Genomic DNA, 71,354 nt, shown 5'->3' with positions numbered 1-71,354 from the left:
CACCAGTTGGTACCTGTAGTGAACCTAACAGACCTTAGTGCTCATCTGCATCTTAGGGCCAAAACATAACTGTGAACTAATTAATCTAATGCCGAGGACTGAATCCACAGAAAAGCATTCCGGCACCCTGTCAGATGATAAAAGCATGCAGAACGTGTTTCTGTTAACATTTGCTGGGCTACGTTCTTGTGTTCTATTGACAGGCTATTGATACCAGGCAACCGTAACCATGATGGAATTACATGTGTGAATGTTTATAATTACAGACATTTCGCTCCATTGGACACCAGTGTTAGTCTGGGGAGCTTTTTCAATAAATCACAGGCAAAAAAATACCAATGTTGTGGCTGCTGCCCCCCTCCTTCATATGATGGAGGACCTCCGATCTGCGCCTTTCGCTTTCTTCCTAATCTTAACCCAAACTCAGCATCCCCGGGTCTTGCAGTGGTGTATACCGAAGCAGGGAAGGCAATGGTGAGAAATGGCTCCCTAGGGCGAGATTTCAGAACGCCTGGGATGGATGAGGAAGGCGGCATGAGCAGCGGGGTAGAGGCAGACTTAGTAATAACAGCCAAACAGCACCTCTCACAATCAGCAATAAGCCTTCAAAAGTGCAGACTGCAAACAGTGCAGTGCATTAATAACCCACAAATGGCCTCCACAGAGCAGGCTGAGCCGCCACGGCTCCACTGCAGAGCGTTCACAAGCTGCCAGCAGATGGCTCTCGGCCCTGGGGCTCTGAGCAGGCTGAGCCGCCACGGCTCCACTGCAGAGCGTTCACAAGCTGCCCGCAGATGGCTCTCGGCCCTGGGGCTCTGCGCAGGCTGAGCCGCCACGGCTCCACTGCAGAGCGTTCACAAGCTGCCCGCAGATGGCTCTCGGCCCTGGGGCTCTGAGCAGGCTGAGCCGCCACGGCTCCACTGCAGAGCGTTCACAAGCTGCCCGCAGATGGCTCTCGGCCCTGGGGCTCTGAGCAGGCTGAGCCGCCACGGCTCCACTGCAGAGCGTTCACAAGCTGCCCGCAGATGGCTCTCGGCCCTGGGGCTCTGCGCAGGCTGAGCCGCCACGGCTCCACTGCAGAGCGTTCACAAGCTGCCCGCAGATGGCTCTCGGCCCTGAGGCTCTGCGCATTATATCTACATGGTTATGTAGAGAAAGATCGTTTCAAATGATTATGGTGGGTTTCCCAGGTTATCACTGCTGGGCAAAGAAGCACAGCTGGCACAATGGAAGGACCTGTGCCTGGTGACTAGCGGGATGCCCCCGCAAAGGAGGCAGGCGCAGAGCTCGGTGCGAGAACCGAGACCCCCTGCCCTAAAGGCGCGAGGGGGCTTCAAGCAAAATGTTTTCTTCTGTACAAATGATAAGAAGCATGGATTGAATCACACAGCATCAGTTTGCTGTTTTCATTAAGTGAAGCATTGGAGGGATGGGTGATCAATCGCCATGGTAACGTGGGGGCTTAGCTGGTGGTGAGCTTACAATGGTCTCCAGTCACAATCCTGATAACATACTGTTCCATGGCTGTCGCCTTCAGTATTGCCGTGGCACTACTTCTTCCCAAACAAGTACAGTCTGGCAGTACTACTTTCCAAACAAGTACTGTCTGGCAGTACTTCTTCCCAAACAAGTACTGTCTGGCAGTACTTCTTCCCAAACAAGTACTGTCTGGCAGTACTTCTTCCCAAACAAGTACTGTCTGGCAGTACTTCTTCCTAAACAAGTACTGTCTGGCAGTACTACATTTTTTGCAGACTATATGGCATTTATTTCATTTTGAAGACTTGAGTAACCGAATTTTATGTAGCGAAGAATGTAATAGCCTATGCTGCTAAATATGAAAACATTCAACTTCATTGAACTATTGTAGAGCACGCGGCGCCGTTTGAGTCCAGCATCAAGTCAGAGAAAAATTTTCAAAGACAAAATAGCATTTCATGAACTTTAATTTGATGTCCACCTTGGTCTGGTTTTATTGAAGAAATAATGAGATGAGATGCTGCTTTCACAAAAAGGTAATAGCTGTGGGCCAGTTTTAGAAGAACCGGTTTTTAGAAAAAACTTTTCTCTTTTGAAAGTGAAGATGCATGCAAGCACATGTGGGTCTTGCTCGTGTGGTAGTCTTGGACAGTCACATGATCAGTCACATAATTGTTGCAAAGCTGTTGCAAGTGTTGCAGGTGTTGTTAGATTTTGAATCAGTATGGATTGTGCATCCATGTTCCTGCCCATCAGCCTTCCCATCAGCTCAGTAAACACAGTGAATGCAGTCTCATTTGCTCTATTCTTAAATCAATGGAATATTTTTATACTCCCGCTGAGGTTGAAAATGAAAATTTGTCAGCACAAAAGACTGTTGTCATCAAAGTACTGTTTGAAATTTACTTCCATTATTTTGTGAGCACTATTAACAAAAGTTTGTAAACTGCTAAATAATTTTTTAGTAAATACAAGCACATGCTGACATTGTAGGTAGGTTAGATGGTCTGCAGACAATGTTTGGACAATATTAAACATTAATTCATCTCCAGGCTACGGTATTGCATTTTACAGCAGTTACCAGAAAGGAGGCAAATGTTACATGAAAATGGAACAGGAGGTGATTTAGTTCCGGATCCAGGCTGGTTTGTTTAGACATCATACATAAGCAATTTGATGTCCACCCTGGTCTGGTTTAATTGAGGAGACCACTATCTGAAATTCTGCTTTCACAATACGCATGACTTCAATTTCATTCTTGGGACGTCGATTCGGTTTGCAAGTGAAACCACGTGAGCCGTGATGGTGGCTTGACATTAATGGATGAGCTTTGAGGTCCTTCTGAAACTCAGTTTAATCGCACCAGCCTCAGGAGAGTGATTAGCGTCCTTCAGATGTTCCTCTCCCATCCATGTTAGCTGATTTCATTGTGCAATTTAAATTGCAGATAAGCCCAACAATGGATAACAAAAGCATTACATATCAATATTTACAGCTGTCTCCTTAGGGCAACATCTGAAAACAACGATTTTAAATCAAATCGAGGCAGAATATCCAGCCACAAGAAACGACTTCGCGTGCAACTGTCCTCCCTTTTCAAACTGGCACAGTCCCTGGTGGGACATGCAATCTGCATTTTTTTTTCTCTCTGTCCAGTTTCAGTGGACTGGAAATACGACCCTCAAGCATCGCTGTGTGTTACCTGAAGCACAGAAACCACTGATTTTTAAAGGTGAGTTCAAAAATAGCAGCCAAACGCTACTGCAGCAGTCACGGCAAAAACGAGATTCCTGTCCAAAACCCGATAAGCCAGCTTTGCTCTGCTGCCGTCCACATGTCCCTACTGCAGTTCAGAGTTATGACACTTATCCACTATTCAGCTGTCCCAGTGCTTTCAGTGCCCAGCCTATGTTCACAGATAGTGTCTCTAGACCTCATTCTTTTCAGCTCTTTCTCAACAATTTGAGCAATAACCCCGTATAAGGATAGAATCAGGCCAGGTTGGCATTGGACCAGCTGTGCACCTTCATTCAGTCATTCATTCCTTATTCTTTTCTGCCTAAATTATATGTGATTGGAAAGCGAACATGATGTCCTGGCTCATTACTTCTGTTAAAATGACTCCTAACCCATTGATTTTGTTAGAGAACAGACATTTCACGTCAAAATATCCCAAAAACCTGAAGCAAAAATGCCTCCCATTATTGTGAAACACGGAGGACATAACCTCTGTATTTGGGCTCAGCGTTCAGTCGGCTGCGGGTGCAACTACAAAAAAAGAGAAGTGCACTTAAGCCTGGAGCACTCATCTGCCATCCCAGCAGGGCGGCGATAGCGGGGCCGCGCTGCACACACCAAACCACTCAATTATCTCCGATGGCAGAATCAATTTTTAAAATGTCACATTATCAGAGATATGGAAAGCGACACACTGCTGCATAGCGCAGGAAATGTTTATCAGGACGTCGAGGCGTGCAGAGAAGAAATAATGACTTTCCTATGAAGTCACACGTCCCCGGCTTGTGGGCCTCAGGTCCTGCCGCTCCAGTCTGCTTTTGCTAGATTTTCCTATTGTGCTCACACTTGTGGGATTTTCCCTCCTTTTCCTTTTTATGCCATCCATCCATCCATCCAACCATCCATTTTCCTTACATACTTGTCCTGTGCAGAGTTGCAAGGTCCGGAGCCATAATAAATTTTTTTATTCAGCTTATTTAAGCCGTTAGTTTACACAGGTGAAGGGTAATGGCTCTAACGAGGACACTAACGAGGACACTAACGAGGACACTGATTACCTTACAATTGGCTGTGAATCATTAAACTGTCACATTTTCTGGATAAAACACGCATAAGCTGTCAATCTGAAGGACAGCTTATAAAAATGGGCATTCCATGATATTTCCATGGTTAACCAAAATTCAGTGATGTATTCTAACACTGCCTGTACCTCAGAAAACAGCGTGGCAATGGTGACATCATGTAGTGAGGCCGCCTGTCAGCAGTGAGGCCTGCCTATGAGCAGTGAGGCTTGCCTGTCAGCAGTGAGGTCTGCCTGTCAGCAGTGAGGCCTGCTTGTCAGCAGTGAGGCCTGGCTATGAGAAGTGAGGCTTGCCTGTGAGCAGTGAGGTCTGCCTGTGAGCAGTGAGGCCTGGCTATGAGAAGTGAGGCCTGACTATGAGCAGTAAGGCCTGCCTATGAGAAGTGAGACCTGCCTGTCAGCAGTGAGGCCTGCCTATGAGTAGTGAGGCCTGCCTGTCAGCAGTGAGGCCTGCCCATGAGAAGTGAGGCCTGCTTGTCAGCAGTGAGGCCTGATTATGAGAAGTAAGGCCTGGCTATGAGAAGTGAGGTCTGACTATGAGCAGTAAGGCCTACCTATGAGAAGTGAGGCCTGCTTGTCTACAGTGAGCCCTGCCTATGAGAAGTGAGGCCTGCTTGTCAGCAGTGAGTCCTGATTATGAGAAGTAAGGCCTGGCTATGAGAAATGAGGTCTGACTATGAGCAGTAAGGCCTGCCTATGAGAAGTGAGGCCTGCTTGTCAACAGTGAGGCCTGTTTGTCAGCAGTGAGTCCTGATTATGAGAAGTAAGGCCTGGCTATGAGAAGTAAGGCCTGGCTATGAGAAATGAGGTCTGACTATGAGCAGTAAGGCCTGCCTATGAGAAGTGAGGCCTGCATGTCAACAGTGAGACCTGCCTGTCAGCAGTGAGGCCTGCCTCTGAGAAGTGAGGCTTCCTGTCGGCAGTGAGGTCGTCAATCATATTGTGTTATATGTTACTATGCTGGTAAACCAGTGATGTTGTGTCACCCTGTTAACTGTGGAAGTTATGTGGAGCTATGACTAAAATAAGAGCCACAAAGAAAGGCCTTCTCTGAACTCCAAGTTTTTCTGTATGACAGGCAGGTTTATGCAAATATTGGCCTGACTGAACATATTAGTAGCGTAAATGAACAAACGCCTGCTTTCCCCTGAAGTTTAATTAAAAGTGATATTTCTCAAAAGCAAAAGGTCATGCTTCGTTGCATCACTGGGGAATGATAACGGACCTCATTTACATACTCAGCCCATTAGCTATCAGGAACCTGCCTTTTATTTCTTGCGCCAATAAGTTTGCAGTGGTCAGCTGCCCCTCATGGCAGCTTAAAGTAGTGCTTCCCAAACTGGTCCTTGGGGGGCCCACTGGAGCTGGAGCTGGAGCTGGAGCTGGAGCTGGAGCTGGCGCTGGGAAGGAGCGAAAACCTGGACCATCTGCGGATCCCCAAGGACTGGATTGGGAAAGACTGCCCTAAAGAATATCAACAGAGGTTCAATCAAACAGTCAATTTCTTCTCTGAAATTTGTACAAATTCCACAAAAATACAGTTAAAATGCAATTTTACATTGAAAGTAGCCACTGAAGCTGTTCTTTATAAACTGACATTAAAATGGTATTGAAAATGTGGGGTGGGGTTAGAAACAGGTTTATATATTGTGGCGTCGGGTGGACCAAGGCATCGCAGGAGCAGAGAGAGACACGGAGACTTGCTTACCGGGGAGAACACGCTCTTTATTCGCAGCCCTGAAAACACTACAACAGGCACCCAACGAGCACCGAACCAGCCACACTGATGGGAAACACAAGGTTGTCAGACACTGAACTGCAAGATGCACACACAGTGGGAGAATTACACAGGCGAAATACACGCAAGGATCAGACCAGGTGCACACAAGAGTAAATACATGCACAACAATGTAACCATTAACATTAACAACAACAACAAACAATTGCATGCGGGGCATGCTGGGACATGCTGGGACATGCGGCTCATGAAATAATTTTGGAATTTTAAAAAATCCACAAACAGTTAGAAGATAATGGATGGATTGGTAGATGGATAAAAAACCAAAGTTTTACTTTGAGCAACTTAATACCAAAATCCAGGGCGTAGACAACAAAAAACAGCACATAATAAAGGAATTTACTCTTTGAAGTAACTAATGAGTCATTAAGTTAAATGCTAATTAGCAGGATGTGTCAGCTATTAAATTAATTCTGAGAATCGACGCTTTGATATGTGAGTTTTCACTGCACTGTGAGACAGCTAATGGAGATGCAGAGGAGCCCCAGAGCCAGTGCTGGGTGCTACACACCACGAAATGACAGCCTCGGGCATCACAGGAATGAATCAGCACCTGTGAGGCAGCTCATGGAGATGCAGAGGAGCCCCAGAGCCAGTGCTGGGTGCTACACACCACGAAATGACAGCCTCGGGCATCACAGGAATGAATCAGCACCTGTGAGGCAGCTCATGGAGATGCAGAGGAGCCCCAGAGCCAGTGCTGGGTGCTACACACCACGAAATGACAGCCTCGGGCATCACAGGAATGAATCAGCACCTGTGAGGCAGCTCATGGAGATGCAGAGGAGCCCCAGAGCCAGTGCTGGGTGCTACACACCACGAAATGACAGCCTCGGGCATCACAGGAATGAATCAGCACCTGTGAGGCAGCTCATGGAGATGCAGAGGAGCCCCAGAGCCAGTGCTGGGTGCTACACACCACGAAATGACAGCCTCGGGCATCACAGGAATGAATCAGCACCTGTGAGGCAGCTGAAACAAAAAAAGGTTGTGAGCTTCACGAAACTGGGACTAACATCAGGGCTGCCATTTGGAAACGGCTCGTGTCCAAAGTCAGTGTGCACACCCACGTCTTGTGCAAGGAGCGAAACAAGTGGATCCCTGAGCAACTGATGAGGCACCTTTTCCTGTTTATGCACGGGTTTGTGTCAGGAGAAGCCATGGGATGCCGTCAGCCCACCATATTGCCAACTGACAGACATGGTGGGAGATCCAGAGTGCTATGGGCGGCCATCTTGTGGGAGTCCAATGACGCCATTTTACAGAACACTCTTCTCTCATGACGTTCCCATATTCCAGGGTGCTTATGACCCCATTTACCCTGTCAAACACAACCCGGAGTGGTTTCCCGAACACAAAGCTGTCAGATGCCTTCTCTGATATCCCTAGTCACCTGATCTAAACATCACTGACCCTTCTGGAGCACAGAGCTTGGAGTAGATTTCGTCTTGCAGGACGGCCGACTGCCCACAACAGGAAGTTGCGATGTGTGACAGTGTTCCCAGAAGGCCGGAAGCTGTGCTCGCAGTGGGAAGCAGTCCTACTCCTTATTAGGCTGGTTACTACCATATTGTTAGTTGTTTCCTTCAGTTTGTCCAGCCTTAAATTAATTATTAAGGTCTTCACTACCGGCACTGCATTGCTGTGTCTGAATAAGCCAGCATGAATAATACAGGCGCCCTGTAAGCCCAGAGCAGCTTCCCCGCCATATATGTTTCTAAATTAAGTCAAAAGAGGACCCTGGACATTATCGCATAGAGGTACATCTCATTTATTCAGGAAACCCAGTTTCCTTCACTGGGTTCTGTATTCCCCTCTCAACCTACCATGTAGCAGCACTGATCTTTGCCTTTGAGTCATGCCATTGGCCGGACTGCTTACGCTGCAGACAAATGGGGACGCAGCCTTCCAGGAAATCCAGCACACAGGAACAGCATTGCTGTTTGAAATGAGCTGGGGGAGGGGGGATGGAGGGGCAGGGGGTGTGAGGACCTCCCAGCTAGCGATTAGGTGCCTCTGGAGGGCAGGGAGTACCATGGATTCGGAAGGAGTTCATTCATGAAGGTCACTTCCCAATTACCAGCCAACCCTCCTTATTACATACCCTGAAATGTTAAGGTTATACCTTTATGTTGGAAAAAGGATTCGCTCCTACCTCACCTGACAGTAAATAACAAAGGTTGTGTGATATTGAACTCCTGTGATTAGCCTTGTCCAAACCAGTGTGGCTCTTTTAAAACTCAAAGCAGTACGAAACCATAATCTTGGCTGAAATATTTATAGGCAATTGTGCTGGGAGGGGAGAGTTGGCAGAGAGGAAGGGGAATTTCTGATGTTATACATGAAAGTAATTAAAGTGAAGCTGGAGATTGATGATAGACACAGTGTCAGTGCATCTGTCATTAGAGAGCAGCTATCACAAAAGGATCGGCGAAATAAATCTTTGTGGCTCTCTGAGTGATGGGCGCATTTTTAATCCTCAGAGTTAAATCACTTCACTGTGAGGTCAAACCCTTAAAGTCATGCATCTTCTCTGCATGCGACTGTTTCTGGCCATCTTTGGTGGTGAGACCTCAAATGATCTCCTGTTCTGGTCGTCCCAAGCCGGTGACCTGGTCGTCCCAAGCCGGTGACCTGGTCGTCCCACGCCGGTGACCTGGTCGTCACAAGCCGGTGACCTGGTCATCCTTTATCCTGATGCCACTGCGCTGAGAGTTTGGAGGCTTGTAAAGCCATGGTGGATTTTAACTGGTTGGTCTGGCGCCACCCTATTGGGGGAAAGAGTGTAGTAAGTTAGTGTACTGCTCTGCACTCAGAAATCACTTCTCCACACTCCTCACAGGTCTTGTTTGAAGTAGATGAAGTAAGTCAAGATAATTCCATTGTTCCGTTACTCCAAACAAGTTGTTAGATGCCCTAACATATGCCTGCCAACCCTTCTGTCCATCAAATACAGTGATGTCTCGTCATTGAGAAAGGCTCCTCTCATACCTTCTGCTGTCACCAAAGTGACGTAATGCTTCACTTTGCTGAGAAGCACCCAACCTTATGCAGATGTCAGATTGTCCCTGGTCTGTGTGTATATTCCTGCGTGTTACTGCAGGTTTGTAGGATGGGGGCTCGTCTGTCTCTCCGGCTTCTCTGCAGTCGCTTTATCAGGTCCTGCCTGGAATACGGAGCGAGGAGCTCCATCCTGAAAGGAGGAGCACCGTACGCAGAAGGTCAGGTGATGCCGAGGAGACCCCGAGCACAGCTGGGTGAGGCAGGGCTGGTACATGGCACCCTAACACGCTAACATGTCTTTCCAGAATGCGTCCTTATTCCTGAACTTCAGGACTCTGAAAATACTATTTGTGTATTACTGCTCTTGACTCTTTAATCTAAGGAATTTTATAAATCCTCTATCTGGCAGGAAGAATTCGCAGGCACCTGTGACTGACAGTCCATTGTTAGACTGCACTGTAGGACAGAATATAAATGCGGGTCTTTGTAGCTGCAGCAGAGAGTTCCTCTTGACTGCCTGGATCCCAGCCCCAGCTCCACGCAGAGCTGGGGGATTTCCAGCTGCATTTGGACATTGGCTGGGTGGTCTGTCTCTTCCCTTTCTCGTCTCCATTCCTTCCCAGGCAAACACTCCAGACTTGTATTTCCTGCTCATGTTTCTGAGAGAAACTCCCACCTGCATTCATGTTCCTCAGCCCTGTCTGAGTGAAAAGGATTTGCTGATGTAAGATGTGATACATGTCTTGGGCGGTAGGCTGATGTCTTTGCACATGTAGCAGGAACTGTATGTGCAGAACACCTCCACGCCCTCTGCAATATCCTGTCACCCTCTGCCTGGTGGAACATGAATCAAGAAAAGATGCCTTCAATAATCTGGACATAGCAGGACGTCCGAGGCACCTAGGTGAGGAGCACTGCAGGAAACCAGTGATCTCCAGTGTCCCTCCTCAAATTCAGAGACCCCTATCAAGTTCTTGTGACTGCAGTAACTGGGTTTGCAGACTACTCAGTCCCTTTCCGGTTTCTCAGGGTCTCCTTAGCTACAGCTTCAATACGTTCCTGCAGTACTGCAGCATTTCAAGATGAAGATTTAGCTTTAATATTCACCTCACTTTTTTATTCTTCTCACAGATAAAATATTAAATACATCTCGTGTTTGATTAGTCTTGGCCTTAATTACTGCTAAGACTTTGTAATCCAGCACATAATCACTGAATTTCTTAACATGAGCATGCATTGCAGTCTTTGCCAGTCGTGTCACAGGGGAGCCCATGTGTGAGGCACTCCAAGACACTCTGAGACACTCTGACACACTCTGACACACTCCAAGACACTCCGAGACACTCTGAGACACTCTGACACACTCCAAGACACTCCCAAGGCCTCCCTTCCCCACAGTAGTGAATTTTATTCTGTCTCCGATCAGGACACTGAATTTTCGGGTGATTTTATTCTGTCTCCAATCAGGACACTGAATTCCCAGGATTTTATTCCATCTCCAATCAGGACATGCAAAGTGTCTCCTGTGAGGAAAATATCTCCCGTTTCAGGGTTCTCTGCACTGACAGGTGTTTCATCATCCTCAGGGCTTTAGAGAGACTAAAATGCAGCCACAGTGATGGGGGGTGCTGTGGGGGTGGGGTTCTTCATTGTAAGTCTGTGCTCCACCTCAGACCCTCCCAGGAAGTCTAGTTACCGCACCTGTGATTGAGAGTGGAAATCCGTAGTTCAATCTGATTGAGGTTCCGCTTTCAGAGGCAAGATGTTTGGCGTGAAATTGCAGAGCGGGTCACAAATATAAATTTACGGGGTGATGCCCAGAGGGGGCGCCTTGCCACGCGGAAGGCTGAGAAGAGAGGGCGGTATTTTAACAGCTCATGAAACCCCTGGCAGGCTGGTGACGGATTCCAGGGTAAATCGCCAGTGTCACTTTTTGTATCGGAGAGAAAGCGTGGGCATTCGGCGACCTTCTGCTAGCTAGGGGCTGGGGAGGGAAATGGAGACACTTTACAGCGTGACATCGATACCTTCCGCCTACGCTCACGTGAGGACGTGAAACAGATACGGATGCCGATATTATGAGCCCCCCCCTTATTGCTTTAAAATGAGTTTTGAGAACAAAATAGGTAGGGGAGGGGGGGGCAGGCAGCGTTGATTTTCCTCTGGTCTCGCTGAAATGCTGTTGATCTGTGTCTTAGCCTCCTGAGTCCCCACCCATTCATTTATGTCCATTGTAGTGGACATTTTGTTTTTGCATCTATCTTTTTAATGGTTGTAAGGAAATATATTTATTCCTGTTGTACACTAAAGAGGACATGCTGTGAAATTAAAAATAAATTAGAAAAAATCTAAATTGTAAGATGTCTTATTTCCTCCAAAGACAAATATCCTAAAACTGAAGGACACTTTTTTCCTTGGGTCTCAGGAGGTTAAGCAGCAGAAACAGATTCAGGGAGCAGAAACACACAGAGACCCCTCCGGCTGATGGACACTTGTGATTTCAGGATTTAGGTTGTGCCACCCCTGCATCCCAGCCTTTAATCTGGAACAGGCATCAGAGCCGTGGCTGCCAGGTAATTCTGTTTCAGAATCTATCCGGTGTCATCATTTCAGCAAAACCTAATGTAAGGCATGGCGATATCATATCATAAATGGGTTTGGGCAAAAGGCGCACAGATCTTATTTTGAGGGAAACACTAACAGCATTTGGCAGTTAGGGGAGCATTTTATTGACAGCACTGGAACAAAATTCGGAAAATATCAGATTTCTATAATGTGCAAAATAAAATCCGCAGACATAAATAACACGAGTACCATAGAGCCTGTGTGCTGTTTATCCACCTGCCCTGTCCCTTTTCAAAACTTAAGTGACCCGTTTAGGGGAGGGGTCATCGTTAGTCTGACTGCCCGGATCCTTCCGGGGCAGGAGTGTCACCCAAGTGTGTAAAACTGGTCCATAGGGACTCATTTTCTGGTGACTGTCAGATAACCTGCCAGTCACCCAATGTCAATCGATCACCGCTGCTTTCTCCCATGTCCTATGACGTGTCCCAAGTGGCTACCTTAACTGCCCACATGACAACGCCAATCACACCTAGTGTGCTGTTAAAGGGACCTCGTGGTTTAAACCTCTGCGAGACTCACACACACCTCCGTCACTCTGTGACATATAAGTGTTTACATTTTAAGCATCACTGAGTCAAGATAAAGATGTTCTTCAGCCTTGGTCGAAACAAAGCAAATCTTTAACTTGCGGGATTTGATCTATCTCATGAGTTCGCGCCGTTCCCACCTCTCAGGCAACGCTAAGATCCTGAAAATGAACGCGAGGAAAGGCTGAGAGCACTGATCCCCGTAATACATCTCAGGGCTCTGTGGAAAAGCCTCTCGCTGCGTGAAGCCCGAACGTCTTTGCTCGGATAGTCCAGGCCCCAGGGATGCAGCCGCTGGCTTTAGCTCATGTTCAGGATCTAGATAAAACTGGGTCATTGTCTGGGGTCCTGTTTGGGCAAAACATGCTGAATGTGCAGAGGCTGGACAGACAGTGTTAGCGCTATATGGCATATTGGATAGGTTAATGTCACCCTGTCACACGGATTGGGGGATACCGGGACCTCACTGGATTGAAAGAGGCTAAGAGGATTGTTTTTTGGCCTTGGCAGTATGGATATTTTCTACATATGATAATTATTTTTTGGCTTAGTTACATCATCATCCAAAGGATTCCTTGTCTTCATGAGAATGGTCATTTGGCTGGGGGAAGCTCCTTTTCACTAGAGAAGGCTGTACATTAAGGTCATAGCTCAAGCAGAGGGCCCACTTTTCTGTAGGATATTCACTGTACAGTACGGCGCTGATCCGGCTTCCGTCATTCTGATTCGCTCAGAGGTGAAGCCAGTTCACTTTCTGTAGGATATTCACTGTACAGTACGGCGCTGATCCGGCATCCGTCATTCTGACTCGCTCAGAGGTGAAGCCAGTCCATTTTCTGTAGGATATTCACTGTACAGTACGGCGCTGATCCGGCATCCGTCATTCTGATTCGCTCAGAGGTGAAGTCAGCCCACTTTCTGTAGGATATTCACTGTACAGTACGGCGTTGATCCATCTTCCGTCATTCTGATTCGCTCAGAAGTGAAGTCAGCCCACTTTTTTGTTCTTTTCAGTGTTAAATGTTTGAAAGGCCACCTGGGCAGCTGAGGTTCCTGTTCAGAAGATGCACTGTGTGTTTGACTTTGCTAGTTAAATTGCTTGTTCAATTGATTTCTAACCAGAGCAACAACAAAAAGAAGATATGATACAGGATGTGTAATTGAACTGATAATTTGGAAATGTAGCGGCATAACGTCACTTTTTAATCGGGAAAGATCAAGCTCTGGGAACAGAATGAATTTTCTCTCAGGCTGCTTGAACACAACTGAGTCTGATGTTTAATGAAAGCAGGTTTTGTTAGACCATTTGTTTTAAATGGCAGAGTGTTCGAAATAATCCTTTTGTGAACTCGATATGTCCATGCTTACTTTCCTGATTGGTTGTTTTTTTTTGTTGTTGCAAGTGACACTTCAGGATGTTCATTCATCCTACAACTGCTTATCCGGCATGGGGGGGAGGGGGGGGGGGGGGGTACTCTTTAAGTGAGCATACTGCCCCACTGCAGAGAATGTCAAGTGTTATTTTATTATTATATTATTTCAGCTGGGTGATCTTCAACCTCTGTACAGTGACTTCAGGCACTTGAAACATCTGTGAAAACGTGCAGTGTCCTAAGATTGTTTTACAAATTAGGTGGCAAAGCATCATGGGAGGAGTTTATATTCAGTGATCTGAAGATTCTCAATCCTTCGCCTATGAAAGACTATTAAAAATGCACTGAGAGCCAGGAAATGCAGCTCATCATTCAATGAGTTTATCTGACAAAAGAGAAGAAACGCATGACATGATTTATTATAATAAATGTCCTCCATTAACCGTAATTAATAGATTAATAGGAGGAATGGATTTATAGCCACAAAGTAAATAAAAATAAAAAATCCATTTATACGGCTATTTTTACATGATAATACCTGTCATCTGTTTTCCTGCTTTAAGTTTGTTGGGTGAGGAAATGAGCGGAAATTAAAAATCAAATATACAAACTCTTAAGCATAGCTGCAGGAATGGATCACAATACATTATTAAATGTTATGCAGGACTGGATCTAGATGCTTATATGGAGATGGACAAGTACAGCACAGTCACGGTCTCAGAGTGTAAGACAGCAACACACCATGTGGGATTTGACCCCATGTGCCCCTGTGATGTACATGCTGTTTATGTGTGTGAGGTGTGTCCCTGAACACATTCATCCCTTGGCTCAAAGGGTGCGATACAAAGCAGTGTTCACTCCAGGCCGGGGGGGGGTGGGGGGGGCACAACTTTATGGACATGATTACATAAGGACCTGAGGACCTGAGGAACGCTCAAAGGAGACCCGCAAAAGCCCAGGTTCTTCGGGGGACTCCTGCTGGCATACGGCCATCAGCAAACACTGGCCCCCCCCCTTCCCTAGCTGCCGGTTTGTTGGTTCAAAAACCCAGCTGTATGCTTACAAAAGGCCACTTCTGTTTGGAACATTTTACAATTAACATTTTGTTAATTAATGCAGCAAATTAACATTTCATTCCATCCAAGTTGTATCTGTGAACAAGACTAAGAAATAAGAAAAGAATGAGCCAAATTTAGAGAACTAACTTTAATTAGAGCCTGTGGCATTTATGGCCCTAATGCTGAGGCTGACGATTGGGGATTGCTGTGCTATTTCTAGGGATAGACTCAAATCAGACTTGACAGTTATTAAGCAATATGTTTTACTATGGCAACGAGTCAAAAAGACATACGTTCACTTTCCATGTGCAAACCGTGCTGTGACTACGAGCGGCAGACCTATAAATAAAAAAAATGGCTGCTATCACGAGAGACAACAGGCCGCGAGATTCTCTAAGAAGATGCTAATTAGCATAACGTAAGCTTGGCTAAGGCAGGCATCTATAATTAAGCTTGTCAGACTTTGATGTTTATAGTGGCTGAATCTAACGGCATTTAAGTTGTAATTAGCATGTCTAATTCTTATGCATTTTTCAGTTTCAAAATCCAACAGCAGGGAATTCAGTTAAAAGCATCCTCTGTTAGGAAGGCCGACAGGAAACGGCAGGAACAGTGAGCCAGGTGGCGCACGTTTGAGTGACAGCAGCTGTTAACCTGTGAGATGAGAATGACGAATGTACATATATCTGCTGCTGGAACCAGACCTGGGCGGGGGCGGGACTGCTGTTGGCCTGTGGATGCTCATTGGTTCATCTGGTTCGTTCTGCAGTCTGTGAGCCTATAGCGTGCAGGCAGTGGTGACTCTTAAATGTGCTTGGATCGGTGGGCTGGCTCTTCTCCTGCCTGATTCTATAGAGGAGGTGTTCACAGCCTTTACGGATTAAGCTCTAACTAAAACCGAATGCATTGTCAGATCGGCATGTGGTGGGACGTCCTTTTCCCCATTGGCTCTGCCAAGCACTTCACTGGAAACCCAAGATGATCCTGATTTGTTTTTGGTTACGATGTTTGCCTTGCCCATGGTAATCCAATGAGCATTGTGATTGGCCAACACAGCAGCCATGACATCAAAGGCCAGCCGTAGTGTTTTGCTTGTAAACGGAGACCTAACCCCTAACGGCCTTTTAACATAGAACATTTTTCTTTTTGCCTGACAACAATATAAGTGTATAAGATGGGCAGTTCGTTCGCACAGCCTCACAGCTCTAGCCGATGCATCAGTTTTAATGGTGCTAACTTTTTCGTTCAAATGTCCATCATATACATCCATCTACATTGGTTTGAAGAAATTTACCGCGTTGAAGCACTTTGTAAAAGAGACTTTCATGAGCCATGATGAGCAGCGGTAATGAACATGTTCCCTGTTCTTGCAGTCATTCGAAAAGGTGACATATGGTTTTTATTCTCTGTTATTCCAAATCAATTCCTGGATTCCCTGCTTAAAGGCTGGAATAATTCAAGCTGCAAATAGCTTTCCTGGTTCAATGAACGATCCCAAAGTGGTTAGAGGTTTTACTCTTGGGCCAATTCCACTTTCGACTACAGACAGCGCTGTGCACTAAATCCAATATGGGCCCCAGTTCAGTTCCATTAAATGTCCAGTTTGCTGTTCGTTATTTCGAGGTCTTATGCACAGTCATTGATTCACCTGCTAAAATGGAACGCTGCATGTGCCGAGTGAGAAATAGGTTTTCGATTAACATGGGGTCTTGATTGCTCTGTCAAGTCATGGTGGAACCCCCCCTTCCCAGTTCCCAGCCCCCCAGTGAGCTCATCACTCATGGGTTTCTTCATGAGTCTCATGCAGAAGGGCTCCGTATATGTCTCATAACTGTAAGACCTATGAAAGAGGGAGAGGTGAAATATTGACTGAGGGTTGTTATGGCAACAGGACCGGTGGCTCTGTGCTGAGAGTTGGGAGGACGAGAGAATCAAAATACAATCAGAGCGATAGCAGAGATCGTGTGGGGAAGCAGGAGTCGACTTCATCACTGCGCTACAGGGCTGACTTATCTGTGAAAGATTGTGTCCTTGCTATAAGAGAAAGTTCAGAGGCATAAGGCTGCATTTAAAGCTGACTCAAACAGAAGGGACCCGTCAGAAACGATCAACACATAAGTAACCACTGGAAACGCCGGTCAGGGAGCAGAGGCCCAGTGCAGCATGCAGGACAACAGCTGTCTATACATGTGTACATGATGGACCTGGTGAATTAATTCTTTGATTACGGGGGATAACTTAAGAATCCTTAGTAATAATAATAATAATTTACCATAGGCCTGAGTATGTGTAGTGTGTGTGCCCTGCCAACCTGAGATCCCCCCATGTAGTCAGTGAGGTGGTATGCTCCAAGGTGAACTTCTTAGTGAGATACAGCAAGCCACTTCCCCGTAAGCTGAAAGGTTGCGTGTCTCCTGTTCGACACAGTGATGGTGCAGGGAGGCCCCACCCAGCACCTCTTATCGAGCTGCACGTCTGCGCGCCGCATGCCAGCCGCATGCCAGCCGCATGCCAGCCGCATGCCTGAGGGCGCAGCATCACTGCTGCTGCCTTCGGTGGGGAGGCACCACACACCTAAGTGTCTTTTCACATGCGTGTTGGTTTTGCTTGTGAACTCCTCTGCATTTTTGTCCTTCCTCCACTCCCCAAGGTGCAACGTCTCTCTTTTTATCCTGCTCTTCACTTTCCCTTCTCCTTTTTCCCAGAGGCCGGTCTGAAGACGCATCTGCATCCGCTGCCTTATCTCTCCAGACCACCAATGTCCCAGCAGAACTTCAGCTCAACGTGCCGAGAGCAGCTGACGGTATTTGACTGATGAACTGTCTTCTCAGCGTATCCCGGAGCAAAGCAGACTCCGAAATCAATACTGAACACAGACAAGTGAACAGGACTGTAGGTTTTACACTGTTGGGTCTTGTTTAAACGGTGGAATTACAGCAATCTGTCAGTTTTATGGACCAGGGGTCCAGTGATCTTACCAGCCTCAGTTTATGCCACTGGAGGAATGAACTCTATTATCAGAACAATCACATTCCAAAAGGGATGCTATTTGGAAGCTGTTGTATGAGTTATTTTTTAATAATGCTTCAGTTTCAGGTGCTAATAAATATATTAAGTTGTTTATTAAGCAGACATATTGAGTCAAGCCAGCAATTCCTTTGCCAGCGACTGGACATAACTGGGAATTGGACTTAGGCAACTTAACTGGGAATCCATGGCTCTATCCAATGGCCCTGCGTCTTTGACCATCTACATTCGTTGTGTGTGTGACTGGGTTTGGGTTATTCTTAAGTTAGCTGGAATTATTGGTTGTCAGTTTGCTGGCTTGAACAGATGCACCAGTCCACTTCCTACCAGTAATCTCTCTCTCATCTTTTAAATTTGTGTTGAACCTATCGCCCCCTGCAACGCACTTTCAGCTAAAGATTTCAGGTGACTTTCAATCTCATCACCCAAATTTAAGGGAAACCATGTCAGACATCTCCGTTGTTTCTCTTCATTACTTATCAGCTGCAGAATGTTACCTGCCAAGGGCGACCTGCCACTGAATCAGTACTTTGTCGGTTCCCTACCTTGTTCACTGCTGCCACCATGTGGGCAGAGATGCAGTAATGCTCTGCAGTTTTAAGCCAGACCTCACGCACAAGGCTGTTACTCTCCTTGGCGATTTGCTTAGCAGGAGTTAATAACCCTACCGCTCCACCCACCGTGTTAAGTGAGTGGTTCAATGGAAATGTTTAGGCGTGGTGTTGGGGTCCTCAAGCCAAATGCAGTGTTCGTTCTCAACCAAGATCTCGGCTGCCACAGTGCGATGCCCCAAGGACGCGGCGAATTCCTTACAGTTTGGTGTAACGGGCACATAACTCCTGTCTGCCGGCACAGCAGGGCTGACCTACTTGGAGGGATAGCGATTAAGATCGGACTCATAAATTCACGTCCTTCATGAGCTGCAGGCACACTGCCTGTTTCCTGTCCCCCCCGCTCCAGTGCTAGACGTCCTGTAGCCACTCTAGCCTAATTCTCGCCCCATTCTGAAAGGTGTCTGTAAATTAGGCAGGTGTGTGTGTGGGTGTGTTTGTGGGTGTGTGCGTGGGTGTGTGTGTGTGTGGGTGTGTTCGTGGGTGTGTTTGTGGGTGTGTTCGTGGGTGTGTGTGGGTGTGTTCGTGGGTGTGTGTGTGTGGGTGTGTTTGTGGGTGTGTGCGTGGGTGTGTTTGTGGGTGTGTGCGTGGGTGTGTTTGTGGGTGTGTGTTCATGGGTGTGTGTGTGTGGGTGCTCAGTGATGCACTGGCATCCTGCTCACTGTCCCCCGCTTACTATCACAGGGTGTGCAATAGACTCCCCGTGACCCGGACTTACATAAGCGGTCGCAGAGTAGCTGGATGATTCATTACTCACTGCACTGCCATTCTCTGCCTAAGCAGATGATTTTCCCCTCCGAACAGATGGATGTGTACCGAGGACAGACAGGTCGCTCACTCAGGGGGACAGCGTATAATAACGGATGCCTTTGCTTTATGAAGCAGGCAGCAGTGTGTCTGTAGAACTAATGACCCTGCAACTGCACCAGCAGCGGGGGGGGGCTGCTTTTCCGCCCCAGCCCTCGACGCACGGCTGATTAATGGACGTGCTCAGCCCCATCACAGTGCTGTGAATTAGCTTTTATACTAACAAGCCCAAAACCAGAATTCATTTCCTACCGGAAATGAATTTGATTAAACTCCGATTGAATTTGGAGTGTTTGTCAATGGGCACAAAATCGTTTCCTGCCTCTACTCCGCTGGGCTTGCTGTTTTTTTGGAGTGTTTTAGGTTTTCTTTACACCTATTTTGTACTTTTGCAGCCTTTCTCATGCAGGCAGACCTGACGGGACTGTGAGATGCGCATCCTGTACAATAACGAGCCCCTGAGGTCCATGTAAAGGCGTTATAAACAGCGTGTGTATGAGTAATAGGGAGTTCACTGTACAGCGTGTATATGAGTAATAGGGAGTTCACTGTACAGCGTGTGTATGAGTAATAGGGAGTTCACTGTACAGTGTGTGTATGAGTATAATGTGTGTGTATACCTGCCATTCAGGTGCTTGTGTTACTGCTAATGACACAATGTTACTCCCGTTGAACAATAATGACACATTAACACTCGTAACGGCCATGTAAGCACCAGGCAGCAAGACACGATTCACATTTTTATTTTCAACTTTGGAATTAAACTGAACAGAAATCATAGAACGTGACCACAGGAACAGAACATCTGACGACAGAAGGTACGGCAGCGAGGCTCGGGATTCGGGTACCACCCCGGCGCGGAGGGAACGCCGACTCTACAACATCAGCAAGAAGTACAGGAGCAGCATGAACCGCCACAGGGTGTGAGAAACAGAGCAGGCGAGGCGTCGCCCGCGAGAGCGCAGGGGACGGCGGCACGCCGAGGCACGTCCAGACACGCCCGGAAACGCCCAGACACGCCCAGGCACGCCGAGGCACGCCCAGACACGCCCAGGCACGTCCAGACACGCCGAGGCACGTCCGGACACATCCGGGCACGCCGAGGCACGTCCAGGCACGCCCAGACACGCCCAGACACGCCCAGGCACGTCCAGACACGCAGAAGCAGCAGTGGCAATAAAAAAATAACAATAAAATCACAGTCGGCTGAGCCTGGCACAAAGTACATGGTATTTCAAAACCATTTAGCTGCAATTTTAGCTATTTTAGACGGTTAAATTCCCCCAGGTACCCTCAGGATGCGATACAGTTTAGGGCAATCTGACACAACGGGGTCGATTTCACGGCCCTGAAAAAAGTCCCATCTGAAATGAAGAATGATGCGTGTTGAGCAGGAGAGGACAACTCTCAGAGTCTGTGTCCCCGATTGAACAGGCAATCTGAGGCGTGTGGACATACAGCCTGTAACCACAATGCAGGTGCACTAGCAAGAGTGTCAGCGAGTCTATGGACTACACCGGGGGCGGGACAGTGCCACATCAATCAATTATCATCTTACTTCCCATTGGCCGAAATCAGGCTGTAAGTGACAGCACACCTGCTGCGTGTTTCATCAGCTCACTGCATGCTGTCCTGGCCGCCCCCCCCCTTACCGCTAAGCAGCATGAGGTGATGAGGATGGACAGGGTAGAGGTTTGTGGGGGGGTGCACGATCACAGAGGCCCTTGTAAAATAACAACACAGCACGGCTGGAATAAGGCACAAGATCACAGACACCACGGATCCACACTCATCTTTGGGTGACAAGACGATCCAGTCGGATCCCAGTTACACAGGACAGATGCTACTAGCACAGGATTTATTTAAGTATTTAACTATCCAGCTATATGCCTATTTATCAAAATCATTTTGGATGAAACAGTGACGATATACATCAATCCCTTTGGATATTTAAAAAGAAAGACTTAACTCATGCCTCTGGCTTTAATAAAAGGCAACTTTTCTTTACTTATAGCCATGAGGTATTGGTGTTACAGTGTTACCATTCAGACAGTTTGTTAAAAATACTTATTTGTAGGATTGATACAATCAGGGTGGGGCCATTCCGGAATGCATTGATCAATTCCAGTCCAAATCAGGAAATGGAACTGGAGTTGGAACTTAAATCTCCCTGAAATTCAAATTGTGTTCCCCGTAGTTTTTTTTTTTCCAATCCCAGCTCCAGTTCCATTTCCTGATTTGTACTGGAATTGATCAATGCATTCCGGAATGGCCCCAACCCTGGATACAATATCTGTGCCTTTCTTATATTACTTCAGAGGATTAATAAGAAGTTTGATTATTAAAACACCAAAACAGTAATCACTATCATAAGAAATGTATACAAAAATTTCTTTTTGTAGGGGAACAGAGTAAATTGTCCACTCATTCTGATCTCAGGTATGAACGTCAAAGATTGTGACCAGTGGTGAGTAAAGTGTAGCCTGTGCCTGAATACCGCCATCTTGTGGCAGATTAGCGCTATTAGACTACATTTACTGATTTTGACCTGGCTACCGCTTCCAGTGAGCCATAGTCATATTTCAGCAAATCTTGAGCCTTTGGAATGGACCTTGATAGACACATGCACTGTGATTCTTTAACTTCATTTTGAGTGAATTTAGTACAAGTAAATTTATTACAGGAAGATTATATTCACATGATTTGTCATGAAAGACTGATGGGTGTGATGAGGAGTAGCAGGGACCGCACAGTCAAACTAAGCACCTTTAAGAGGCAAACGAGCTTTTAAAACCGTGATGCTGTGCAGACGCCTGCTTGCTGTCAGCTAGAAAGGCATCGCCAGACACGACTCAACGCACCTGAAAAATCAGAGGTAATCGGGCGGATCACGACAATGCACCGGCATACGATTGTTCTCACGACGACGATTGCTGATTGGCCAAGCAGACCTTTTTCACGACTTCTGAATCCCCCCAAAGTCTCAGAATTTTCTTTGAACCACACTCTTTGGAGAGAAATCATATTTATCATCTTTAAATACATGAATATTACAACTTGTTTTGATCACATGATATCATTTCTAAGTTCCCTACATGTGGACCAACAGAGAGCCCCGTGTGTTGGAGGAGTCAGACACCTTTATGTTCCATTATCTTATCTCCTCAGTCGACAATGAACCCTCACGCCTGAGGAATACGACGGACTTCGCCTTGGACTTAAGACCCAGGGAGGGAGGAGCTCTGGGCAGGTGGTTGTGGGCGGGGCTTAAGTCCGGGGGATTAGGCCCTTCTTGTAGGCCAGGATGCCGGCTGAAGCCGCCGCCGTTAGGGCGGAGGTCAGGCCCAGGAACTTCAGCAAGCCAGATACGGAGGGAAGGTTCCTCTCCCAGAACGTGGTGACGAATGGCAATGCGGGAACATCCTGGAGGAAGTGCGTGATTGGTCAGAGGGGGCATTAACCACCAATCAGTGTCTTAGAACCGGGCCCTTTTGGCAACTTACAACTTAATTCATTTTTACATGTTTCCCTTCAAATATATGACGTCCTCAAATGGCAGAAGTGCTTGTTAGACAGTGTTTGGGAGCCAGGAGGAGAAAATCAGATTTATTCGTTAATCTCCAGCTCTGTGAGACATACATGCACATGCAGACACGTACCACAGACTCGGGCTCCTGTTTCCAGATTTCACTCTCGGAGATTAATCCCATTGCATGAAGGATCTGAGAAAAGACCGGAAGGAGAACAAAAACATTCCAAATGATTCTGTCTTGTGACGTGGTGACCCCCACTGAAGGGCGCAGGAGAGCGTTTGAAATTGAGGGGCCCCCATCTTAATAATTTAAATGCAAAGGTCTATTTATTGGGGGGGGAGGGAATGCAGCCTAATTAAATATTGTGAGGTACATGCCCACCCAGGTCATTTGCGTCTCCCCCTCAGTGTTAAATCCAGTGTGATGGCCAGCTGTCGTCATAAGTCCAGTATCTTTTTGTGATTGGTCAGATTGCTTACAGAGACGCACAGCACCGAGATGCTCTGCCGCTGTTTTGGCCCCGCCCTTGGACCCGGCTGAGGTCACATGACCAGCCCCCTCACCTCCCGGGCAGCCCGTTCGCCGGCCTGCACGGCCCCCTCCATGTAGCCGCTCCACTCAGTGGCCGTCTCTGTGCCGGCAAAATACAGCCTTCCCACCGGCTCCCGCAGCACCCTGAGTAATGGGGGGGGGGGGGGGGGGGCGATAGCAGACGTGTCCCTCAACCATTCAATCGATCCCTTTTAGAGAACGCGGAGCATTTCCTGTTGTCTGGATCATGCCTTATGGTCCATTACCCAGAAATAATTAAACAGAAAATGGTTTGGATATAATATGTACAAACATAATGGATCAGATCATGGTTGGCAGTCATTGGTTGTTCACCCAAGGCCAACGGTCACTCACCTGCCATATCGAGTGAGTATGCCCGGAGGGAAATAGGCCGTGTAGCAGCCTCCAGAGTACTCTTCTTCACACCAGTTCTTCTCCTCATAGTGCACGGGCTGTGGAGAGTGGGCAGGGGGAGAGTTACACCCCACTGTATACATTGGCTATCTGCCTGGCCAACTGTAGGGTGTGCCTGTGGCCACCAGGGGCAGTGTGGCGTAATATATCTGGATGACACAGAGACAGTATTACTGTATGCGTGCATATTCACAGTTAACTGGTAAATTCAACATGTACCTTAAAGTGCACCTAAAATGCTCAGAGCCATAGCTGTTCCCAGCCACTTTACTGGCCCAGGGCCATGTCACTCACATACAAGGCCTCTTCTGAGCCCAGAACTCGGGAATAGATCTCGCAGATCTTCTTCTTCCTATGGGGACCAGGAGGTTATGCTTGTGAGATTACTGCCTTCCCCAAACAGCTTAAACCAACCACACATGCAGAGAGTGGGGTCACCCGCTACAGGTCACCCAGAGCAATTACCTCTCCTCCTTAGTCAGTCCAGAGAGTCTCACAGCTTTGCGAGCCAAGATGAAGCTGCGGAAAGAGATGGGTCCAGTCAGTCCAACGCCACCCCACAAGATTACCTCAGAGGACTCCTTGCGTGTCTTGTCTGTTGTCTCAGGGTGTGCTCTGACCGCGGTGAGTGATGTCTTGTTGAGGGAGACATTTCACTCGCAACTTCACTAGGTGGTTGATGGTTGCCCATGAGGTGACTCTCCTCTGGTCATAGGTGACTTCAGTGTGACCACTGGCACTGACAGGCTGGCTATGAGGATTGTGTTTATCCCCATGGGCTGGGCGACTTCATGTTCCTTGACTTTGTAAAAGGTCAGGGGCGGCAGCTCACTGGATCCAGTGCCCTGACCCGCATCGTTGGACTTGGTACTCCAGTACTGGTGGTGCAGCAAAGGAGAGTGATCACATCCTCGTGGGCAGATGCTGGAGGCTCCTGCAGAACTGCAGGGTCTACAGAAGTGCCCAGTTTGTGAATTCTGACCACAGACGTATTGTTGTTACTCTGGAGATTCAGCTTAGATCCAGTAAGCTACCACCTACTAGGAGAATGAGGCTGGACTTGGCCAGATCAGGCTGCTTCTGATGAGTTTGCATGCAGTTTGTGTGAGGAGCTTGAGGAATTGGGTGTGACTGCTAACTCTAATGTGATGTGGGAGGGTGGGTCTGGACCGTGTGTCTGCCTGGGGGGTCGCCAGCTGAGATCCTGAGATGGTTTGTCATGTGGTGGGTGTGGCAACACGCTGCATCAGCACATGCCCCCCAACCTGACCTGACCTGACTCCATTAACACATTTACATATAGTGTCCATGGCAACATGGTGGACCCAGTGGTGTCAGCATAGGACGTATACATGGTTACTTCACAACAGTATTTATTGAAAATAATTCTCAGTGAATCCCCTCGGATATATTTCCCTGTATCCTACATCTGTATAACATAGTTATTTAATGATTGGTAGTGATGGGCAAAACGACGCTGCATGAACCATTTGCTGTATTTTATGATCCCACTAGATGGTGCTCTCTTTTCAAAAAAAGGCCCTAAAACATGCCCTAAAGTAAACCACCATCTAGTGGGGTCAGAAAATACAGCAAATGGTTCATGAACTATTGTTTTGTCCATCAGTATTGTACAGTATAGTTATTTGATGCTATTAATGTCACCACAGAGGCAGCTACTCATATCATTGTACATGTATAATCCACCTCGCACAGTGACAAATAAAAATTGGAGAACAACAAAACCCGCACGCAGAGAGAGCTGGAGAAGAAAAGAAGCCGCCCAGTGGGCTGAGGCTGGGACCTTCTCACCGGCACTTACCCCATGATGGCGGGAACGGATCCGTCGGGCTTGCAGTCGTCCAGCGTCAGGCCAATGGGGGCCTCCTCGTCCTCGATCACCATGCTGCCGCAAAAGCCTGCAAGACGGGCCCCCGTGGAACACGGCGTGAGACGCGGCCTGGAGAGGGACACCATCTCTCTCACCATGCCTGCACAGTGCCCCCCCCCCTGAAGTATTAATGCAATAATTATGGATAACATTCTGATGGACAGACAGCAAGAGATAAATGACTCAGTCATACGGAAGGTACCAAGCACTCGGATTAAATTATAGATTGGGAACTGGCTTAGAGAAATGACCTTCGAAATAAGCGTCCATTCCAAGCCTGTGTCTTCAATCTGGCTGTAGAATAAGTATTGATCAGCAAAGACTGGAAGAATGATTCACCTGCTCTGTGTGCTGACACGGACTGTCAATATCAAGAGGAGAAATGTGGCCGTTCGTACAATTTGGAGCAGACTGAAAATGCATTACCAGCCTGTCAATAATGCCATTTCAAAACGCTTAATGTCATTTCGAGGTAGGCTTGTTTGCTGACACCAGAAACAATGCCTGGAAATTCACAGTGGGTAGGATTATCCTGCTCTGTCAATCAGAGGTTTAATCTAATGGACAGTTGTGACTGACAGCATGTGGTGACCCTCCCCCCCAACCAATGTGGATTTGAGAATCTTTTTTTCCATTGCTAAATTTTTCCTGTTTCTTTTCCAAACAGATTACCTCAGATATTACATATAGACAATGCTCTGCAGCCATCTTGGGGACCACAAGACATTTTTGCTCCGTTCCAGCTGCCAACACACATTTACCAGGTATTTGGTGTTCTTCACTGGCTGGGAGGGAGCAAAAATGTGGACTGGGGGGGTCCCCAAGGCCCGGGCTGGGAAACACTGGCCTATGGCATTGTCTGGTCCTGTGCCCTCCTGCCCGAGCCAGCAGGGGGTCTCCCTGTCGCCATGGCGTCAGGAGCATGGCCCACACACCCTTCTTCCTCCAGAAGCTCTCCCGGTAGTAGACCATGCACTTGATGACGGAGCCAGTGGGCACACGGTGGACCAGCTGGTTCCTCAGTGGGGGTAGGGGGGGGTTGAAGTGCATCTTCAGGTTCATCGCCGGTGCCGTGGCGATGATGGCGTATTTGGCCTGAAAAATGACAGGGTGGGGGGACTCAGATCAGGGTGCGAAACAGCAGGTCCTCAGCAGAGGAGACAAGCGAGTACACAGGCGCTTGTAGGATAGAAATCCCAACCAGTCAGACCCAGTGAATTGGTAAATACAGCTACAGTAATGATATGATTAACATAAGCCACTTTTTCAAATATAAACTTAATATAATTAAATTTTATTGAACTTATGATCAAATAGCATTTTTGTCTGACCAGTAGGGGGTGGAATTGCTGCCCCGGTAAATTTGCCTGTGGATGTGCACATGTTCACCTAGAAGAGAGCAGGCTCCCCCCCCCCACACCCAGGATTATACAGCCTACAGTCAGAGCAGACTCTGGTCGAGGGACCAAAGCAAATGTGGCTATCTGACTTCTGTCTGGCAGGATGACATCCAGAACGAGTGAAACTTATTTATGAGCTTCTCACAAATGTGCCGACAGTCTGATTTAACATTCCTGCAAAGAGCTGTTCCTGTTACCTGACTTCCCACACGCCTGAGCTTCCACGGCCTGAACGTGCTCAGGGATGCCAGAGCACAGCCTCCCCAGGCTTGCTGGAGCTGGCCTTACCTCGTACGTCTCCTTGCTGAGGGTCTGCACCACCACGCCGTCGCCGCTCTGCCCGATGCTGCACACGGCCCTGCCCAGCTTGACCCGCTCGCCCAGCCTGTCCGCCATGCGCTCGCTGATCTGGCTGGAGCCACCCACAAACTTCCTCTCCTGGTGGGGGTCGATGGAGAGTGTGGGGCTTAGAGGAAAAGGGGGCTCGGAACCTTGGGGTTGCTGGTTCGAGTTCCAGGAGGGACCGATATGCTATAACCCTGAAGAAGTGGGTCAAATTAAAACTAAAGACCATATATGCTAAGAGTGTAAACGTGGCAGTGTGACTGTGAGAATGCTGCATAGATATCTGGCTGCTTCTCGGTGATCCAGCATGGACCAGCTTTATACACCCTACACCCCCCCGGCACCCCTGAATCATGCCCCAATCCTGTTGTTGATGTGATTCTACCATAAATAGCGATCCAATGGCTGCAGCTGTAACGCTACGTTATGCCATCCGTTACAGAGGACTGCATTTCCGTGAAGGAACTCATGCCAATTCAGGTAAATACCTGGTATCTCTCCAATTTCCTTTAATCTATCTGCTCCATCAAACCATGGAGACCTTGGCTCGCACTACCTGCTGCAAGCTCAAATTCCACGTTTGAGAGAGTCTGCATCATGTCACATTCATCGACGCCACCCTGCTCTATCCAAGGGCCCCGCAAAGTTTCAGACCAGCTTCCTCAGACCCAAAATGAGCATCTCATACACAGAAAAGAAAAGAACAACCCTTCCGAAGCGAGCACAAAGCACGACCTCTGTAACACCACGGTAATATTCCACTCTTTTTAAAGCTACGGTCTTTCAGATTCTGAAACACCAACTTTGCTATTAGCCTGAAGAGCAAAAACATCTCCCAGAAAATAACACTATAAGAAGCTCAACAATTGGTCCTTACGAGCCGGAAGCCCCAAATGATAATTTGCCTATAGTTTTTGGTATGAATCTGTACAAAGGCCTGAACATCCAGCACTAGCGATGCTGAACACTGACCGCTAGGATGGGACAGGTGGAAAGAGAGTTTCTCCATGGCATGAATAAAGTATCTGTTCTTTCTAATAAAGAGATTTCTGGCAAGCTACTTCTGTTGTCCACCTGGGGGAACTCTAAGGATCTGCTTCACCACTGCCCTGCAGCAAACCAGTTGGCATACTGGTGGAAATCGAAACCGGAATTCCTTTTCAAATCGTGGTGGGTGTGAAACTTGTCACTCAATTCACCACCCCCGTGTTTACTGCCTGGGTCACAGTGACAGAGACAGGACCTCATAGACTCATGCGGTGAGACACACAGACATCAACAGATGTTTTGGACACACATATTCAGTGAAGCTACTTAGCAGAACAGAATGTTCTCATCGTCATCTGGGTCCATCCTCCAGGAAACGGCTCCAAACCTCATATCAAAACCCAAAGAGTTTTTTTTTTGGGGGGGGGGGGGGCTCAGCATCATAAACAATGAGACATGGCCTCACTATCTCCAATTCACCCCTCACAGAAACTATCCAAAGCAGAGGGAGCAGAAACACAGCTTGGCTGCAGCCACACTGGCAGACCCAAGCAGGTCCTGCCCCTTTTCTGCAGCCACACTGGCTGACCCCACAGGTCCCGCCCCTTTTCTGCAGCCACACTGGCAGACCCAAGCAGGTCCTGCCCCTTTTCTGCAGCCACACTGGCAGACCCCAGCAGGTCCCGCCCCTTTTCTGCAGCCACACTGGCAGACCCCGGCAGGTCCCGCCCCTTTTCTGCAGCCACACTGGCTGACCCCACAGGTCCTGCCCCTTTTCTGCAGCCACACTGGCTGACCCCACAGGTCCCGCCCCTTTTCTGCAGCCACACTGGCTGACCCCACAGGTCCCGCCCCTTTTCTGCAGCCACACTGGCAGACCCAAGCAGGTCCTGCCCCTTTTCTGCAGCCACACTGGCTGACCCCACAGGTCCCGCCCCTTTTCTGCAGCCACACTGGCAGACCCAAGCAGGTCCTGCCCCTTTTCTGCAGCCACACTGGTAGACCCCAGCAGGTCCTGCCCCTTTTCTGCAGCCACACTGGCAGACCCCAGCAGGTCCCGCCCCTTTTCTGCAGTTGCACTGGCTGACCCCAGCAGGTCCCGCCCCTTTTCTGCAGCCCTACTCACTCTCCTGATCCCACGCCAGTGAGCTGTCTATTGTCTGCAAGGTCGCTGGACTTGCTGTTATGCGGATGACACCACCAATTAGTGAATGTTCTTCAGCTGAGGTGAACGTTTGCAGAACCCATGTCTGGACTTTTCAGTCTATGCACCATAGTTCCACACCCATCCCCCAGGCAGCTCCCCAGGGCATACCTGTCCTCCATTGGAGGTGGAGAAGATCCGCATGGTGCCCCCACACTGTTTGACGTACCACAGGAACCAGAGAGCTGAGACCTCGTGGGGCTCTGATGTCACATTCACGTTCACAAAGAGTTTGGCAAACTGAAGGGCGCTCCTGGGGAGAAAGGAGGAGAGGACCCCTTCAGCTCCGGGGGGATGACCCACCAATCACCAGTGCCAGAACCTGCTGGCAGCACCGATCAGGAGCACATCAAGATGGTCTGCCGCAGGCTCTACCTTGTCCAGCAGAGCTTGTCAAAGAGCTCCTTCATGGTGATCTGGTCCCACTCCTCGGCATGCGGTGCTCTCCACGGCGCGTCCTTAGGAATCTGAAATGCATGTGACTGACATGAAACCGTTCCCCACTCGCTGTACAAGTCTGCCGCCTCTCGCCAGTGACGGCGGTCCTACCTCCTTCCCCATTTCATCCATCGTCCTCCACAGGTTGTTGTAGTCCATGTAAGCTAGTGGGTTCCACATAGGGGGAAATGGTCCCTTAAATGGGTACGGTTTTCCCTGAAAGAGGGCCCAAAATAGCAGTTACGAGCATGGATTTTCAACACACTCTTCACATGCTCCTGAATTCTACCCCATTCCCAGACTGGCCCATGTGTTTGGCTCGTTTAGATTCCCTGAACACAAATGAACAATATGATATTTTGTTATAACTGGTCTGCAAATCTAAAATTCAGCTGCCTGACTGAATAGCTCCAGAAACACAAGAGTTTAAATCAGACTATGACCTACTGCATTTCCATTTACTTCTGTGAACATTGCATACCCATTTACCTCGGTGTACACTGCATATCCATTTACAGCACTGTGCAGGACATAGCCATTTACAGAGGTGTACACTGCATATCCATTTACATCCGTGTACACTGCATACTCATTTAGCATGGCACACATTGCGTATCACACACTGCATATCCATTTACCGAAGCACCACTGCATACCCATTTACCGCTGTGCACACTGCATACCCATTTACCACAGTGCACGCTGCATACCCATTTAGCACGACACACTGCATATCCATTTACTGCAGTACCACTGTATACCCATTTACAGCGGTGTACACTGCATACCCATTTACAGCCGTGTACACTGCACACCCATTTGCCGCAGTGTACACTACATGCCTCTCTTATTCTATCCATCTATTTATCTAGATCCGAGCTGAGGGCACATAGGCTGTGTGCCCTGGGCACCTGCTCCCCTCCTGTGGGTCTCGTCCAGCTCTGAGGTAACCTTTTCCAGGAATCCTCTGATGAAAATATTGGACCAAGCAACCTTTTAAACCAGGTCAAAGCTTGAAATGTCATGGTTTGTTGAATGGCACCCCTGATAAGATATAATTAAGTGGTTCAAAATTCCACCAGCACTGCAGACACTTTGCCAATGAGCCAGTTCACCAGACGGGTGAACAGGCCGCCCAGAGCACACACTTGGCTCTCCGTGCTCAGGGCTCCCTGTTCACCCGTCTGGTGTTTCACCATCTCAGCAGGGAGTGTTTCTCAGCTTGCCTGCATCAACTCATACTGCATATTTGGAGTGGCGGAGGTGAGGGGGCTGTGGGGGCAGCTCTTACGTAAGTCGCAGGGAACACTTAGTGGGTCATGTAAACAAGTTAAAGAGCCGAGCTACAGCTGCAGAATGTGCTGGCTAGAGCAGACGGGGGGGCATCCACATTCGGCTAAATCCCCCCCTTAAAGCTCAGCGCGGCCTCAGCTGTGTTGAACTTGGAACGGATGTCTGTGGCGGTGAGGGGCCTAAAACAGCCACATCAAGCAATCCAACCCAGGTCCAACCGACGGCAGCGTCGAGAAGATGCAGCCCACTGGAGGTACAGGGCAGAGAAGGTGAAAGCCACTTCTGTTTGCACGTTTCACTCGTGCATCTGTATCGAGAGGAACGATGTCAAAAGCAGATGATCATAAATGAGGAGGAGGGGGCCTGGGTAACTAGCGACAAGCTAACACTTATAAAACCATACAGAAGTAGACGAAACCCTACAGATATACTATCTACATAATGGGGGTGGATCAACTTAAATGTTTAAGTAAGAAATGTCCAGATGAGTTGATTAAAAGTGACAAATGGGGAGAATCAGAGTGCGGACCTTGACTTCTGTGTGGTGCAGAGCCTTTGCGATATGGTCATTTTATCCACTCCCTGTCATCACCATCGCCCAGGAGGGGGCAATCGGGACCCCACAACGCTTTGGACCCGGCTGAGCTTCACCCTGTCAGTCAATGCAGTTGTTTGACATCGTCTACCGCGTCACGCCCCAGATAACACACTCTACATCTACAGTGAGGAACATAAGAATTTGAGCACCCTGCGATTTTGCAAGTTCTCCCATTTAGAAATCATGGAGGGGTCTGAAATTCACATTGTAGCTGCATTCCCACTGTGAGAGACAGCATTTAAAAAAAAAATCAGGAAACCACACTGTATGATTTTTAAAGAATTTATTTGTATTGTACTGCTACACACAAGTATTTGAACACCTGGCAATCAGCAAGAATTCTGGCTCTCAAAGACCTGCTACTCTGCCTTTAAAAAGTCCACCTCTACTCCACTTATTAATCTAAATTAGTAGCACCTGTCTGAGCTCTTTAAAGACACCTGTCCACCCCACAGTCAGTCAGACTCCAACTACTACCATGGGCAAGACCAAAGAGCTGTCAAAAGACACCAGAGACAGAATTGTGGACTTCAACAAGGCTGGAAAGGGCTACGGGGCAATTGCCAAGCGGCTTGGTGAAAATAGATCAACTGTTGGAGCAATTGTTAGAAAATGGAAGAGGCTAAAGATGACTGTCAGTCTCCCTCGGACTGGGGCTCCATGCAAGATCTCACCTCATGGGGTATCGCTGATAAGAAAGGTGAGGAATCAGCCCAGAACTACACGGGAGGAGCTGGTCAATGACATGAAGAGAGCTGGGATCACAATTTCAAAGGTCACTGTTGGTAGAACACTACGCCGTCATGGTTTCAAATCATGCATTGCAAGGAAGGTTCCCCTGCTCAAGTGATCACATGTCCAGGTCCGTCTGAAGTTTGCCAATGACCATCTGGATGATCCAGAGGAGGCATGGGAGAAGGTCATGTGGTCAGATGAGACCAAAATAGAACTTTTTCACTCGCTGTGTTTGGAGGAAAAAGAAGGAGTAGTTGCATCCCAAGAGCACCATCCCTACTGTGAAGCATGGGGGTGGAAACATCATGCTTTGACTGAGGATGAATGGGGCCATGTATTGTGAGATTTTGAGCAACAACCTCCTTCCCTCAGTCAGAGCATTGAAGATGGGTCGTGGCTGGGTCTTCCAACATGACAATGACCCGAAGCACACAGCCAGTATAACCAAGGGCTGGCTCCGTAAGAAGCATATCAAGGTTCTGGAGTGGCCTAGACAGTCTCCAGACCTAAATCCAATAGAAAATCTTTGGAGGGAGCTGAAACTCCGTGTTGCTCAGCGACAGCCCCGAAACCTGACAGATCTAGACAGGCCAAAATCCCTGTTGCAGTGTGTGCAAACCTGGTCAAGAACTACAGGAAGCGTTTGACCTCTGTAATTGCAAACAAAGGCTTCTGTACCAAATATTATCACTGATTTTCTCAGGTGTTCAAATACTTATGTGCAGCAGTGCAATACAAATAAATTCTTTAAAAATCATACAATGTGATTTCCTGATTTTTTTAAAATGCTGTCCTTCACAGTCAGAATGCACCTACAATGTGAATATCAGACCCCTCCATGTCGAATTTCTAAGTTTGAGAACTTGCAAAGTCGCAGGGTGTTCAAATGCTTATGTTCCTCACTGTATCTGAGGTCCATCTCCTGACACTCTCATCGCTGGGAGACGCCAGTGGTCGCTAAAGCGTAGATCTGTGGACACGAAGGACCTTCAGCGACTCACGCCGGTGCTGTTTCCAGGGGGATCCCCGGTCCGCCGCGTCTCCCGACGGCTGGTCCGCAGGCAGGCCGTGCCCGACAGCACAACAGACCAAAGCGGCGACAGGACCGTTTCCATGACAACCACTGCCCAGGCTAAACACGAGGACAGGCTCCGCCGTGATTATAAAAAAAAAGCCAAAGCTGTATCCCTTTGTTCAGCCGCTCTGGGGAATGAAAATTAAAAAAACAGCACAATGCAGAGAGGGGGGTCGCCCTGCAGAAAGTGGGGCTTCCGTACCGACGTGCATTCCCTGCGACAGTGCATTCCCTGCGACAGTGCATTCCATGTGACAGTTTTAAGGGATACCTGAATCTAAGGATGGTCACGGACTTCCCGCCCTTCACCTGGCTGTCCTTCGATCGTCTCGTGTGCAGCGTAAAAACACAACGGGTCACCGTGGCTCTGCACTGGAGGGTCCGGTCGACACTGGGCCCTCGACGCTAAACCGTCAGTCGGGCTGTTGCTAACCACAGGCTCCTCTGATAATCCGATTCATCTGCATCGACGGCTCCCTTCCGTCAGGCTGCCTGTCACTTCATTAGCGGCCACTGATAATCTATGGTGATTAGAAGCCCAATTAGAATGACACCCTCTCCCTGTGTTCTGGTGTCTCTTATAGGCAACGAGCCTCTTTGCCCTGAAGACAGAGCCATACTCTCCTCTGCTCGTTTCAGAGGAGACAAGACAAACCCAGGACTTTGTAAAGATCCGTACATTCAGGGCCTCCCCCCCAGGCCTAACTAGAGAAAGGCACAGACTGGGGAAGGAACGCTCCCACCCCCCACCCCCAAGGCTATAATGAGCTGGACCTCCTTATCGTGGGTGTTTTATTATGGATGGTGCCATGGCAACGATCCCATTTTGGGAGACTCTACGGGCCACGCCGCACCTGAGACTGTCCGCGTTCCCCCTCCGGAACTTTCCAGGCGGCTTGAGACCTGCGATCTGACCGAGCCCTTCTTCTTGCCATGTAAGCAGGCAAGATCTCTCCACAGCAGATGAGAGGCCCCCCTCTAATGGGTCTGAATAAATTCCAGTGCCTGACTCCAGAACACCCCGGAACTGCCTATCCGCTACTTCCTGCTACACTTTCGCTGTTGTCGTTCCTCTCAGACAAAAAGCATCTGGTTTCTCCCTACAGCACAAAATGCTGATAAATTACGAACGCCAGCGTTAGGCAGCGCTGACAGCCAGGACAAAGGCAGGTGTGTTTGCGGGGCAGGCCGCGTGGGGGTGCTGGAGGTTTCCCAGAATGCAGTAGGGGCTAATCAGTGATTTAAGCCAATGGGAAGCCCCCACAAAGACAGGATCGCTAACGCCGGTGAGGCATCAGGGCAGAGACACAAGCAAGGGCACTGAGCAGGTAAGGAAGTCTGAAGCTAAACCCAGTAAGGGGAGGTATGGTTTGCCCCTGGAAGGGTGGGGGGCTCCTGGCAAATTGGAAACGTGGGGGGAAAAGGCGGCAGCTAGCGAAGCATCTTTAGGGTCCTGGGCACTCAGGCCAGCAGAGACCCCAATAGAGCCTCCGGTGGGGGCACATTAGTGTCCCCAGCAGCTGCGTATCCAGCTCCATTAGGTCCCCAGGGTGCGGGAGCCTCGCTGGTCATGTGACCCCCCCCCCCCCCGGTGGAATTTTGAACAATGCACAGGCCCAGTGTGACGGGCTTTCATGGGGTCCAAAACCTCTAACAGCACTGCTGATGTGGTACTTGGGACTCGAAGTAAATGGTTCTGGAGCTGACCCAGACCATCAAGCTGTATCTTTCAGTGCCACGTCGGCATCACAGACGACGCACACGAGTGGAATGAAATGGCTTCGGATTCATGAAAGCAGTTTCATTAGGCCTCATTCATGCTGCAATTTACTGTTGTATTCATTTGATAAATAATCTGAGGGGTTCTGTGAGGGTAGCTGATTGCCCCGATGACGTTAGGAGAAGCTGGTCCACCCACAGCACCTCATAGCTACTAGCAAGAAAACCAGTTTGCTGCATCGCACTCTCATGTCTATAAGCTATTTATATGGTGAATCTCTGCATGCAAATGTTTGACACCTAGTTCACACTAGTGACAGTTACAGACGCTTCCACTTCATGGGAAGAGGTGACAAGGCGCATGGAATTCTCCAAAGCAAATACGCAAATAACCCGAAAATCAATAAATTCCATTCTGTTCAGGGGCGGAGCGAATCTTCTCACCTTGATGTAGTGGACTAGGTTCTCCTTCTCATTGACCTTGTAGGTCTCCACGCCGAACTCCTTAGCCACCCGTAGGATGCGGTTCTGCGTGGGCCCAATATAGGCCCCTCCTAGATCCACATACTTGGTCTCCTTGTTCTGGGTTCAGAAAAGACAAGTTCAGTGCTGCCTACCTGCAAGACGACACGCAGTCCCCGCATTCGGCAGCCGCTGGGTTGCTCTTCGAGCTGCACAAAGGTGTTACACTTCAGATGTACCAGTGTTGGATCCAACGCATAGCTATCGTTCCGCTACTTTTGGAGGTAACGAGTAATATAACAAATTACCTTTCCAATTTAAATAAGGCAATTAAAAGTACTGAAATTGAAATGGGCTCATTATTTGTTAATTTTGTCTTGCGTGAAAATATTCATGGACAAAAGCAACCTATTGCCCCAATTTCCTGTTTATGATCTAACGTCATCCGACATCACGGTGGCACAACGAATGGGTGACATTAGGTACAGTGCTACATAAAATTCAACAGTTATATTGTCTGGCACTGTATCACAGCAGAAACACTAAAATAATATAACTATTTGTATGCATTAATAAGAAAATTGAAATAATACAAAAGTTGCTTTCCCTAGTAAATAATTACTTTTATATGCAGTAATTAGTAAAATAACCGAATTACTATTGAAGTAACTTCAACTAATTACTAATTTTTTGGACAACATTGAAACATACCAATGCAAAAATTCCTCTTAAGCAACATGCATGAGAATATGCGAATGGAGCATGGGTTATCGATCACGGGGTAAATGCAATCACAGGTCAGGAACGGGTAATGAGCTCCAACACTGTCAGGGAGCGGAGTAACCAGGCGGGGGGCGGCGGCACAGTGTGAAAATGGAGCCTCGCCTTCCTGGAGCCCCCCCCCCCCCCCACAGGGCCCTTACCTGTACGGTGAACGTGCGCCCCCCCACCCGGTTTCGGGCCTCCAGCACGACCGGGTTGAGACCCGACTCCACCAGCAGCTTTGCTGCGCACAGGCCTGGGAGGGAGACAGAGAAAGCCGGGGGGGGGGGGGGGCAATGCCATGGGAACAGACATCAGTGACTGCGTACAGAACCTGCTCCTGTCAGCATGCGGCTTTCCTGCATGACATGGGCTGGGTCATGTGGTACACAGACAGGAACCTACCCCCCAAGGAAAGTCAAGGGGGCGGGGGGTTTATCAGTCTGACCAGGATGTGAAAGTTGCTGTTTCTACCACAGGAAAGTCAGGAGGTCAGGGGGCGTGTTTGAAAATGTGGCCTAAGCTCATTTAAACATGATTAACCATGTCGATTCTGGATTCTTTATTGAGCTGATAAGACCATTCATTGTGAATAAGACGCGTCCGTCACCATGTACGGGAGCGTCACCGCGCCGCAGTCGGACGGCACGAGGCGCGTCCGTCACCATGTACGGGAGCGTCACCGAGGCGCAGTCGGACGGCACGAGGCGCGTCCGTCACCATGTACGGGAGCGTCACCGCGGCGCAGTCGGACGGCACGAGGCGCGTCCGTCACCATGTACGGGAGCGTCACCGCGCCGCAGTCGGACGGCACGAGGCGCGTCCGTCACCATGTACGGGAGCGTCACCGAGGCGCAGTCGGACGGCACGAGGCGCGTCCGTCACCATGTACGGGAGCGTCACCGCGGCGCAGTCGGACGGCACGAGGCGCGTCCGTCACCATGTACGGGAGCGTCACCGCGCCGCAGTCGGACGGCACGAGGCGCGTCCGTCACCATGTACGGGAGCGTCACCGCGGCGCAGTCGGACGGCACGAGGCGCGTCCGTCACCATGTACGGGAGCGTCACCGCGGCGCAGTCGGACGGCACGAGGCGCGTCCGTCACCATGTACGGGAGCGTCACCGCGGCGCAGTCGGACGGCACGAGGTGCGTCCGTCACCATGTACGGGAGCGTCACCGCGGCGCAGTCAGACGGCACGAGGCGCGTCCGTCACCATGTACGGGAGCGTCACCGCGGCGCAGTCGGACGGCACGAGGTGCGTCCGTCACCATGTACGGGAGCGTCACCGCGGCGCAGTCGGACGGCACGAGGCGCGTCCGTCACCATGTACGGGAGCGTCACCGCGGCGCAGTCGGACGGCACGAGGCGCGTCCGTCACCATGTACGGGAGCGTCACCGCGCCGCCAAAGCTACAGGCCTGGAACGGTTTCCTTCCAAGCTACTTCCATGTGCTTAGCTGTTCATTTACCCAGAATCCACTGCTGTCCTCTGTTCAAATATCATACCTTGCATTGCAAACGGAATGGAGCTGAGCACACTTCTTCAGAGGATTTCCATCGATCCATCCAGAATCTGCACAATATCTTATCTGACAGAGGTAAACCTTCATCTCCCACAGAGACTGCAGCCAGCTTCCACAGAGTGTTTTATTATCATTGCTATCATCTGATGTTCCACAGCTGTACTCAAATGTTTTCAAGACCCAGCCAACACTCAACTGAGAGCCAAAGACATAAGGGGTAATGATGTGCGAGACAAACAGAAGGTCATTGCTTTTTTTTGGGAGGGAATCCTTCTAACAGATTTTGCACAAATTTTACTGTAAATACTGTGACACAGATAGATCAATAAGAAGCAGAACTGAACCTTGGGAACCTCTGTAATCCATAAACCCCAGCTCCCTACACAGCTGAAGAGCTAAACCACAAGTCTGTTTGAGAGATTGTTGCGCCAATACAAAAAAGGCAGCTGGAGACCAAATCTGAGAAAAATTCTTTCCCAGCAGCACAAGGAGAGCAATAAACAGCCTTCCTGAGCCAGAGAAAGGCTGACAAAAATGGAAAAAGGACAGAAATAATAAACACAGCTTTGGGCTTAGTCTACTGAGCACTAAGAGCCTCTCCAGTCTGCCTGTGAGCTCTGCACCCTGACACCCTGCCTCAAGGGACACCCCGCCTCACAGGACACCCTGCCTCAAGGGACACCCTGCCTCACAGGACACCCCGCCTCACAGGACACCCCGCCTCACGGGACACCCCGCCTCACGGGACACCCCGCCTCAAGGGACACCCCGCCTCAAGGGACACCCCGCCTCACAAGACACCCTGCCTCAAGGGACACCCCGCCTCACGGGACACCCCACCTCAAGGGACACCCCGCCTCAAGGGACACCCCGCCTCAAGGGACACCCTGCCTCAAGGGACACCCCGTCTCACGGGACACCCTGCCTCACGGGACACCCCACCTTAAAGGACACCCTGCCTTACGGGACACCCTGCCTCACGGGACACAGGCCCCTCCAGCTCTGCACATCCCCCACGGCCTTCCCCAGAGGTCGCTGGACCATGGGTCACATCCATGACACAATATGTCACATTAGATGGTTGGTACTGACCCAAACTGAGGCTTCTGGCGATCACCCAGCAAAATTCTGAGGATGCCACGGCAACTGTCGCATTTCTCAGAGTGTCTACAGTAACCAGAACCATTTGGGTTGACTGACTCCCATGCATTAGACAGATGGCCATTCCCGGGGTCCTCACCAGTGAACACCGGCGATCCCATCGGGGGACCAATTTCATTACTGCTCCTTGAAGCTCTGATTTCAGGTCCACTTTCATCTTCCAGACAGCCCACAATAAAACCATAATAATTTGGGCTTATTGCCTTTAGCTTTCAAAGGTCTGAGCATTAAGTCTGCCACGGGCACGTCTATTGCATTACTATCACGCTTTAATCAAATGTCGCTTGACTTTTTAAGAATTATTTCATTCATCCACAGCGAGCGCCGAGGTTCCATCTACTGCTTCCTGCTCTTTGAAAGCCTCCTGATGCATGCAGGGTAGCCAGGCATAAAGGGCACTGTGCTTAAAATCATCTCCATCTACCACATCACCTGAAAATAGGACAACGAAACATATCATCATGTCTAAGTCACGTTCTCATGTTTTTTATCTTCGATAGAGGTTTTCTTGAAGCAGATGAGCACGTCCACCCAGCAACGTGAATGTAATTCCAGTCTGCCCCAGCTTACTGATACGTCACTGATGAATGACATCAGTCGGGGGGGGGGGGAGCAACGGAAAGAAAAACATGGCCAATAAGCACAATCCGGGAAGCAGGTGGAAAAGTATTTCACTACACAGTAGTACATCGTATGATTGGGTGAAATAAAACCTGAAACATGTGGAAGCTTCTGTTATGTGTATGGCCTGGAGGGGGGCTGCGGGGGCCTAGAGTGGAGCGGCAGGCCTTCCACTAGCTGGCCCCCTACCTGGAGGCCAGGCCTGACCCAGATGCAGAACGTCTCTTCTAGGGCAAGCGCTCCCCTGCTGTCAGAGAAGCACACACAGTCTCTGAGGGCAAACAACCCCCCCCCACACACAACTTCTCATTGCCATCTCCTGGGGGCCAAATTACTGTGACCTGACAGGGTGGTTCGGGGGGGGGTGAGCTGCCGATCCCCCATCAGAAGGGGGGGAAATCAGGATTTGGGGCCCTCAGTGCCGGGAATGACATCTGCAGCTGGAGGGCCAAAACAAATGGGAGCTAATTAAACACTTGTTGCATATGGCAATGCTACCTCACACACACGCGCGCGCAGATAATACACAGAACCCCCCACCAGAGCGTGAGACCAGCATGCGCGAGGCACTGAGGCAGTTTCCGTGGCAACTGCAGGGGCAGGCACACACGCTGTGGCCAGCTAGCCGGAGTAAATGCGAGAAATCCCCGCCAATCTGCCCAGATTTTCTGCTTCTGAGGACCTAAGAAATGCACTCGCACTGCGCAAGTCTCGTGGGCAGCGAACCTGATGCGCAGTGCAGTGAGGAGGCCCCCTGAACACGGCAGGCGAACCAACACCGGACTCATACCGGCTTTATCATGTAAACAAGCATTTACAACATAAAATGACAATTAATGTGACTAAAACAGAGGATAAAGAGTGACAATGGCGGGAGGAACGATGGCACGATGGCCGCCATCTTGGTTCAGTCTAATTGGTTTCGACATCACACCTGTATTTTTTTTGTGTTTCGGTTGGAGCATAAGGAATAAGAATTGCAACTGAAAAACATTATTTTGCTGATATCCGGATTGGAAAATTCACTGTCGCACCACTGTGGTTGGATGGGACACGAGAGCCATTTTCAGGAGATTGCAGCCATTATTGGCTTAATGAGGTCTGATGATCCTACAACCATCATCTTCATCATGACTAATGCAAGGAATTAGATCAGATGAGACACTCGATCTCCCGCGTCCCTGCTTCTTGTCCCGTGCAAGCGGCTCCAGGTTCTCCGCTGTGCTCTGCTCACCCACCTGCTGCCTGCTTTGAAAAACGCCCCCCAACGCTTTTCTTGGAAACCCTGATGCGACGGAACATTTTATTGCATTAAAGGCATTCAGCGTTCAGCACCTCCCCCTCCCACAACATCCCCACCTACCCGGTGTAAATAAATAAATAGATGAACAAACAAATAAAAATAAATCTCATTACTACCCAAGCAATGGGTAATTAGAAATGTCGGCAGTTACCGTTCGTCTGAGGGTGTGGCCTGACTGGAACTGTGTCTAAATGCTAATCTGTGGACCGTCATCCGGGCTGAACCACGGGAGAGGAGGAGGGTGAGAGGTGCCAGCTATGGTGCCGATGGCACCGATTGCACCCTACGATCCAGCCCGTACCCATGGCCTGCTAATTTCGCCAGACTGCCTGAACATTAAGGACTGAACGGTTTCAGAGCCGCAGTCTCCGCAGTTACGTAGCAGGATCACAATGCAACTTGGGGTTTTCCAGGAGATCCCATGGCAAATGGCCAATGCAGTAATCAAAACTGGGGGGGGGATCAATTTATCACTGGTAAGTTTTCTGTGGTGTTGCTTCATTAAGAGGAGACAACGGCACTGTTTCAGTTTGAGATCGCCTTATTGCTATGGCGACAGAGCACAGCAGCAGGGGAGGGGGTGGGGGCTCGATTTTCAACCCAATATTAAACATGACAGCTAGTTTCCTTGGGCAGTGAAACAAAATTTAATGGGGGGGGGGGGGTGCAGGTAAAGAACAGGAACCAAAGGACATACAGATCGATTAAATAGGCATGTTTGCCAGCTATAATCAACACCCCCCAATCGGTACCTGGGGGTTCAACCACTGAGAGACAGGAGGGGGTGTGTAAAAAAAACAGAGATTAAGCAGACACATACTACTGGGCTCCCCTGTTGGATACAATCAGAGTAAGAGCTGTCAGCCCCCCCCCCCCGACGCAGCGCTGACCTGGATCAGGCTGACGATGGGAAAACCTCACCTTCTCGCTGTCCTCTAAGACAGCGTTTCTCACCTTGGTTCCCAGGGACCCCTAGACAATCCACATCTTTGCTCCCTCCCAGCTCCCTGCCGGTTCAAGTGACTGGGCTTGACCGTGTGGAAAAACAGAGGAACCCCCCCCCGCACGGCTTCGTTTACGTCTGATGTCCAATCAGATGTCGCTCAGCGCTTCCGGCGACACGCCAATTACGGAGACAGACACACTCGCAGCTCTGACCTTTGCGCCGGAGGACCGGCCTCATCCATCCTGCACACACCACTGCAGCTCTGCAGTCACGGTCACCTCGGCGCCGGAGGGGCGCCATCCCGCCGCCCATAATGACGGAAAGTTCCGTATCTTTGCCCAGCTGTAATGAGAAGTTGGAGCTTCTCACGGGATTTCAAGGCTTCTGTAAAGATAATGAGGGCTGTTTGCTCCACCTGAGCACCTTCGTAAAGTCACACACACTCCCAGACTGATGTTTTACTCAGCAAACATCCTTATCTTGCTTACATTCACTCGTATTGTAATGGCCGCCCATTCCTTTTCAGACCCGAAATTAATTACCAGACTCCAAGCTGTCAGAAGCACCTGTATGACCATTAAGGTCTGGAAATAAGCAGATATACACAGCTAATCACACAAAACTGCGTAAATCAGGAGACCAATGGGTCAACATAAGACATCTCTCGCTGTTTCAGATACGATCCGAATTCCACATGATGAAGTATGATCCTTCAAATGATATATATAGTTATAGTTATAAAAACCCTATGAGATGAGGTACCGCAGATCTGCTTTAAGTCCTTCATTGTTTTCTTGAGGTGATTAATAGGTTCACGTGATACTCCAGGTGAATATTAAACACTAACAGTAAGGAATTGGGGTGGAACAATACACAAAATTCACTGCAAGGTACAGAACTCAGTTTTAAGTTCACAGTTCGGTGCAATTTTGATACAGCAGGAAAAATGAAATGCTTTTAAAATGTTGATTATTAAAACCTTAAACATAATTAGAAACATTTGTAAACCAAACAAAAGGCAATGTGTCGTTCGATGTGTTTTAATGACAAGAGACACTTATTTAGACATTGTAAAATAAATATGTAAAATGAATAAAAATGTAAAAGATAAAACTGCATCATAACAATCATAATGAACTAAATCCAGTCTAGATCCCATGTTCTCTCAAACTGAGAATGGTCGCATATCTGTAGCGATAAACACCTCTATAGCCATAGTTATTTGATTTTTTCTGAATGACTCGACAAAAGTGCCTCAGATACCAAGGCGAGACTGACTCACAGAGGCTGTTCCTGCCTTGCCCCAGCTCTTCCTGCCTCGCCCCAGTTGTATACGGGTCGGTGACAAATGAGGGCTGGCAGGATGAGCAATTCAGGAAATTTATAAAAACTTGTTTTAAAAGGATGCATCGGGTTTGAAAATGTACACTTTGTATTTATGACCTCAGGCATGATTCCCGTTAAGAAAAACATCAAGAAACAACGAATCAGCTCCTCTTCCGCTGCCCAGCATTGATCTCTGTACCTGAAAGGCTGAGCTTTGGCAGTTAAACGGAATCAAACGTGTTCTGTGTTACACTGTAGGGTGTGTGGCATGTTTTTCAAATGATACATTATGTAAAAGCAGCTTCATACTGTCAAATCACATTGGAGCACATGATCATTTACAGAATTATTTTATTGGTGGGTCAAATTCCGACTTCTCATTGATGAAAGTGGACCGCTGCCATACCTGGAAATCAGTTACTGGGAGCTGCACCAGTCCCAGCATAAAGAATGAGTATCAATAGAACGCTGTGTATACTTTATCACGGGCCCTGCTTTTGTGGGAGGGCGCTTTTGGGGGCAGGGGGGGGGAAACGTGCAGGCCAGGCTACTGGAACTGTCCTTCAGAGTAGCAAGCTGAGGGATCAGAGCGCAACCCGCCCGCATTCCCAGCCGCTTCTGCCCAGGAAGCAGCTCCAAATGAGCTGTCAGCTTTGTTTACGGCTCTCGGCGACAGCGCAGCTGCGCAGGCAAATCGCAGCTGACTGCGATCGCATTTCCATGGCTGCAGGCCACTTGTGACATCTACCCCCCCCCCCCCCCCGAGAGATGGTGACATTTGTTGAACACTCTGATTAAGTGGACGCCCTGCTGTGAAAACGTATCATGCAACGTTCAGTCGTGTTTATTGAGGGGGTGGGGCAATGTTGACCTTCCCTCATGGTGCAAGAGAAAGTGGCCGCAATGTACAAGGGTTGATAAAGGACATTAATGCAGGACCTCATTAGAGACAGACACTTGGTCTACTGCGCCCCCCCATGAAGACACTGCTGGCCCGATGCCCCCCTCCCAAGCCAATGCAATGATGCTGATGTCACTCCAGGTGCTTATTCAGAGCACTGGGGGGCATTACGGTTACATCAGGACGTCAGAATACTAATAAACACAAAAACAGAAATGTCTGCTTACTGTACCATTAACTCTTTTTTATTAAAACATCTATCTGTTTACTATAGTACCAAAACTAATATTATATGAATAAAGTTCCTAAATGAGTCATTCTGGAATTGTATCCTCTGTGATTTGGGCTGATAAGATTTTAGAGTAAGAAGAACATCCCAGGTAATCTATTAGCTAATGTGGCACTACAAGTAGGTTTACTGGATATTCAGCTGAGGAAAACCAATTAGGAAAAATACAAAGAGCAACGGGGGAAAAAAGAGCACATGGGAAATGGGGGGGGGGCAGCTAAAGGAAGAGGCACAGAGGTGTGCAAGACTTAGTGTCATCCTGGGAAACACAACAACTACACGAAATGGGAGCCGATGGTCTGGGGATGCTGAGCATAGTGGGACTGGGGGGGGGGATAGGGGATGTTTGTGGGGTGACAGGACCCTTGGCAGAAGCACAGATCAGTCTCCTGTGATGTGGGACATCCCAAAGGGGGAGACCCCCCCCCCCCCAGTGTACAGGACAGCCAATGATGGGGATTCTTCCCTCTGCCTGGATGTTTTCTGACACACTTCTCTGACAATGACTGGTCAGAGACAAAGTCTTTGGTAATGAGGGTGTCTAAAGACGTCTCAGATACTATCTGCTCCTGCTAGGGGCTTCAATACAATAAAAACAATTAAAACATTTTTAGTTTGATAAACCTTATAGCTGGACTTTTTTTTTTGGAATATTCATCTTTAACTGTCACCATTTAAAACTTAATTATCTAACATGTTCGTCAACACTTTACGGAATTAAATACGATACGACCATGCCGTACCATGTTATGTTTAAAGCAATGGTGACTAAAACTTGCTACTGTACACTGAGGTCAAAATAGCATTTTTTAATAATGAGCGTTGCAAGCTCTGTCAGGCTGGACCTACAGCTGACAGGGAAGAGAACCTTCCACAGATCCTGTGGCAATTTACACACAGAGTGAACAACGTGTCAGAATAACATTGCTCTTCCCCTCCCTAAAGAGAGACCACCTCCTGTTTAATTTCAAATTAAACTGCTTGCAAAACAAGAGAAAACACACTGGCTGATAGTGTTTTTGCGCTTTTTCTTTTCAAAGATTGAGCACACCAGACTTCCCTCAACAGGTGCACGGCTGTCTGCAGGCACTCTGTCAGTCCTCGGTAGCGGGGCTGGCTGTACGGTTAGCACTTCCGTGGACTGCAGCTGAGGCACGAGTGGGTTGCAAAAACTGACAGGGAAGCCGGTAATTTTCTTGCCGATTACATATTCAGACCTAGAGAGCTGCCAGTTATTTCCGATAACAGCAATGCAGCAGAAAAGAAGGAAACCAAAATAATTAACATTCCGCTCGGGCAATTAAAGAATGACAAGCGGATATCGAAAATGCATGGACGGATGGACGGATGGAACTGAAAGCCACTGGCAGATGTTGTACAGCCCTCTTAGCGCTAATAACTATTTATTATTTTAAGAAATTGTATTTTCAAAATAAGACAACGACACAAATAGTTTCTGATGCTGAAACCCAAATATAAAATCGGATTTTTAAAAACTCACAGGCAGCTAAAGAAAATGCTAAAGAATTTTACACAAGTATTTCACACTGCAGACCTGTATGAGTACCATACCATATTAGATGTTCTGTGCACGTTTAGTTCAATGCACATTGATGGTCAATATACTGTTTTGTATTACCAACACTGTTCAGTCTTTCAAGAAACATTGCTATTGGGTGTAAATGTAACGTGTGGCGTTTACTAAAAAAGACAGGAATAAAAAATACTTTCGCAGCATATGAAAGTAATACTAAAACCAACGGATCACTGCTTTAGAAAGCAAGATCTGACTGTCAGAAAATAAAGAAACTTAACTAAGGAACAATTCTGTTGTTGCTAATATCACCAAAACAGTACCTACTTACGTAAAGCAACAACCTTAGAACCGATTACTACTCTACCGCTCAATATTTTCGTGTTCTTCCACTCATGTAATGCTCCGCAACGATCTGCCAAATCCGATCACTGTGGGCTGCTTCACCGCACTAACCTGAGATGCCACCCCCGATGACAATCACGTCGTATTTGTTGGCTGTCATGGTGCTCAGCTTGTGCTCCTGCGTGTTCCCACACAACCTCAGCCCTGCGGGTCGCCTGCAAGCTCGCCAGTCCGCTGGGGAGGAAGGATCGAGCGCATCTGTTATAAGAGAGCAGCGACACGCCCACTGTTCGAGCCCCACCCTCCGGCTCCAAGTCACCAATCGGCGCGACCATGAAACTTTGGCCTCAGCCATATATGTCCAGGTAAATAGCCGTCGGACCCCGTTCTGTCTCGAACGAAATAAAATCGAGCGGTTACATAACGCCCTTTGCACTGTATTAATTCATCAGGTCATTATGTTATTATTTGTAACATTGTGGTTTTCTCCTGTTTCGGCGTAATGTGGGAGTTGAACTAAACGGTTTGGCATTCATAATGAAAATACTGTAGTGAATCTGCACCGCGCTTTGGTAATAATGACTCGGGTCTTAACTGTGCTCGTTTGATGGGATACCGTCTGACTTACTAGGAGTTCGTACAGCCAAAACAAGCCGCCACTGGCCCAACAACAGAGCTAACAAGGTGGTTAAGTAGCTTATGAAGTTTAGATCATCATTACATGCACTGTTCCTTAAATCCTTTCCTTTGTGCTTTCTGCTATTTGTAATGGTCTGTATGACCTCCAAAATGTTACGTGACAATCAATGCTTCTGTATTCCTCACTTTTTAAATGTATTGATTTTTTTCACAGCGACGGCAATTTTAAATAAGTGCCTAGCTCAAATTATCAAATCGTCTGTTCAAATCTAGTTTTCTTTGTGACTTTTCTCCTTTTTATGTGACATGCTGCAGTCAAAATTCACCTTACTACCACATCTTACACACCATCACTGGCCACTTAATTAGGTACACCTTGTTAGTAACGGTTTGGACCCAATTTTTCGTGGCATAGATTCAAGAAAGTGCTTGAAACATTTCTCAGAGACTTAGGTCTGTGTTGACAGGATAGCATCTCGCAGCTGCTGCAGATCTCCTATTCCACTACATCCCACAGCAGCTCTATTGGGTTCATATGTGGTGACTGTGGAGGCCATTTGTGTACAGTGTCCTTATTGTCACGTACAAGTAACCAGTCAGGTGATTTGAGCTTTGTGACATGGTGCTTTATCCTGCTGGTAGTAGCCATTAGAAGCTGGGTACACTGGTTATAAAGGGTTACACATGGTCAGCAACAATACTTACCTACCAAATGTGACAGTCTTAAACTAACACTGCATGGTCTTTATATTGGTCCACACTGGTCAGTGTTGAAAATACCAATTTACAGAGTGCACTGGGTGTTGTTTTTACAGTGTTATACTACATTAATTCCTGTAGTGTTGAAGTGACACCATGCAGTGTTTAATTACTGTGACCCCACTCCTACCCAGACTGCAGGTCAATATGGGTGGTACACAAGTACAAAATGGGTGGCCCATATGTGCCCCACATGAATGTGCACCCAAGAAGTCATATGAGGACCATAAGAGCCCCCCCCCCCCCAATTTACTCACTGTCATGAGAAAGTCTCTGAACAATATGGACCCTATAGCCTTTTCTCTTTTTTATTAAAACTTTGCCTTTGCCAGCTGAACTCTGATAGTTATGAAAGATTAGGGAAGTATGTTCTTGTGAGCTGTACAGAATGATGCTCTTCTTGGCTCTTGTTTTAATTTTGATTTCATGTTGGTTTTGAGTCTGAGAAAGACCATTGGAACCTTATGAAGGCATGAAGGTGGCCTCCAGAGTGGCATGACAAGGATTTCAGTGGGGGGTATATTTGTTGATGTAAGGCCATTCCTGCTGTGATTCCCTTTGCCGCACACCGCCTGCTCCCCTGTAGACCAGTGGTGCCAGATGTATATTTGCATAGCATGCCATGGTCATGCCTTTGATTTAACTGATTTTTTTTAATCTGCTGCAATAGTATTGAATACAGAAAGTACAAAAATCACAGATGTAGCTAAAGATGTTTGCTGCTGATGGCAGCCACAGGTAATGGCTCACAGTGGGATCTGCTCTTGTGTGCTGGTCACTGGCTGGGTGAGAGATTTTGGCCTCCCTGGGGGGTGGGACCCTGGGGCTGCCTGGGTGGATCACTAAGTTTCACTTAGGGGGGATTGCCATGGCTGAAAAGGAGCCAGCTGGCACACACCAATGAACCAGAGCCTATCCTGGGAACAATGGGTGCAGGCAGGAACCAACCCTGGGTGGTCACCAACACACTGCAGGGCACACACACACAACCAGTTTGGACCCACCAACCAACCTGCACATTTCTGGACTGTGGGAGGAAACCATAGCCCCTGGCAGAAACCCATATGCACGCAGGGAGAGCCTGCAAACTTCACCCAGAAGGAGCGTGGGACTGAACCCAGGACCTTTCGGCTGCAGTGCTAATCACTGCAGCACCATGCCGCCCCCAGTAAGTTCAGCCAACCCAACGCAGTTCAGCCAACCCAACCCAGTTCAGCCAACCCAAAGGACCCTGAAGAATAACTAACAGTAAAATGTGGTCGAGACTAAAACCTGCGGGGTACCATCCTTGATTGTGGTGAGTTTCTAAATACTAAGCCAGGTTTCTAAAAATGAATAGCAAGATGGTTTGATTTGTTGTTCTATCCCAAGTTGCGTTCTAAAAGCGACGAGGCTTTTTAATTCTCGGATTGGGGCTGGGAAATCTGATTGTGAATCAGATAGGAGCTTGCTGGTTTTAAAATGCTTACATACCCAACATTGCCTCGTGAACCTTTCAGAATCCAAATTTTGGTCATGACGGGGGAATGCCCCCCATTATTTAATTTGGCTTCATTCATCCCCCACTAAGCAGACCATTGTATTTACGTTATTAAAGCCATAGGCCACCGCCTAGAGCGCCAGTTTCTGAGGGGGTGCCGACTTGCCAGCCAATATCATTTTGCCTTGGTCGGAGGGCGTCGGTGCTGATGCTCACCTAGGCCGCCATCAGCTAGGACCAGTACCGCCTAAGACTAAAGAACGTGTCCTAGTCCATCCCCCGATTCTACGTTACGCACTTAAAACTCCCATCGCTTGAAATTTGATTTACGAGCCTAGATTGCCCTCTTGTGGACGTCAATGTAAAAAACACTTCTCCTAAAATAAATAGCACTAATGATGTTTCTTTGTGTAATGGGAATGTTAAAATAGGTGAAACAACTCACAACGGAATCTGCAGATTGAAGTGTTTAATTACAGGAAAGTGATAAATGGAGAAATATGCAAAATTATAAGAAAGAATACTTGGAGGAAACTGTGAGGTAGCTTAAACGGAGAAGAATCAATTACTATATAATTAGCCCACCCTACGCATTTTGACAATCTTACCTGTTATTTTACATTTTTCTAACTCTAGTTTGGGGGTAAAGTGTACTACTGTCCTATAACTAGGTTTGTCTTTGAAAGTCTTTTCTGAGTCTTCCGTGGCTCTTTAAAATGATAATTTCGGGCTTTGGAAAAAAAAAACAATAATTAATTTACAACAGTCTTGAAAGGAACGATTTTCTACGGGGGTCTAAGAACGAGCAAAGTGATACCGTTCGGACATTGGGGGGCGCTGTTGCAACATGCTTCCCTTGCGTTGTCCCGGAGTAGCAAGCAATTCATAAATGTTACGTAACAGCGGGTTAGGGCCAATCGCAGGCAGCACAGGGCTGTAACTGCGTGTATTAGGATGGTGGCAGGAAACCTGCATGGGGGATGGGGGGCATGCAAAGTCCACCTAGCCCCCTGCTTTGTTCCAATTAAAATAAAAAGATAAGCTGATCTGTAAAGGTGTATTTGGGACTGTTCAAAGAAGAGCATATGCAGAAGGTCTATTGAGTGAGCACTGTACACTGTATTTACTATACTGCTGACACAGCGGCCTCACTCCTGCCAGACCTCTGCTTCAAGCTCGCCTTGCGCTCAATGAGTGCGGCCATAGCGTGTTCCGCCGTGCTGTGTGGGTCCCCCCCCCCCCCGCAGTCCAAAGACACAGGGCAAACTTGTATGTGTTAGAAAGTGTATATGTATGTGTAGGGGCATGCCTAGAAATTCTGGGCCCCCTGACAAAATGTCACCCAGCTCCCCCAAGTGAAACTGTTTGAAGGTCCTGTGAAGTACTGGACCCTTTCAATCTGCCAGGGAATCCATGCACCTCTGATGCCCTCGTCTATGTGTTCTGCAATGGACTGGCGTCCCGCCCAGGGTGTACCCCAGCCCCATGCCCTGTGACAGATTGGCGTCCCCCAAGGGTGTACCCCAGCCCCGTGCCCTGTGACAGATTGGCGTCCCCCAAGGGTGTACCCCAGCCCCGTGCCCTGTGACAGACTGGCGTCCCGCCCAGGGTGTACCCCAGCCTGATATGCCCTTCCTGCAATCCTGTCCAAGATGGATTGATGTAGCACTCGACCTGTATGATGCTTTCAAATTTAGGAAACATTCACCTGCGCTCCCATTTATTAAGGCATTTTTGCATATGCTAAATGGTAATGATTACAGTTGAAAAAGGGGGGGGGGGGGGGGTGTGGCTCATATGTAGATGTGTCTGGAAGCCATATGGTGTGAAAATGCACTCAAAGAACTGACTGAAAAATTGGACCAACAGTATAGGTGCCAGAAAGATAAATGAACACAGAAGAATAGTAAACTTAAAGCAGATTTTTTGTAATTAAAAGAGTATGTTTAATGGAATTATTACACAACTCCACATACTGTACATACCACGTTAGCACATCTTTGGACACGTGCTGTGTACGCCATTCACCCGTGCATTTTAAGTGACAGGCATTATGTTCAATCTGTTGTGCTGTCAGATCAGCTGATGACTAAATTATCCCCCCGACCAAAGCCACATTGTATTAGAGAATTTGAGGACGTTTTAAGTCGACAGCTGACACAATGAGGTGAAATTTTACGCAACAAAAGAAGTATGTCTGCAGGATTCTGGTTATTTCGTCGCATGCTGAATTTAAATTGAAGTTGCTTTGCACAAACAAGTCAATTTCTGTGCAGGAATTTCACTGCAGTCAGAAAAGTTGGGAGAAGACTGCAAGGGCATTTGTGTCCGGAGGGTTTTTAACCCCCCCCAGCGGAATGACTTTCATTCCTGATAGCCTGTAATAAAGTGCATGGATATCCTTTGATGAACAGTAATGCTCGGTGCAGGTAATGCATGCCGCATTGAGGCGACGGAGCCGCATGAACTGCATGCTACAGGTTGTTCTTTTAATAGCTCAGTACTTGTTTCAGTTTTTAACTCATTTATTCGAATGCTCAGGTTCTCTCACTGAAATCCTCCTAGTAACAGGGTACTAATATTTGTAAAGTTATCACTTATAACAATTATTGAAATGATAACAAAACTAACAATAACAATAAACAACAACAAAAAAAATCATAAGAGTAGTTGTGTGGAATATATGTTTGAGGCATTGGACTGCGTGAAAAACATTCACAGTTGCTTCAACAAACAGCTGCTCAAAAACAACTGTCAAGACCCTGTACCCACAATGCACCCTGTCCCTGCCAGCAATGTTCCAACATTTATGAGGCCTTGCACAGCGATTAGGTCACTTCCTGGGCGGAGGGATACGGTGCCACAGCAACATGATGTATGATGGCAGGGTGTTCATTGCCAGGCTTCTTAATTCCTTCACTTGCACAGATCAAAGCATGGAAATGCATTAAATATTAATGGACTGGCAGAGAAATGAGTCACTGATGCTGGCCAGTGCTTTTTACGTCTCAGCATTCTTCTGGAAATTTTCCGGAGTTCTCACCGGCACGCAGAGTGCTGAAGATGCACATCGCGTGGTTGTGGCAGCCCGAGCAGAGTAACTCCACCAGGTTTTCTGCCGCCTTTTCCTCCTGGGACAGGAGGTCCCGCCCCCTTCTGGAGCTCAGCTGCAGTCCTCGCAGCGGCAGGCCAGGATGTAGCGATAGGTGGCAGTAATGCGGGAGCCGCCGGTGCAGCGCAGGCGCACAGCCTTCAGTTTGGACGTATTGGGCCGGCAGCAGGAGCAGCTGTTCTTGAAGGGCTGCTTGAGTACAGAGCTGAAGGAGACCAGGGGGTCCGAGCGTGACGTGTGGCTGCAGTGGCCCTCACAGCGTGCCAGCAGCACCATCTGGGAAGGGGGACATCAGGGAGAAGCTCGTCACCATGGTCAAACCTGACATCAGCTACGAAGAGGCCAGCATTCTATGCCTCACACAGCCAAAAATGTGTTACGTTACTGATTTATTGTTGCTGTGTCCCCAAACTACTCATTCCTTCACTTTCAACCTTCACAATGTCACAGCTGTGCCTAGGTCAGGTTTTATGTCATCATTTTGTCATTTTTGGTGTGTTGAGTAGTGATGGACAAAATGATGCTTCATGAACCACTTGCTGTATTTTCTGACCCCACTAGATGGCGCTCTCTGTTCAAAAAAGGGCACAAAATATGCCCTAAAGAAACCTAAGAGCACCGTCTACTGATGTGGGAAAATAAATTCATTAATTAATGGAATAGCCTATAAGCAAGAGAAGTATTGTTAGCTGTTATTAAAAACAAAGAAATAGCCATTCATCATAACTGCCTAGTGCACAGGCAATGAAATATTGTTGTATGTTACTGAACTTCAGCTACCACTTCGGTTTAATTTGTTTCAAATTCATTTATTCAAGCTACTCGTGTCCTGCAGTTTGAGGTTACACCTCCGTAGAGCGCAGCCTGCAAAGGCTACACCTCCGTAGAGTGCCTCCTTCGAAGGATGCAGGCCCAGAGTTTGGACACAGCCAGGCTGCGTTCAGAGGACAGTGCCTGCAGCCTCCCATTTCACCGTTGGCTGCCATCTATTACTGCTGTTTCAATTTTGGGGGTGATATGTCTCAGGTGTATCAGGTGTAGATTTTCGGGTGTAGATTTTCATCCATATAATGTTTTTTTCTGAAGTGGTAATAAGATCCGTCGAAGATAACTAGAGTAATAATTTCAAAATGGAGTTATACTGTTCACAAGGTCAAACACCTTATCTAAGTCACCCTTCCCTGTGTTTCCACTAAGCGCCGTTGCTTCAGTTTTGGTGTGATTTATTTCAAAAAGTGAATGAGCAGGTCCAGATCTTCAGTTATAGAATGTACCTGAAAATTTTGGAAAAGATTTTTACTTTTTGAGTTAGCATCTTAAAGGGATCAAATCTGAAACCCTTCTAGCTCTTCTCTCTGCTATCACTTTATGACGCTGCTTCACTTTTAGGGCAGAAGGTAATCAAGTCCAGTTCTTCACCCATACAATGCCTCTGCAAAGGTTTCTCAGTCAGGATGCTCACTGCCTGTCCCTCTCCATGTACCCAGTATCTGTCCCGCTCAGGATGCTCACTGCCTGTCCCTCTCCATGTACCCAGTATCTGTCCCGCTCAGGATGCTCACTGCCTGTCCCTCTCCATGTACCCAGTATCTGTCCCGCTCAGGATGCTCACTGCCTGTCCCTCTCCATGTACCCAGTATCTGTCCCGCTCAGGATGCTCACTGCCTGTCCCTCTCCATGTACCCAGTATCTGTCCCGCTCAGGATGCTCACTGCCTGTCCCTCTCCATGTACCCAGTATCTGTCCCGCTCAGGATGCTCACTGCCTGTCCCTCTCCATGTACCCAGTATCTGTCCCGCTCAGGATGCTCAGTATGTGTCACAGTCAGGGTGTTTATTGGCCAGATATGTTTGAAAGGACGATTCATTGGGTGACTCCAGCTCTGTATGTGTGGACCTGTGTCAACATGGCTCCCAACGGTCAGGTGGCAGACGATCCCAGAGTTTAAAGGGATGGACTCATTAGTGGCCAATGCCTGTGATTTCAGGTGGTTTCTGTAGGAATTTGAAGGCAGGACGGTCTTTTGAATCTCAGAGTGGAATTATGCTGACTTGAGAAGTGGTCTCAGTTTCGGCCAATAGCCTGTACATGTGGCCGAAGTCATTGTGGGGGGGGGGGGGGGGGCAATCTTAATGCTGAGTGGGTGAGACTGACATGACAGGAAGGACCACTTGAAGGAGCAGCAGCCTGATCTATTTTCCTCTCCAGTGAGAGGAACTGACAACCCTCCGGTTACAATAAAATACACATCAGCTGGATATGGTTAAAACACAGGCTAAATAAAGCCCTCAGCTAACCCAAACCCACGTGTAGACAGCTCTTTATGATCAGTGAGGGACCAGTCTGTCTTGTACATACATGTTACCCTAAAATACTGCTGCATGGGCGGCTACACATCAAAATCAAGGCTTGAACCTTGAAGAGTCTCCCATGGGGGAACTGGGCCTCTGAGATAGGAGGGCTCAGTACCCCTGTGAGGGAGCTCATAAAGTTCCGTGATCTCCAGAAAAAAGCGAGGATTGGCGGAGGAACCCTGGTTGTGGAGACCTGAAATGGAAGACCTGCGGAGAACCACAGCTGAGCAGCAGATGTGAGCTGAAATGGTTGTTTACAGGAGTCCGTGGACAGGTGGGACACATTTGGAGGCTGGCACTCAGCGGTGCCTGTCAGCCCCCATAAAGCCAGCACTCTGCATCAGTTTGAAGTGCAGCTCCAGATTCTAGGGCTTCGTGACTCAGCTGGGGAGTGTGTTTGGGTCACTCTCCTGACCTGTCGTGACTCCTGGCACCTGACAGCTCCTTCTGAGAGTCAGACAGGCAATTACCAGCAGTTATTAGTGGTCAGATTTTAAAATATGGATAGAGAGAACAGGAATAGCAAGAAGGAAGCAACAGGAACTGAACCAGCAAGCCATTCCTCATAGGTTGTGATCTTAAAGGGGAAGTCAGCCATGTGACCTTAAAGGGGAAGTCAGTCATGACCTGACAGTGGGCTGATCCTGCGCTGCACCAGGTTCTTATTTACTCTGTTCGTTGTTCTTCAGTCCCCTTATTAAAACAGACGGGGAGCAGCCATATGCGTGTGTTTCCGGGGGGGGGGGGGGGGGGTGGTATTAGAAGTGAGGCAGCCCCTCACTGACTGACAAGGGCCCCCACCCAGCACGTTACATGCTGATGAGTCCCAGCTGGGAGGGCTGGCTGGGTAAATGAGGGTCTCTGGTTTGCAGACACACAAGCAGGCAGACAGACACCAAGCCCCCCCCCCACAATGAAGGCTGGAGATTCTGTCAGTCACTGACATTACGTTTCGAGGAATCGCCATGCTGTCGCTTCCTCAGGGCAAGGAGAGCTGGCTTTGGCTGGGGGGGGCATTTTGGAGGTTGTATTTAAAAAACACAAGCCCCTCCTAAGCTAAAACATATCACTAATAGTTACAGTTACCCGGCCAACTAAATAAAGAGGGACATAGAAGGAAAAGGCCCCCATATGGGCGCAATCACTTTGCTGATATTTTTGGCCAAAGCCGGGGGCGGTGCAGGCAGGGTGCACTCTGGGTGATTAGCCAAGGTGTCATTCCGGAGAGGAGGACGGTCACTAACAAGGAGGGTCGACTCCCGAGCCTGAGTGGGTTTTATAACATCACCTAGATGGTATCCTCGGGGGAGGATGGGGTGTCACTGTGTGTGTGTGTGTGTGTGTGTGTGTGAGTGTGACATGATGAGCAGCGTGGCTGTGGTTAGCGGGTTAGCGGTTAGCCCCAGGGGTATGGTGGCGTCAGAAGGACATTATTAGGCTGAAGGTCAGTCGTACAGAGAATATAATCGTAAAACACAAAGAGGATATTTATTACAATATTATAACCAATCACAAGAATCAATTAAATTAGAACAGACATGATATCAGAATCGTTCTTTTGTAATCTAACCTGTGATGAAAACATGCTGTTTGTTTTCTTATAAATAGCTGCTGTAGCTGTGAGGAACCAGCTGAAGACGTCATGTTGTCAACAATGTTATAGGTAAGAAGAGTAAATATAGAAATGTTAGTAAGCACAGAAAAAGCAGGAGAAGCTTCTGAGATGTGGACTCCCAGTATTACGTGCCAGGTCCTACCTTGGAGTTGCACTTGTAGATAGGATGGGTGATGGTCTCCACAAAGTGGTGTCTCATGCACCTGTCCGGGGTGCCCTCCCCAAGCCGCCCGCCCTCGCCCTTACCAGCCGCAGCCTCTATCATGGCCAGTAGGGGGCAGGTGAGCAGGAAAAGCAGCACCCTCAGTCTGGCCAGGTGGCTGGAGTTTCTCATTTTGACCCCGAACTCCCCGCGAGGTCCAAACTGTGGGAAAGCTGTTTGCTCAGCAGGCGGGCGGCTGGTAGTCGGCCCCCCAGCAGACGGCAGTGCGGCTCCTCCGCTCAGCTTGTCCCGGTGAGCAGGCAGACGCCGTGGCCCCCGCTGGTTTGGGTCTCCATGGCTCCCACAAGATCCGCGGTCTGTCAGGGGAAGGGAAGCTGGATCAGACAGGGAGTCACACAAACGCTGTGGGGTTTGGGATCGTGGCCTCGCTGCTCAGCAATCACTGGGCGAGCGGCGGACCTCCTGAAGAACCTCTGCAGCAGATGGGCCCGGTGCTGCCTTGGAGACCCGGAGCTGGTGACAGAGTTTGCTGCTACCTGCCAGGCGTCTGGCCTGACGGCTCCGACCAGGAAGCCTGTGACGGATGGGCTGGGCTGCCAGCCGGCCCCTGTGTTATTCTAACAATCCCAGAGCAAAAATGCTATGTTTTCATTACACGCAGGAGAAACCCAATACATTAATAAACAGCCCGGGGCAAACGGCTCCCCAGGAATGAATTTTTCATTAAAGGAATGGTCACATGACAAGTCCCTTCATGACAGCAAGTGAAATGCTAACCAGAGGATATGTATATACACTATAAATATATAAATTCATCTTTTGGTATTTAATGGTATTCATGGTTAGCGTGCCACCATAATAAGCTTTTCCACTGGCCAGTGTACCTCAGACCCGGCTCTCCGGAAGTAATCTGACCCGGGACCTGCGTCTGGCACAGTTTCACGCAGAGGAAATTTTCATTTGCAAAAATGCATATGGTTTTTTGACCACCCTTCTCTCAGCCGCGATCTCTTTGGAGGTCAGAAGTGTATGCCGGTCATTTGAAACTTTCCCTTGGCGTCTTCCCTTGCAAGCGAACCGCTGGAAGCATTCGCTTGTTCAAATTAATATTCCCTGTGTTTTAACTAGTAAGAAAATGTCTTTCAGGTTCACATGTCATTCCAGCACATTTTTCACAGAGGGTGTCAGAGATGCTGGTCCTCTTGTCTTGCTTTGAAATCTGTTACCAGCTAGCAGGAGGAACGTGACTGATGTGTTCCAGCCAAAGCTGAAGTTGCACATTCAAAGCTACCAGAGACTGATGGGACTCAGCAGCAATCAGGATACCTGAGATTCACATAGGAGCTGTAACTACAGATCATCCACGTTTAGTAAAAACCTGTGCGGCACCTGTTCCTGCTGACAGCCCGTCTGGTGGGGCACAAGTGAAAGGGTGTGTGATGGTAAGCCCCAGGTTTCTGGCTCGCCGGCGGTTCTGCTGCGTCTCCTGTAGGCGAGTCATCGAGCCTGAACCGTTCCAGTAAAACATCCAGCTGTACAAGGGGAAAATTGCTTGGGGTAAGAATGTAAGCTAAGACTAATTTTCTATTTATAGAGCCGGGCGCTTCAGAGGAGTCATTCAGGTTAGGCAGTGCGATGAGGTGCATCAGCAGGGACCCTCCTGGGACTCGAACCATCGCGTTCGGCCTGCAGGCCTGCACCCCCAACCCCCCCATTTTCCCTGTGCTGCATTCCTCGCCAGGTACCGCAAAGCCACAGCGAGTCCCGGCCTGATATCGCCCCAGAGGTATGGGCGAGGGGGCGGAGTCAGTCTCATCACATGTCACGGGTCTGACAGCCAGCACCCCACCCACCATCAAGGGGGGGGGGGGGCTTGTCAAGACCACCTTCACACCTGTTTCTCCCACAGACTTTTATTGGACCCCTAGAGAGCTGGCGGAATGCATCTGGGACAGTAACACGTGGCATTTGTGTAAAAGCAAGCCCCCCACTCAAGAGCTTCCAGGTTAGGCTTTCAGCTCAGCCTCTGCGCATGGCAAAATGGGGGGGCTCTGTTTGTAGAGCCGGGATCAGAAGGCCCCCTCACCTTGCAGGAATCCGAGCGTAATCCAAGCCAGGCAAAAGTAAACAGTCTGGTTTTATTTAATTAGGCTTTACTAGCGGGTTATAATTTCAGCCAGAATGTGTGTGTGTGTGCGGGGGGTTAATCAATTGTGTCCAACTCAGGGATGTTGACTTATTAAACTGTGGCAGGATTTCAGAGAAGGTGTAACAGCCAGCCCAAGAGCGAATGACCCAGCCGCAAATGCCGGCGTCTTCCTACCAAACCAAGCTGTAAAAACACCAATGGAAATGGACACTAATAACTAGACCTTTCATGAAAAACCGACAATGATGTTCATTTTGTTCTTGTATAGAAATAGAGGTTCGTCTCCCACAGAAAAACTTTTGAAGTATCTTGCTGGAAGAGGGGAATTTTATCATTCCGATGACCGATTTGTGCTTCAGTGTATTGGCCAGTCTATAGCCATCGCTATAGAAACAGGCAGTCCCCCATCACACTGGGCTGGCTGTCCTGGTAGGACAATAAAACTGGAAGGCTGATGTAGGAGGAGGAGGCACAGGCCATCTGGAATCAGCATGAGCTCGGACCCATGTCAGAGGCTGATTGGAGGGGCCAAAAGACTGCATGTGTTTATTTTCTCTGCAGGCTGGAGTGTCTGGTCATAGGATGACCCCCCCCCCCTTGCAAGTCATAAGGTGAATGATGGTGAACCATGTCAAACCAGGAACAAGACCGGCCCGGTGTCATTAAGGTGACATTCCATGCTCTGAAGGGGAGCAGGCGTGACCTGTCTCGTGGTTCTGGAGCAGGTGTGACCCGTCTCGAGGTTCTGGAGCACAGCCGGCTTCCGCGATTCGTCTGCCCACTGAGACATGAAAAGCCACAATGTCTGAGCTGGAAATCCCAAAGCAAACAGCGGTCGGCGTACGCGGTTTGATAAGATGACAGGTTGATTTGCGGAGCAAACCCACCCTCTGAGAGGCCGTCTTTTGCGTCAGTAACCCCCCCCAGTCCCCGGCACCCCCGTCGGGGATTTATCGTCGCGCCTGCCTGCTTTCGTGCTCACCTCTTTCGGCAGCTTTTAATAAACCAGAGGGCAGATTCCTACAGGGATGGGTTATGATCCCCACCTCCCCCCACATGCCAGTCCTGAGTGTGTGTGCCGGGGGGGGGGAGGGCGGGGGGTGTCCGACGCCACCCTCTTCATGGCACGACTAAGCCTGTCTCTAAATATACACCATCCGGTAAAAGCTATGAGGGCACACCATATGCACCCACTGGCGTTAAGCAAATGTTAGCTTTACCTCTGGGGCGGCCGACATTCAATCTGCTGACCCCAGGTGGCAGCACTGCCGTCTGAAGGTGAGTGATGCATCTGCCCAGTCTGACTGCCGATACCCGGAGGTGCTTAGTGATGCGTTGCTGAAATGCAAAATCCTGAATGGCTCTTCTGCTGTTTCTCCAAAATCAGACTTCTTGTCCTTTTGATTTCTTTTGTGGTCATCACTAAAATGTGGATTGTTGACCAGTGGGAAAACATGCCACTCGGCTTTTACAGTTCTCTTTCACAGGTCTCTGTCTCGTTCATGAGTCTTTGCCACAGGTCTCTTTCACTGATCTCTGTCTCTTTCATAGGTCTCCCCTCTTTCACGGGTCTCTCTCACTGGTGTCTTTCACAGGTCTCTTCTCTTTCATGGGTTTCTCTTTCACAGACCTCCTTCATGGGTCTCAGTTTCAGGTCTCTTTCACAGGTCTTTCACCTTTATGGGTCTTTGCCACAGGTCTCTTTCACTGATCTTTGTTTCTTTAACAGGTCTCTTGTGGGCATCTTTCATGGGTCTCTTCCTGTTTCATGGGTCTCTCTCGCTGGCATCTTTCACAGGTCTCTTTCACAGGTCTCCTTCTCCTTCACAGGTCTCTTTCATGGGTCTCTGCTGCAGGGTCTTTCACAGGTCCATTTTACAGGGTTCTTTCTCTTTCATAGGTCTTTTTCTGTTTCCTGGGTGGCCACTATCACTACTTTAAAGAGGGGCTCCTCTCTGTGTGATGCTTCACCTGAATCCGGCAGTTTGATCACACAGCCCCCTCACCCCCCCCCCCCCCCCCCCCACTGCTACAAGGTGCTGGCAGCCCGGCTGTCAGCCTGATGAACAGCTCCCCACCACAACACGCGCCGCACGCGTCACCCATACGCTCTTTTTACCTACCCCCCCTTCCCTCTGGGCTCTGGTGCTGCACCTCTCTGTGAGGGACGGCTAGTCACACCCAGAAAGACCTGAAAACCGCAGTGTGTCTGTGTGTGGCTCTGAAACTGAATATAAATGGAATGTCGAGTGTTGGGCAATCAAAACCTGATAGGGGATCATTCTGTCCCCCCTTGTCCGTTTCTCTAACCCACGAACTCTGTTGCCGTCAGGAGCTTGTGAACGTAAACATGTTTTGTATTTATGCTTTACTAAGTGGAGTAATACACATGCATGTTTCTTGAATGCAACCCTCTGCCTTCCAGCGTCCCTTTCAGAAACGCAAAATGAGCTCATCAACACCTGAGGCAGTAGCGACGGCTCCCCGGCCAAAGCACCCCGCTCCCCAACCCAGTCGCCCGCCAAGCCGCCCCAGGGGCATCTCCCGTCAGCCCAGAGGGAGCATGCTGAGCAGAAAGCCATCACTCACCCCGTGCTGGGAGGTGGTGCCGAAGGCGCGGGTCACCTTTAAATCCAGCGCTCCCACGTAGAACAGAAGGCAGTAAATCCGGCCCCAGCAGTCACGCTGACGAACTGAGATGGAGTTTCCTCAACAACAATTGCTTTTATGCCCTGCTCCCTATCTCCCTCCCGCCCTCTCTCCCTCCCTCCCTCCCTCTCTCTCCCTCTCTCTCCCTCTCTCTCTCTCTCTCTCTCTCTCTCTCCCTCCTCCCCCCCCCCATTCTCACACTCACGCTCTGGTCGTGTGAGATTTTGCTGCCCCCCCATTCTCCCCGATGCTCAGACTCGCTTGCGCTTTCCTGGGGCGATCGCGTGAAAAGCGTGCCCCTCCCCTCCTCCTCCTGGAGGAGGTGCATCGCCTCCTGTTCACGCGGCAGACCCTTGCCAGGCAAATGGGGATTCCAGCTGCAGGGTGAGACCATCTACCTGTGAAGCCCTGTGCATTTTTTGCAAGGTTATAAAAGCGTCCGCTGGCTTTGTGTGTTTAAAAACAACTGACCCCACTTGGCCAGCCTCAGATGCAGGCTGTCACCCCCGTAGGGACGTCACAACACTGGGACGGTGTAGGGGGAGGTGACAGGTCCCCCCTGACAGGGGCCTCAGGTGCCTTGCAGCTACGTGGATGCTGACAGACCCGTCTGCTAAATGGACAGGCGGCCCACCTCCCCGGCCGCTCGCTTTGTCTGGGAGAGAACGGTTGGGAAAGCCTGGATCGGGCCCAAATGTAGATCTGGCAAGTCGATTTATGCATGGAAAAAGAAGCGATTATTGATTATTGAAATGTGCACGGTCGATCTGCGAGGACATCAGGCCTGGCTCGCAGATGATACGCCGATACTTGCTTTATTCCACTCGCCTTAATGAGGTCTGTGAAATATGCGGGTGAGTGATCTTTCAAATAAAGTGTGCATTTCATCCATGGGAGAGCAGAGGGCAGAAACTGAGAAGATCTGGTTATCTCTGACTCTTCTGTATTCAGATGTCTGATCTCCTAAATCTGGCTACATTTTTTTAACTGGCTCAGAATGCCCCCCTCCCCAGTGCAGCAGTGGGGCCAGGGAGAAGCTCGGGGGGCTCTAGCCACTCCTAAAATGACCATAGCACCCCCACAGCACCTTCCTAAATACCTGTAAAATCTGTAATTTAACAAATTTTTTCTTGTGATAACAGAAATTTTCTCGGTAGATATGTCAGAAAAATAAAAATACCATACAAATTAACAATAATAATAATGCAGTGATAATAAAATACTTACCGTGGTGGCGCTATGTTTTTATGAGCATCACAGAGTGACGGGCATTCGTTAGTACAAACCATTGTGTTTTACAGGAATTTTTTTAATACAATAGGGTTTAAGGCAGTCCGTTCTTAAGTACAAGTTCTCCGTAAATCGGACGTCCTTACCCTGCAGACTACCTTAACCTGCAGACTACCTTAACCTGCGGACGTCCTTACCCTGCAGACTACCTTAACCTGCAGACTAACTTAACCTGCGGACGTCCTTACCCTGCAGACTACCTTAACCTGCGGACGTCCTTACCCTGCAGACTACCTTAACCTGTGGATGTCCTTACCCTGCGGACATCCTTACCCTGCAGACTACCTTAACCTGCGGACATCCTTACCCTGCAGACTACCTTAACCTGCGGACGTCCTTACCCTGTGGACGTCCTTGCTCTGCAGACTACCTTAACCTGCGGACGTCCTTACCCTGCAGACTACCTTAACCTGAAGACTACCTTACCCTGCGGACGTCCTTACCCTACGGACTACCTTAACCTGCGGACGTCCTTGCTCTGCAGACTACCTTAACCTGCGGACGTCCTTACCCTGCGGACTACCTTAACCTGCGGACTACCTTACCCTGCGGACGTCCTTACCCTACGGACTACCTTAACCTGCAGACTACCTTACCCTGCGGACGTCTTTACCCTGCGGACTACCTTAACCTGCGGACGTCCTTACCCTGCGGACTACCTTAACCTGCAGACTACCTTAACCTGCGGACGTCCTTACCCTGCAGACTACCTTAACCTGCGGACGTCCTTACCCTGCGGACTACCTTAACCTGCGGACGTCCTTACCCTGCGGACTACCTTAACCTGCGGACTACCTTAACCAGCGGACTACCTTAACCAGCGGACTACCTTAACCTGCGGACTACCTTAACCAGCGGACTACCTTAACCAGCGGACTACCTTAACCTGGCTCCACAGCACCTGCAACATGAAATCAGTGCCGCCGCCACCGGCCACATGTCACGAAAGCTCTGGGTCGACACACCGCATTACATCTGCAGATCCTTCTCGTTAACCTGTGGATGCTCCAATCGTTAGTATAAGCGAACAATAGCAAGAGGATCAAAAGTTCAGCATGCAAGGTTACCTTTAAGGTCCAGGCTGTCCCCTCCTTAGGAGCTGTCATTCCTCACCTGTCCCCCCCCCCCCCCCAAAAGAATAGGAGGATTTATGTTATGCGACGTCTCCGAGTGCCCTTTTCATACTGATATGCCACCCTCCCTGGTGATTTATAGCATAGTCCAAGGACCCCCCTCCCCCCCAGTGGCCTTCTGAGAACGCAGCTTTTCAGTGCCACGGGCGGACATGAGTCACCAGAGCTCTTCTGGAGATGCCGGATTCCTGTAGTCGGTCCAACATTGTGGATTTCAACTTGATACCTGCACGGTGAGCGTTCTCAGACGCCTGCGCGTTCAGTTTTTTTGCCAAATAGTTGGACATTTTTTTCCCATTGACTTGCGACTGTTTTTCTGCCTGTTTTTGAGTTTTGACTTTTTATTTTCTTTCTCTCTCTCTCTCTCTCTCTCTCTCTCTCTCTCACACACACACACACACACACACACAAACACACAAGTTTGTAATTATATCTTTGTGAGGACTCTCCATTCATTTCTATGGGGAAAACTGTAATCCCAACCTAACGACCTTATCCCCCACCCAGCCCTAACCTTAACCATAAGTAACCAAACAAATGAGACTTTTGACATTTTTAGTTTTTTAATTGCATTCACAGATCTTTGTGGGGACCTGAAAAATGGTCAAAATAACAGGTTTTTATTACATTACGGGGAACATTTGGTTCCCACAATGTAATATAAAGATAATACACACACACATACAGGTTTGTAATCATATCTTTGTGGGGACTCTGTATTCATTTCTATGGGGAAAACTCTAATCCCAATATGACAACCTTAACCCCTACCCAGCCCTAAACATAATCCACACACACACACACACAGACACACACACACACACACACACACACAAAGACACACAGACACACAGACACACACACACACACACACACTAAATGATCCAAGGCTGGTCAGTTTCATCAAGCCACAGAGAGCTTGGAGACTGATGGATTACATGCAATATTTGATCATCATCTATGACATTAAGCCTGAAGTCCAGTTCCCCTTAAGAAGGTCTGTGATTCAGGCCAAACTATGTCCGGTGGTCTGTTCCGAAAAGCAGGCCTCCAAGATTACTCCCAGCGGGAGCACGGGCCGGTGTACAGAGTCCTACGGTTCTAATTTACAACCCGTGTAGAATAGCTATTCTTTGTTTTACCATCGAAAATAATGTTCTCTTTATAGCCTGCCAAAAGGCGATGGCGTATTGATTGCCACACCAGGAAACTCATTTAAAGGGAACAAGTGCTTGAGAGGACAGAGTAGATGGGTCATATATTTGGTGCAATTTTCAGGACTGATTAAAATCTGGGCGAAAACTGAGGAGAAAATGGAGCCGATTATCTTCCCGGCAAAGACAAAAAGAAGGTTCTCTCTCTCAGACAGCCGTGGACGGAGACTCGGGGCAGAGCGAGAGCTTCCCTACATGGCGTGGGGTGTCCATCCCCCTGCCTTCTCTGGGATGGCAGGCACATGTGCGGGGGGGGGGGGGGGTGAGACGAGGCCAGAGAGGCTGACCCTGAAGGGCCATCAGAAAACTGCTTTTGATTTATCAGACGACAGAACTGTTTGCTGCTTGTTGGGTCGATTTCACTCCCCCACACTCTTACCATGCCATATATTATTAGCATCGTAAACAAACTTTCCAGCCATGTAGTTCTTTTTGAGCAGGCACCTAATGAAAGGTACTTCTGTGAGTATCATCCAACTGGTCCTCCATCAGACACCACGCATGCACAGCCCGCTGATGATGCTTCCTCTTAATGGGTTTATTTGTTGCAATTGGAACACGTCCATTGGAGCCCAAGAGTGAAATTTTGGCTGGTTTATTTTAAATGCAGGATGGATGTAATCTGGCAGTGATTTAGAGATCTTTTTCGGACAAATGTTTGAGGAGAAGCCTTCAGCCGTGTGTTCTGAAGAGAGAAAGCCATGAATGTGATGTAACTCCGGGGATGTCATCACATGGAGCGTTAGCATGAATCTCCGGTACCTTGATATCCAATAACGCAGGGTGTTGGGTTTGGACCTATATTTTTTTAATTGCATATGCATGTTTACATCATGGGTCATGGTGGTGCCAAGCGGACCTTTTTTGGGAACCGTGCTGCTGGCGTCTCTGCACATCAGAGCCGGGTCTGCTCCGCGTTTTCCTTCAAATGGGCCTCCGTCACTATGGGTCTGAACCATTGAACAGGAACAAGCTATTGTGGCTAATGGCCCCGGGAGCAAGAAATTTCCACAACCTTAGCTGAAGTCAAGCAACTAGGATGAATGGGCTTTGCGTAAGGGACCATTTTCCCTTTGATTGTGAGAAACAAGGTTCCGCCTGGTATAGGGATACATGAGGCCACAGCATCTCCTGCCTGCCACCGGGGGCTCCACATTCAGAGGGCCAGAGCCGGGTGTGGATGCAGCTTCAGCCCCTTGGACCTTGACACTGAACAGGCTCATGAGTGTGAAAAAAGGAATATTTATAGATACTTTATTGTCCCCGTGGGGAAATAGTTTTTACGCCTCCTTCAGCTTGCTCTTTGTAGAATGAAGAGTATGCTGTCCCTGTGAAGTCTGCCTCTCATTGTGAGGCAGTGGCCCTGATCACTGAATCCAATTATAGTATCTTCAGATTGAGGTGTGATCTTTATATTAATTGCTACCATGGCTGATGGCCCAGGGGTGCAATAGATGATGATGTCCTGCTCCATGTGACAGGCCATGAGGAATGAGGATACTAAGAGATCTGCATTCTGATTGGCTGTTTCTCACAGTGCTGCGGGTACAGCTCTTTTTATTAGTTGGATTATGATGTGGAGACGTCTCTAGAAAGCTGGGAGGGGGAATCTGGAATCTCAGCAATAGCACAGAGATATTAAAGCAGTAAATGTTTAAATTCTGTTGTGTCATTGAGGTAGTGGGGAGAGATGAGAGCTACACTTTGGAAATATGACTAAATGGATGTATAAGGTTTCCGCCCCTTTATTTACTCTGCACATCACCCATAATCACATCATACTGTATTGTTCACATCATCAGGTGCCTGTTATTATTAGTTATCAATATTTCTTGGATTTATATGCGAGGCAACCAGAGACCATGCAAATTATACGGTTCTTGTGCATGACTGCTGGGAATGACGACAGGACATCTGAGCTGTGTCTTCCAGGAAGAGGGGGGTGCTGAGGTCTCTGCCCTCCCCCCATCACTCTCGCTGCCCAAACACATCCTCCAGTAAGGCAGAGTAGTTGATGCTCTTTACTAGTGGGGCCACAGTTTGGCTGTCCCAGACATTAGCCTGAAAACCACAAGCGAGTGGTTAGTGGGCGGATAAGAGCAGACTGGAGCTAACTCCACTTACAGCAGGATGTAAAGTACCCCCCCCCCCATAGATATATAAAGAGATCTTTTTTTCAGAAATGCTGTACAGTATTTGTGATTTGCAAAATTTCACAGCAAAGCAGATCCATAGGAACAAACTCATTAATGTGGAGGAGCATAACGGGACGTTCTGGGTCCCGTGACCAAATCTCACACACCGTGGACGGAGACTCGGTAAACTTTGCTGATCTGGCTGGGGACCCCTTCAGTAAATTTTGCTGACAAGGACCCCAAACTAATATTCTGGGGGCCTTATTATATAGCCTGCTGGGTCCCCTAAATTTGCTAGGATGTCTATGTCCCTGCGAGGCCCCTAATTACGTAAACAACATCACATGGCGTGCCAAGTGGCAATACCCTCTGGCAACAGAACAGAAGCTCCCTCTGCTGGTCATGCCTGGAAGCTTCCCTGCATTGTGTGTGTCCACCACACATGTTTTTGGTTAGGCTGTTATGTAGCATGGTAATTTATAGCCCCATAATGCAATGAATACATCTGAACAAAAAAAAAAAAAACTATTGAATGCCTTCCCGAGGGCTGACTTTACAAACGCTGTGTGTCAGAACACAAAGTCGCTCAGACGTCTGTTTTCCGGGAGGAATCTCCCATGCCTTGCCCGTTCCCGGAGGCCACACAGGGGATCCCTGCGGGTGTTCCCTCACCTTCATGCTGTCATCAGCCAGGGCTGGGGGGGCAGGGTTCTCTCTCCAGTTGAGCCCCGATACAAAAGCATGGTAGTCTATCTCTCCCGTCTCCATCTCGTACCTGAGGATGAGACCAGCTTAGGGCCTGAGACAGGTACCCGCCAAAACAACAGTACGCCCTGAGACAGGTACCCGCCAAAACAACAGTACGCCCTGAGACAGGTACCCACCAAAACCACAGTACGCCCTGAGACAGGTACCGCCAAAACCACAGTACGCCCTGAGACAGGTACCCACCAAAACCACAGCACGCCCTGAGACAGGTACCCACCAAAACCACAGTACGCCCTGAGACAGGTACCCGCCAAAACCACAGCACGCCCTGAGACAGGTACCCGCCAACACCACAGTACGCCCTGAGACAAGTACCCACCAAAACCACAGTACGCCCTGAGACAGGTACCCATCAAAACCACAGTACGCCCTGAGACAGGTACCCGTCAAAACCACAGTACGCCATGAGACAGGTACCCACCAAAACCACAGTACGCCCTGAGACAGGTACCCGCCAAAACCACAGTACGCCGCAGCAAAATATCGCCTTATGTTTCTCTTATTTCCTTCTCCCCATTCTACTCTGCCTCTCTATTTACAGTTCATAGGTTCATTATTTAAAAAGAACCACATTTGTAATCTACTTCTGGATAGTTTACTGGAATCATTTAGGTAAAGTACCTCGTGCAAAGCTACAACAGAAGCTGCTCGCCGCCTCTTGATTACAGGCGTATATCCTTAACCACTCTGCTGGCTCGTATACCGCAGCCCCGCCCCCCCCCCCCCCCAAAACAGGGTCTGAAGTGTAAAGCAAGAATGCGGGCTGCTGCTCACAGGAGTACCTTCCAACAACAGTCTTCAGCAGGTCGTCGGGCAGGGGGAGCCTGAAGGCTTTGCAGATAGTCCTGACCTCCTGGGTGGACAGACGTCCTGCTCTGCAGAGAGCCGACACAAATTCCAGAGCTTAACCCCCAGGCAGCACTGATCAAAGCAAGACAGACCGCCACCTCCGGAGCAGAATTAGCACCATCGCTCTCCGATGACATCAGAGCTGGCTTGTTCCGTGTGGGAGCTGCCCAGTCTTTGCTCAGTACTGAGAAAGAGGAGGTGACTTTACTGCTGGTGGGACACACAGACAAACACACGGCTAACCCATCTGTGGACGGGTCGTGCGGATTGACCCATTAGGACCCAGAGCCACCATTTCTACAGGCTGATGTTTTCATCGTTCAGAAAGCATCTGCTTTCAATGTTACACCTAAAGCTCTATAACTAGAGCTCTGTGGGGCCTGTATGCGTGCAATGCTAATCACGTGTGCGTGCGAGACTGTCTGTGTAAAGCGTGAGGGTCGGGGTACCCGTGCCGGTCCTCGTGCAGAAAGGCACTAGTCATTTCCGGAAAGTCTTCGAAGTGCTTCTTCCGCAAGGTCTCCTGGGCTGCACCGAGGGCCAAATTCAGGTCCGAGTGGGACGGCGCCGGTGCCGGCATACGGTAGCAGCGGCCCAGTGTCAGGATCTCATGCTCCGACAGCTGGCATCCTGCCTCCAGGAGCAGATCCCTGTGGCGCCCCCCGCAGGTCTGTCAGCTGACTGCAGGGATATTTTTAACTCTGACACTCACACATTGGGGCCGGTCCCTGCCCAGCCCACCTCAGAGGCCCGTATGACACCACTCCCATGTCCTCTGGATCGCTGACGGCAAGAAGGCTCTCGATCTCCCTCCGCTTGTCCTCGCTGATGGATCTCAGCTTGCTCACAATTGTGTCAATGTTTGCCCTGGGAAACTAAACCAGATCATTCCCTCAGAAAAATAATTGAAATTCGTGTCTTGGGTAAATAAAAATGAACCTAAAAAAAGGAAAACAGTTCAAGTTATGCAGGTTACAGGCATCGTGTTCAACAGAATGTTTCGTGTTAATGTGCCGCAGGCATTATGTGGAGGAAGAACAGCTCGGCTGGAATGTGCCTGGCCAAATAACCGTAAAAATCACGGCGGTATCATAACATGGGACTGGGAAACAGCACATGCAGTGGAATTAAGGGCAGATTGTTTACGCGGCAGGAAACATGGTTTGAGGTGGACTTACACTTAAACCAGGCTTTTAAAGCGCTGAGGTTTTAATGGGTCTGATCTCTGTGGTTTACCTCATGCACAGAACCGCGTAGGAATAGAGGCAGTAAGAGATGGAAAATGGGGGGAGATGAGACAGCAGGACAGTGGAGGATGGGGGGGGGGGGGGGTTGAGGGGCCTGGTGTCCGTACCTCCTTGGCGTGCTCCTCCATGTGATTCAGTGTGAACTCGTCCGCATCCACCAGCTGGAACTCATACTGGTGCAGGCAGAGCTGAGCCCCCACATACAGGTCCTGTGCCCCAAAGCACTCAGACACCTCACCCTTTAAGAGCTCCTGGTCTGGCTTCTTCACCCGCCTCCTCTCCAGGAACTTACCCCCAGTCACACCTTGGGGGGGGCACCACACCAAATATCTGGTTCTTACCGCTACTATAACCATGTCTGTGAAACTACACCTACCTAGTTATGCCACATTCTGCCTCCATACCAGTCTGCACCGATTAAGTTTGTTAACTGTGTTCCTTGACTATGTCTTAATGTCCACATTACATTGGTTACATAATATTGTTTGTATTTCATAGTATTTATATTCTGATTCTTACTTTCTCATGGTTACATTATTTATATGTCATAGTATTTATATTCTGATTCTTACTTTCTCATGGTTACATTATTTATATGTCATAGTATTTATATTCTGATTCTTACTTTCCCATTTGCACTGTGACCAACCGGAATGATATTTTGTCTCAGGGAAGAATGATGCTCAGACTCTCATTTCTGATTAACACCCAACAATGTTCAACTTTGCCTGTTCAACGGAGTGTTTTCGTCATGCTGTTATCACTTTTAAGACTCCAGAGCTTAAACAGCATTTAGAACTTAAAATAGCAGCAAAAATCGTCATGCTGCCGGGAATCTATTACACCTCCATGGGGTCCAGATGTTACACAAGTGAGAGCAGACTTCACACCTGAGTTCCTCTGGGGTGGCTCAAACACGGAGATGGTGTCGTCGCTCAGGTAGAAGGAGATTATGAAGAGTCTCTCCCGGTCGATGGGATCCTCGGACACCATCTTGCCCTCAAACCTGAGCACGTTACTCACCAGACCCTGTCTGGAAGGAGCGACAGGAACAAGTGCAAATTCACACAAAACATGTGTGATATATTTTTTCACACTTCAAAGAGAATACTGAGCTGACCAACTAGATGTCATGTGATCTCTACCTCACAGGAGCAGTGGGGTGCCATGGGTATCTGTGATGTCATGTAGTTGCCACCTCACAGGAGCACGGGGGCACTGCAGGTATCTGTGATGTCATGTGATCTCTACCTCACAGGAGCAGTGGGGTGCCATGGGTATCTGTGATGTCATGTAGTTGCCACCTCACAGGAG

The 71,354-nt window shown here is 48.6% G+C and overlaps 3 protein-coding genes across 4 annotated transcripts in view; all 3 read right to left on the bottom strand.

Moving 5' to 3' along the window:
* Positions 1–22,134: 22,134 nt before the first annotated feature.
* mao (monoamine oxidase) lies at positions 22,135–46,725 on the bottom strand. Of its 2 annotated transcripts, none has more exons than XM_023800966.2 (15): positions 46,596–46,725; positions 36,696–36,790; positions 35,755–35,892; positions 30,002–30,106; positions 29,828–29,919; positions 29,564–29,705; positions 27,205–27,354; positions 26,452–26,611; positions 25,448–25,544; positions 24,091–24,144; positions 23,920–23,977; positions 23,566–23,663; positions 23,223–23,334; positions 22,786–22,848; positions 22,135–22,549 (listed from the first exon to the last, which is right to left on the bottom strand). In XM_023800966.2, exons 1-15 carry the CDS (start codon positions 46,642–46,644, stop codon positions 22,394–22,396), a joined length of 1,569 nt encoding a protein of 522 aa, XP_023656734.1. In that variant the 5' UTR covers positions 46,645–46,725; the 3' UTR covers positions 22,135–22,393. The 2 variants fall into 2 exon arrangements, with proteins under 2 accessions (XP_023656734.1, XP_023656735.1); XM_023800967.2 differs by having other exon boundaries at positions 35,755–35,981; positions 46,596–46,617.
* A 4,604-nt stretch (positions 46,726–51,329) lies between these two features.
* ndp (norrin cystine knot growth factor NDP) lies at positions 51,330–61,473 on the bottom strand. The gene is made up of 3 exons (XM_023800837.2): positions 61,345–61,473; positions 56,586–56,962; positions 51,330–52,750 (listed from the first exon to the last, which is right to left on the bottom strand). The coding sequence occupies exons 2-3, from the start codon at positions 56,775–56,777 to the stop codon at positions 52,526–52,528; spliced, it is 417 nt and encodes a 138-aa protein (XP_023656605.1). The 5' UTR covers positions 56,778–56,962; positions 61,345–61,473; the 3' UTR covers positions 51,330–52,525.
* A 5,297-nt stretch (positions 61,474–66,770) lies between these two features.
* efhc2 (EF-hand domain (C-terminal) containing 2) overlaps positions 66,771–71,354 on the bottom strand; it is a 10,570-nt gene continuing 5,986 nt past the window's right edge. Inside the window, exons 9-15 of the mRNA XM_023800838.2 lie at positions 70,931–71,073; positions 70,148–70,344; positions 69,535–69,668; positions 69,243–69,443; positions 68,727–68,819; positions 67,849–67,951; positions 66,771–67,102 (exon numbers count right to left, since the gene is read on the bottom strand). Of these exons, the coding sequence (XP_023656606.2) occupies positions 67,010–67,102; positions 67,849–67,951; positions 68,727–68,819; positions 69,243–69,443; positions 69,535–69,668; positions 70,148–70,344; positions 70,931–71,073 (964 nt within the window). The 3' untranslated portion in view covers positions 66,771–67,009. The remainder of the gene's footprint in view (positions 67,103–67,848; positions 67,952–68,726; positions 68,820–69,242; positions 69,444–69,534; positions 69,669–70,147; positions 70,345–70,930; positions 71,074–71,354) is intronic.

Source organism: Paramormyrops kingsleyae, chromosome 1, assembly GCF_048594095.1.
Source record: "Paramormyrops kingsleyae isolate MSU_618 chromosome 1, PKINGS_0.4, whole genome shotgun sequence".
NCBI classification, from domain to species: Eukaryota; Metazoa; Chordata; class Actinopteri; order Osteoglossiformes; family Mormyridae; genus Paramormyrops; species Paramormyrops kingsleyae.
Note: the sequence above shows the minus strand (reverse complement) of the source record. Positions and strands in the feature narration are given on the sequence as shown.

Excerpts from the sequence above, each read along its gene's own strand:
- mao (XM_023800966.2), bottom strand. The coding sequence starts at position 46,644 with ATGACAGCCAACAAATACGACGTGATTGTCATCGGGGGTGGCATCTCA. Across the intron at positions 35,893-36,695 it reads GGCGCACGTTCACCGTACAG|AACAAGGAGACCAAGTATGT; the intron begins GTAAGGGCCCTG and ends TTCTGAACCCAG. Across the intron at positions 23,335-23,565 it reads ATACTCACTCGATATGGCAG|GGTGCTGCGGGAGCCGGTGG; the intron begins GTGAGTGACCGT and ends CCCATTACTCAG.
- ndp (XM_023800837.2), bottom strand. The coding sequence starts at position 56,777 with ATGAGAAACTCCAGCCACCTGGCCAGACTGAGGGTGCTGCTTTTCCTG. Across the intron at positions 52,751-56,585 it reads TCTACAAGTGCAACTCCAAG|ATGGTGCTGCTGGCACGCTG; the intron begins GTAGGACCTGGC and ends CCCCCTTCCCAG.